Source organism: Anolis sagrei, chromosome 3 (genome assembly GCF_037176765.1).
Source record: "Anolis sagrei isolate rAnoSag1 chromosome 3, rAnoSag1.mat, whole genome shotgun sequence".
NCBI classification, from domain to species: Eukaryota; Metazoa; Chordata; class Lepidosauria; order Squamata; family Dactyloidae; genus Anolis; species Anolis sagrei.
This window is the reverse complement of record NC_090023.1, coordinates 183,609,018-183,681,106: the sequence shown is the minus strand read 5'-3', so window position 1 is coordinate 183,681,106 and position 72,089 is coordinate 183,609,018. Positions and strand designations below refer to the sequence as shown.

The following is a 72,089-nucleotide window of genomic DNA, read 5'->3' as shown; positions in this document are numbered from 1 at the left end:
ACTGATATATATTTTCTGTTCGTCGTGGGAGTTCTGTGTGCCATATTTGGTTCAATTCCATCATTGGTGGAGTTCAGAATGCTCTTTGATTGTAGGTGAACTATACATCCCAGTAACTACAACTCACATATGTCAAGGTCTTTTTTCCCCCAAGAGCGCTTCAAGAGCACCCCTGGGCAAAATCAACTATACTGCAAATGCTTACTTTGTGTAATGGGTTGAGCCGCCCCTGACGGCACTCCATGCACACATGCTGGCCACATGACCTAGGAGATGTCTATGGACAATGCCGGCTCTTCAGCTTAGAAATAAGGATGAGCACCCCCAAGAGTTGGACTTGACTACTCTTAATATCAAGGTAAATCTTTACTATGAAAGACAGCTTACCAGATACATATGGGGGGAGGGGAAAGGGAGGAGAGAACTAACCGTGAAATGACAGCCAGTACTGGACAGAAGCTCCTGAAAGCAGCAGGGATCGATTCCTCTGGTGGTTGATTTCCATTGCAAAAGTTAGCAATAAGATCTCAGTGGCAATTGACCTTCACACTGGAAATAGCACATGGATGGGAGGTGATTATCAGTATGTTGCTTCGTAATCAACAGGAGAACAAACCTCTTCTGCTTACAGTGGCTGCATCTTGCTATGTGGGGACTGGAAGACTTTCACAGAATCTATATATTCCATAAACTATTAAATAAATGGGGATTGTGCATATGAACCTGTCATGAATGCAAGACTCTAGGTCAGGGGTCCTCAAACTAAGGCCCGAGGGCCGGATACAGCCCTCCAAGGTCATTTACCCGACCCTTGCTCAGGGTCAACCTAAGTCTGAAATGACTTGAAGCCACACAATAACAACAACAATCCTATCTCATCAGCCAAAAACAGGCCCACACTTCCATTGAAATACTAATCTCTATATATAAAAATGCTCTGTGCATAATGAGTACCTTAAAAACAAAAGAACCAATGAACAAAATCACACCAAATTTGGCAACAAAATGTCTCACTACACAAGGAGTAACCATCACTCAAAAATTTGTGATTTTGTTATTTGGGAGTTGTAGTTGCTGGGATTTATAGTTCACCTATAATCAAAGACCATTCTGAACTCCAACAATGATGGAATTGAACCAAACTTGGCACACAGTACCCACATGACGAACAGAAAACACTAGAAGGGTTTGGTTGGCATTGACCTTGGGTTTTGGAGTTGTAGTTCATCTACATCTAGAGAGCACTGTGGACACAAACAATGATGGATCTGGACCTAACTTGGCACGAATATTCAATATGCCCAAATATGGACACAGATGGAGTTTGAGGGAGATAGACCTTGACATTTGGGAGTTGTAGTTGCTGAGATTCACCTACAATCAAAGAGTATTCTGAACCGCACCAATGACAGAATTGGGGCAAACTTCCAACACAGAATCCTCGTGACCAACAGAAAATACTGTTTTTTTCCGGTAATCTTTGGTGACCCTTCTGACACCTCCTCGCACCCCCCCCCCGGGTCCCAAACCCCAGGTTGAGAAATGCTGCCTTAAGGTCATCCAGTCCAACTCCCTTCACCAGGGCAAGAAAACATAATCAAAGCCCCCCTGACAAAGGGCCATCCAGCCATTCACACACACACATATATGTATATGACAGATGCAGTATTAAAAATTTGAAAGGGACACCTAAAGAAGGACAATGGCATGTTGCATGTACCAGAGTAGGCAAACCAGACAATCCCCACAACACTGGCAAAGAAACAGCAATAAATACTGTTTACCCACAAGTATAAAGACATTATATATATTAGAAACCAACACTTTCTCATTACTTTATTTTCCAGATCACCAGACTGGGCCACAGCAACGCATGGCAGGGGACCGCTAGTAAGTTTATATTTGTTAAAAACTGTTCTTCATTTTAATTATTGTATTGTTTTTAAGTGGGGGTTTTTTGCACTACAAATAAGATATGTGCAGTGTTCATAGGAATGCATTCAATTTTTTTTCAAATTATAATCCAGCCCTCCATCAGTTTGAGGGACTGTGTCTGGACCTCTGTTTAAAAAGTTTGAGGACCCCTGCTCTAGGTTATGTGTTTATTAATACATTAGTGAATTCCAGGCATTTTAAAAGATATTTAATTTATTATTGCATGCATGCTGGTGCTGGTGGAGTATTCTATTCCAGGAAATTTGATTGTGTGGGGTAAGGATGTCATTTGTTGCTCTGTCAGAAGAACATCTTGGCTAGCCCTGTCAATCTCTTCATTCTTTTAGTTAAGGTTGTCTAGTATTTAGAATGGTTTCTTCACTTCTATGAGAATGCTTGCTGACATCTTGTGGACACTTCCATGAAGGACAACAAGACACTTAAGCGTCACTGAACATTGCTGTGTTTTTTGATAATAGTTTACGATAATAACTGTAAGAGTGAATTATCTGAAATTGCCATATTTACTTGAGTATAATGTGCCATCTATTGTAATGCTCACCCCAATTTTGAAGGTGTGCATTGCAAAAAAAAATGTTGTTGAATGTAATGTGTGGTGTCCCCTTGCCTGTTGGTCATTCTAGAAACCTACCTTGGAACAGCCAACAGGAAAGGGGAAGCTGTTCCTCTCCACCAGGCTAAGACTTGTGAATTCACCAGACCCGACCTGATGGCTTTTCAAGTAAGACCTAATGCACAAGGCCTTCAAAACGTAGAATGAGGCCTTAGTTAGGAAGACCTACCCCACCACCACGCTCAGGCTGGGGTGCAGGCAAATTTATGTGGGCAATCCTAATGCGCCATCAAATCTAATGCGTGCCTCACTTTTGGCTATGTAATTCGAGTTAATATGATATGTTAATTCAATATATGTCAATAATGGCTAAGTTAGTATATGTTCAAAGATCGAAGTATAAAGAAATACCTTCAATTGAGAACTGTATATTTCAGGGGAGTCAAAGTCATGTTCATCAATGGCTGCTGTCAAAGAATCATTGAATTGGTAGATATAGAGGCAATTATATATTTTTTACATAGTTGTCAGGGCTCATTAGTTTTTACAAAATTTGGGCCCCCAAATGTTATTGAATGAGAATTCCCATCACTTTTTATTATGCAAACTGGGGGTTGCGACTCAAAAGCACTGGTGGCTCTGAGGTTGAGGAAAAGTCAAATGACATTTTAATATCAGATATAATGTCTGCAAATCTTGTATATACATTCAAGCCCCACTATCCTGACTAAATAGAACAAACTGTAGCCTACCAGATGTTACTGTATCAGAACTCTAGTCATTATGTCTAATGATGAGGTATACAGGAGTTGCAGTCCAGCAACAGAAGGGGCACATAACATGGGTCGCATTGAGGCAGACACGTGTGGTATATTGAAAACTTCAAATTTTCCAGAAATGGCGACATACACCAAACCTGAAATACTTCCAAAATTTAGATTTTTCTGACCCGCCGCCTTAGGAAAAAACTTGAATTTTCCAAAAAGGACAGTGTCCTACAATCCTGAAATACGTCCATAATTTGGATTTTCCTGACCTTCCAGGTTAAGAAAAACCTCAGATTTTCCAGAAAAGGTGATGTTCCCAAAACTTGAAACACTTCCAATTTTTTGATTTTTCTGACCTGCCAGGTTAGGAAAAATATCAAATTGTCTAGAAAAGGAGATATTCCCAAAACATGAAACACTTCCAAAATTTGTATTTTTCTGACTTGCTGGGTTACGAAGAAGAACGTCAAATTTTCCAGAAAGAACGGTTTCCTCTAAACCTGAAACACTTCCAAAATTTGGTTTTTTCTGATCCACCGGGTTAGGAAAAACCTCAAATTTTCAAAAAAGGACAGGGTCCTCTAAACCTGAAACACTTCCGTCATTTGGATTTTCCTGACTTTCCAGATTAGGAAAAACCTCTCATTTTCCAGAAAAGGCGACTTCCCAAAACCCAAAACACTTCCAAAATTTGGATTTTTCTAACCCGCCTGGTCCAAACTTTAGATTTTACTGACCCACTGAATTAGGAAAACCTCAAATTTTCCAGAAAAGGTGACGTCCTCCAAACCTGAAACACTTCCAAAATTTGGATTTTTCAGATTTTCCAGAAAGAAAGGCATCCTCCAAACCTGAAATACTTCCTTATTTTGGATTTTCCTGACCCTCCAGGTTTGGAAAAACCTCAATTCTTCCAGAAAAGGTGATGTTCCTAAGACATGAAGCACTTCCAAAAATTGGATTTTTCTGACTTGCCAAAATTTGCATTTTCCTGACCTGCTGGATTAGGAAAACCTCAAATTTTCCAGAAAAAGTTCCATCCTCCAAAACTGAAATGCTTTCAAAATTTGTGTTTTTTTTCTAGTCTTATAGTCCTTTCAATAGAAGCGCTCGAAATTTCTGCTAAATAACATCTGGGTGACAAATTTGAAGAAGGGATGGTTTTTCTTTCATTCTTGCTGGTCCCCTATACTCTGTATGTGCACGATATTGAATTGCTGCCTTTTTGTGAGGCCACTTTGAGTCTCCCTGTTGGGGCGAGAAGGGCAGGCTATAAATACAGTAGTAAATAATTCCAAGCTCTGTAGGGCTTTATATATTTGGCAACAATCTCATGCAGTCTTGTCTACTTTGGTTACTATCTTGTGGGAACCTGGAGGTCACCTGAGTTAATTAAGTATCGTATGATATCATGTCATTTTTGTAGGCCTGATTCTTCTGCCAATAAGATGTCAAATTCTATGAGATAATGGATGAAAAATATTTCCTTTTATTTTATGTGTACTCTATTTGGTCAATATTGTACTAGCGGCATGTTGCAACATGGGCTTTCCCCTCCTCAAAGAACAGTGCGGCTTGGAGTTAGATGATGAAGTGGCAAAGCAGCTTTTCTTTTTAAAAGAGCTCTGCAAACAAAAGTATTTCACCGGGGAGAAAAACCACAGTGACTTCATGAGGATCATGAATCACACAACTGTATTTTTGTAAATCACTGCACTGTAGCATCTATAACAGGCATGGGCAAACTTCGGCCCTCCAGGTGTTTTGGACTCCAACTCCCACAATTCCTAATGTCCCTCCAGTTGTTAGTAATTGTGGGAGTTGAAGTCCAAAATACCTGGAGCGCCGAAGTTTGCCCATGCCTGATCTATAACAATGGAAAATAGGGAGGAGGTCAGTTATTACAGATGAGCACTAATGTTTCAACTTCTTTTCCCCTTTCATTAAAGTGCTATGTGGAAAACTTACTCATTCATGTCATGTGAAACAGACCTGTTTCTCTCCAAACCACGTTGTTCTAAGGGAATGACTCATTCCTGATAACTTTTTTTAGCAGTTGTTTTAATAGCAGTACTTGGCCAGGAAATTCCCTTCTGTGTTAAGATTGCACTGCAAACAGTATGATTCTTTCTTCAAACCACTCTCATGTCAAGGCCAATTGACTCCATGGCTTGTCACTAGAGGGAAATACTGTGTACACTTTTTCGGGAGAGAAATCTAAGTAAATAAATATTAAGCAATATAGATATATATATATAGAGAGAGAGGGAGGGAGTGCTACTTGGTACTTGTTCCTTCCTTTAAAATGTTCACAAGCTTCTTCAAGACATATATTCCTGACATTCAGATAGTGTTCTAAAAGTGATTTTTAAACATTGGAGTTGATACTGAGCTACTCAAACATTAAAATAAATCAGCATTTTGCTGTTCACGATTGAAATATACTTCAATTAACGGGGGATCCAAGAATTCTCATTAGAGTTTAGAGAAATTCCTCTAAAAAACACAATTGATCTATGACTGCAAAGATATGTGCATCATTTAGAACAGAGGTTCCCAACCTGTGGTCCATGGACCACCAGTGGTCCACAAAAACTAAAATATGGTGTGTTACTACACCGTTGCAATATGAGCAGCTGGTCTCGCAAAACTCTCTTATAATGGTTTTCTATGGGCAAGCAGATGGCAACTATTGGATGGTATATGTTCTGACTCAGAAACTAGAGCTGATGTAGAAGGATTTTTGGGTAGGAATTACATCATTACAATTATTGCATCTTCCTTGGGTGTCCAAAACCAAATATTTTACTTAAAGAGCTTAGTTATTTTATAAATTGATTTCCATGATTTCATGGGTATATATCCCCACTATTGTTTGTTTCCATGGGTAATGTAGTCAAGAAAAGTAACACAAGTATGAGAACTTTGCACATGTTTTTGCCCAATATTGATACATTCCAATCTGTTCCATAAAATTATTCCATGAAGACATGGGGTTTTTAAGCACAAAATGTGTTGGTTTTGTTTAATACAGTGTGTTTTTATAAACAGTGCACATTTCTTTGAGTGCAAAAAACATTTTCATGCAAAAACTGTTCCAAGAAACATTCATGCTTTTTGCACAAAAACCACAATTTGTGGTTTTTCAAAAACTCTGTGTGTGTGTACCAAAATGAAAGTTACTGCATATAACCATGAGAAGACATCCATTGGCCACCATAATGGCAGAATAAGAAAACAGGGAAAATTTAGTGCAGGATAAGGTCTATAGAAACATATCCAAAGCCTTCACACCAGATTGGCAATCGAAATGTGATCTATGCACCTGTTACAAACACAGCTATGTCCCCAGACATTAAATCTCCCACTACTATGGACATCTATCCATGAATGAACAGAAGGGAAAAATTATAGTATTGATTAGGCTTGGGCAATCCATGGTTCTAAATGGTTCTAAAGTACTTACAAAACTAAAGTTCTGGTGGTGAAAATTTCAGAACTTTAACAAAACTTTCAAAATTTAATTATTATTTCATTATTGGTGATTTTAATGACAGAACCAATTAGGAGCTGCTATTTATTATGAAATTTTGAGAGTTTTGTTAGAGTTCTGAAATTTTCACCACCAGAACTTTAGTTTTGTAAGTACTTTAGAACCATTTAGAACCATGGATTGCCCAAGCCTCGTATTGATATGTTTAGAACAGGTATGGGAAAACTTTTGCCCTCCAGGTGTTTTGGACTTCGGTTCTCACAGTTCCTAATAACCGGCAGTTAGGAATTCTGAGAGTTGAAGTCCAAAACATCTGGAGGGCCAAAGTTTGCCCATGCTTGGTTTAGAATCAAGATATCTATTTGATTCCCTCAATAGTAAGGCATTTCAAAGATAATTTTAAAGGCCAACTCCTTGATGAGAAGAGAATACAAAATGATTACGACACCTCATTTTTTAAATAAAAAATGTTTATGTACCCATTTACAGTCTGAACAGAGAGTAATTTACAATATTTACATGTTCATACAACAGACAACCAGTGATTCATGGAATGCTCACATGTAGGCTATAAGTCAGTGTGGCCCAAGTGTCTGGCCATTGTGCCATGACAATATCTTTCCAGCAGTTGCTTTTTGAAAATCCGTAGGACAGTAATTCCTTGGACAATTAACAGATTTATGCTAAACATTTCATAATTGATATTTTCTTTCATTTTTTGAAAAAAAAGTTGATCCCACCTTTTTTCCTATATCTCATTAGTAGTGGATATATCTCACTCATAGGTTTCCCAGATATTTATCCCTGAGACTCAGTTTCTGGGTCCCCTTAGCTCACCTCAGGTGAAATGGTAGAATTCAGGGTGAGGACACTGCCTTCAAAAACGTGGAAATATATTTTCCTCATTCGTTTGTCTTGGTATTTTTAATTTGTCATAAACCAGGGCCTGCCCCCTTTGACATCATAAGAGGGTATGTGTTGCAACTCAGAGTAGGCTTCACTTTGCTCCCAAATACCACCACACAAGAGCTGTAGATTTTGTAGTTTATTGAGGAAAAAACACATTCCAAAGGTCCTCAGGTAAGAACATAAAACATAATCCTTTAAGCAATGGTCAAACAAGAGTCCATGGTAAAAGCAGTGAAACACAAGCCCCAAGAATCATGATTCAGGAAGCATAAAGTGTGCTGCTTTAGAGGCAAGGTTATTCCATAGAAGCTTTCATGCTAAAAGCAACGTTGAACTGACACCTTCCCCTTGTTAACCAGAAGCCTAAATACCTTTTGTCAATATGAAAGCATTACAGTGACCTTTCACCGACCTGACTTCTTTCTTGCTGACTAACCGTGAACTCCTCCTGACCCGCCAATCTAAATGTTCCTACCTGCCCATTAAATCACTATCAAGGCTCTCTTCTCTATCAGTATCAGCGTGAGAAGGCTGAGCAAGTGAAGGTCTCTGCACCTGGTCGTTATCTAATTATCTGGCATTCTTTTCCCATGAGAACTGACTTGTTGACTCCTCTGGTGCACTGTCTGAAAGAGGCACAGAAAAAGGCATAGGAACAGGTCCAGAAATCTGAATCCCATCACCCTCTTCATCAGGGAACATTTCAGGCCCACAAGAGGGTTCAGTTTCATCACAAAAGGGTTCAGTTTCAGGCTCAAAATCAAGCTGAGCCACAACAGTATGTCTACTTGTCTAGGTCTTGGGTTTTGGACCCAAAATATCAGGTCCCGAGACACCCCTGACTTGGCAAATCTAGCCCTGGCATCTGCTGCATTGGCACAATTATCCTTACTGTTATCATATATACTCAAGTATAAGTTGAGGTTTTCAGCCCTTTCTTTAAGGCTGAAAAAGCTCCTGACTTATACTCGAATGAGGGTTCTGGCCGGCTTATATTCCGCTTGGCTTTTGGACAGTCTTATCTTATTAAAGTCTTATTACTGTTATCTTAAATTACAGTTTTATGTAAATATTCAAAAATATTTAACCTACTGATGCCTCAATTAATGTAATTTTATTGGTACTTTTTTTTTATTTTACCAGTAGCTGTTGTATTTCCCACCCTTTCCTTATACTGTGGGCTGCTAATGCTACTCTGACATTGGTTATGGGCCCAGCATGCACTAGTATGCGCCAGTATGCCCAGCACAGCAAAAGTACTCTAAAGCAACAGACTCATGTGTTGTTTTTTTTAGTTTTTATCACACTGAGTGTAAAAGGGCCTGAGACATTCTGCAGGCTACCAACACTACTCTGACATTTCTTTCTTTCACTTTCCTGCAGGAGTTAACCTATGGACCACAGTCAGCTACATCTTACTCTACAGCCACATTGGTCCATTTGTTTGTTTGTTTTTAATCTCTTTTAAATCAAGACATGTATGCCCATATGCACATATTTGCCTTTGCAGTATGACATCTTTAATTCCTTGATGGCTCCATCCACCATGTATTTTTGATTTTTTTTATAGAGTATTGGGTAAAAATGTTGAAAATGTCAGGCCTATTTCTTGAAAATGAATTCAAATTACAGCCATGAAACTTCAAGAGAAATATTAGTTATTCCCATGAATAGCTGGGCTATTAATTGTCTCAGGCTTTATTTTTTGTTGAATCCTATCAGCAATAGCACAAAAACCAAGTCTATTCAGGGTGGTGATTAGAGTCTTAAAGGCACCTTTTATGCCTTTCTCTTGATACCAGCACTCTAATAATTTTATTTTTTGCTCGGTGACATCGTTGTTATTATTATTTATGACTGCATCTATGCGAATGCTGGATAGACGCAATTTTCGAACAAGCTGCATGACTTCCTCTAGTTTCATCTCCTCTGCAATGTCAGGAATCCAAGGGGTCAAGTCCATATCTAGAAATTAAAAAAAAACCCAACAAAATAAAATTCATGCAATGTTCATCATGATAAGCTACCAGCTATGCATACCCTATTTCTTTTCTTCTAAGGGCATATCCAGACAACCTTTTAAAAGTGCGAGCTCTTGAGTGTTCACATTGGGCATCCAAATGACACTCTATGTAAAAGCAAATGTGTTTGGCACAAAACAAGAAAATCCTGCTTTGTACTGAATTAATTTGACACCTGGAAAGACCCAAGTCTTTCAGACAACCTGGGTTTTTCCACCTACAGGTGCTGTGCAAATGGGGATCGGGGATCGCATCGCATGACTTCCGGTGCCTATTCACACAGCTGTTTTGGGTTTCTTCAGCTCCTAGAAGCCCAACAAACCCAAGACAGCCCCCACTGCTCCTAACCTCCCCTGAAAAGTGTTTTTAAAAAAGAAAATAACTTACCTGGCATGTAGAAATGACACTCCAGGGGAAGGGATGGGGGAAGGGAAAAAAAGCTCCTACCCCTCTTCTCCTGGCACATCATTTCTACACGGCAAGAGAGCTCTGGCAGTAGGGAAATGCTGGTCGGGTAAGTTATTTTCTTTTTCAAGGCTTTTCTGGGGTTTTTGTTTTGTATCCAGGTGTCCTGCAGGGCATGTGTACACCTCCTACACAGAAAAGCATGCACTTTCTTGGGTGTGCGTGGACTTTAACTCAGGTGCAATTGCGTTTTTAAAACCTGATAACTCCCGGGTGAAAGGGCTGTGTGGAACTGCCCCTAGCCACACCTTTCCCCACATAAACATCTCTAAAAATGGGGAGCACTTTAGAATTATGGATGCTTTTTGCATATAAACAAAACTTTTTTTTCTGTTGGTGGTGCCAATATTTGTGTACATTTTGCAATCAATGGCACCTTAAAAAAAATAAGATAGTTTCAAAAGCTTTGTCAGGTACATTTTGAATCCTTACTGCATTTAATGATGGGAGGAACTGCTGGATTTTCTATGCAGTAGTTACTGCAAGGAAACAATATTTGGATTTCTAGATGTTGTTGAACCATTAACTGTGCTAGGTTCATGGGAGGCGGCATCTAACAACAACTAGAACACTACTTTTTAGCCATACAAAAACCCTTGGTGAATTCAAGTATGGCAACCCAATTTCCAAAAGCTGAGTCAAACATCCATTCTCTTGTTTGATGTGACACCCACTCCTGATTTTTCATCTTCCTGTAAAGAAATAATGTAACCAATTTAACTAATTTATGAAGCCATAAATATCTCCAGCAAGCATGCAAAGAATGAGGAAGTACTTCATCAGTATCACAAATGGACGGCGAAGCTACAGCTCCCCTGGTGGCCAGAATACCCTCATGAAGGCCAGAATATCCTCATGAAAAAAGCTGGATTGTTGAATAAGCCTCTGAGTGTCTGTCTATATATGTTGTGTGTCTATGGCATTGAATGTTTGCCATGTATATGTACATTGTAATCCACCCTGAGTCCCCTGTGGGGTAAGAAGGGAGGAATATAAATACTGTAAATAAATAAATAAATATCTCTGAAATGGCCAACATCTGACATATGACAACTAGGAAATCCCACTTAATAGATTATTGGATACACTTTACTTTCCCATATTAACAGTTTGTAAAAAATATGGTGGCAATCCAATTGTGATGTGAAACAGAAGTGTTATTATGTTCAGATCTCTTCCCAAATCCCATGAAATACACTCACATTCCACTCACATTGAAATAAGAAAAGTAATAATTTTACCTGGATACATGAGCTCCATTTCCTAAAAAGACATGATGGTTTGTTTTTTGTTTTTTAAAAAAGAGAGAAATCATACAGTTAAACATGTAATTATTCTTTAAGACACACAGTATTGGTACAAACTCTAAAGAAAATGCAAAAGTCTCTCTATCCTATATTATTTTACTCCAAAAGAGTGAAACTGTATATTATATGAGATACAGCTACGGCTTAAGTAATCCTTATCTGAAGTGCTTGGATTTTGTATGAGTTTAGATTTTGGAATATCTCTATTTGCATATACATGCATAATGAAATATTTTGGAAATGAGGGAACAAGTCTAAACATAAAATTCATTTATGATGCATATGCTTAATACACGTAGCAGGAAGGTAATGTTTGCATAAATGATTTTGTGCTTTAAAAAGTTTGTGTACAGTGAACCATCAGAAATTAAAAGTGTTATTAGCACAGCCACCTAACTGGACAATTGCAGATTTTGGAGTGTTTGAGATTTCAGAATTTTGCATAAGGGATGCTGAACCTGAACCATAAAAAGCAGTTATAATTCATGTTTGTATGTTGGGTTGTTTAAATATTGTTAGTATGGATGTATTGTTGTGGTATTCAGGCATTGAATGTTTGCCTTTTATGTTTGGAATCCGCCCTGAGTCCCTTTGGGGAGATAGAGCAGAATATAAAGTTGTTGTTGTTGTTGTTGTTGTTGTTATTATTATTATTATTATTATTATTATTATTATTATATTAAAGCTTTTTGTGGTTTGGTTTTATTGCATCTTCCAACACAGTTCATGTTGTAATAGCTATCTCAAGCACAAGCAATGTCAGCTCCTCCATGCATTGCCTATAGTGTGACCACTTACATCAGTCTGGAACTGGTTTGGGAGAAACCAGTTTTGCTATGTGTATGATTAGATTGACAATTAGCTGATTAACCACCTGCTGCCCAGCTATTAGATCTGTGCAATCAATAAAAAATGTTTCAATACACATTACTAAATTAGGGTGTGTGTGTGTGGTAAATTGTTTCTAAAGTGTTTCTAAAATATTGTTAGGGGTCCGTATCATAACTATAATGATATAATGACATTTTTGTTACTTTTTCATCATGTAACTGTGCAAGTGGGGAAGCTTTCAGGGCTCCTTTCTTCCTCACTTTTAAAGCTACCAGGATAAAACTTGCTACAATGGTAGAACACATTCACCACTGTTACTCCCCTCCCTCAAGTTTCAGAACGTTTCACACATCCATTGATATTTGGGAATTTTAAAAAGATATTATGAAAAACATTTTTTAAAAAATCTACAAGAGTTATCTCCTTGAATTTCTATTTTCAATGATACAACATAACCCGGGCATCATTCTCTGAAGTTTCAGAAAGATTTGCACATCCACTGATATTTGGGAATTTTAAAAATATATTATGAAAAATGTTTTTTAAAAAATCAACATTATTGCCTTGAATTTCTATTTTCAATTACGCAACATAACCAGGGCATTATTCCCCCAAGTTTCAGAAAGATTTGCACATCCACTGATTTTTAGGTAATTTTAACCAGAATAAACTTAACAGTACTATTTCACTGGAAAACCCCAGGGGCCATCCACTCCAACCCTCTTCTGCCAGGCATGAAAAACACAGTTAAACCATCCCCAACAGATGCCCATCCAGCCTTTGAAATAATAACAATAATAGGAAACCTACTTGGTACACTTTGGAGTTTTTTTATCATGTCAGAAGCTAATTCAGGCAATTCACGTCTGGTGTCAGAGAATGGGCCATTGTCAAAGACATTGCCCAGGGGACACCCAGATGTTTTACTATCCTGCAGGGGGAGGGGGTGTTCTCTCATGTCCCCACATGGAAAGCTTGGACTGACAGACAGGGGCTCACCCCATCTCATGGATTTGAACCACCAACTGTCAGGTCAACAGTTCAGCTGGCACAATGGTTCCTCACTTTGGAGTTACTGTCTTTCAACTTTGCCTACTTCAGAGGATTGATTCAACTCCCAACAATCCCCTTTTGTCTCAAAATCCCTCTAGAAAATGAACATGGGTTTCCCCCCCACCAAAACTTTCAGGGAGGAAGAGGCATAAGGCTGTAAGCAAATGCAGTATGGACCCCTGTGGCAGAGAATTCAAAAGCCCCCACCCTAAACTACACCTCCCAGAATTCTGCTCGCTTTCTGTGTTAAAGCCTCAATGTGATGGTCTTGTCTGACTCTCCCTGAGCTGACCATATGCCGGACGGGCTTCTACTTTGTCTGGCCATCCAGCCAGGCATCTCCCCCCCCCCCCCCCCGGTATACCCCTAGCTTCCCCCTTTGGGGAAAGAGCAGTGCTTCTCCCTCCATTCTGGCCTCAACATCCTCTTCAGGGTCATTTGGGGGAACCAAGCCCAGCCCTATGGGGGGAGAAGCGGTACCCATGATGGAGACCCGGAGCCATTTACGAGAACTACATAACTCTTCTGAAAAGTCATAGGTCTGTGTTTTGAATTTTAAGTTTTTTTGTGTGGGCACCTCTCGCATTTCTTAATATTGCGTTGTATGTACGAATCTAATAAAATATATATGACAAATGAGGCACAAACAAAATTTTGCATTGCCCTACCAACTATACCCTGAAGTGTTTTTATTAGCCCCTGCCCCAAATTTTAAAATGTGAAGCAATATGGTTTACAATGAGGGCTCGTTGTTGAAGCTCATTCAGTTTAATGTGGATGTTTCTGAGACTTTGCTTGATGTACTTTAAACCCTTTAATTCATAACTGCAGCACACTTTGGCAGCCTGCATATTTAGCTGTCACAGTTTGAAGTCGATTTCAAGCTACATTAAATCATCAGTGTAAATGTGCCTTATATTAACCATAGGTTTTATTTCCTTCCTCATGATCTTGTTGGAATTACATCACGAATGTCATTCATACGAAAAAGAAATCATACTCACATTTTCCTCATCTCCAGGTGGGATTTCGTATTCCCTTGAGTTATTTCCTGAAGTCACAAGGAAATACAAATTGATATTAACAATGACTTCTTAAATTGGCTGGTATCCTCTGTTGCAATTATGGATTGGTAATCTAAGCTAATCTACACTGTAGAATTAATGCCCTACTTTCACTGCCATGGCTTATGGAAGTTGTGGTTTGACAAGGTCTTTGGCCTTTTCTGCCAAAGAGTGCTGGTACCTTGCCAAACTACATTGAGCCAAGGCAGTTAAAGTGATGTCTACTTACCTACTTAGATGAACTCTACATAGGTAATATATGCTATGAGTGAGTATATTTACACATTTTTATAATAAGTAGTTTTACAGCTATTTAGAATTAATAACAGAATGAAAGGAATAGTGTGTTAGAAGTTGACCTAGAATTCTGCACCACTGAATAATAACATAACACGTAATTTATGCCTTACTAGTTGTATGCTGGAAGAAACATTAACAACCTCAGATATGCAGATGACACCACTCTGATGGCTGAAAGCGAGGAGGAGCTGAGGAGCCTTCTAATCAAGGTGAAAGAAGAAAGCGCAAAAGCTGGGTTGCAGCTAAACGTCAAAAAAACCAAGATTATGGCAACAAGAATGATTGACAACTGGAAAATAGAGGGAGAAAATGTGGAGGCCGTGACAGACTTTGTATTTCTAGATGCAAAGATTACTGCAGATGCAGACTGTGGCCAGGAAATCAGAAGACACTTACTTCTTGGGAGGAGAGCAATGTCCAGTCTCGATAAAATAGTAAAGAGTAGAGACATCAGACTGGCAACAAAGATCCGCCTAGTCAAAGCCATGGTATTCCCTGTAGTCACCTACGGATGTGAGAGCTGGACCTTAGGGAAGGTTGAGTGAAGGAAGATAGATGCTTTTGAGCTGTGGTGTTGGAGGAAAGTTCTGAGAATGCCTTGGACTGCAAGAAGATCCAACCAGTCCATCCTCCAGGAAATAAAGCCCAACTGCTCATTGGAGGGAAGGATACTAGAGACAAAGCTGAAGTACTTTGGCCACATCATGAGGAGACAGCAAAGCCTAGAGAAGACAATTATGCTGGGGAAAGTGGAAGGCAAAAGGAAGAGGGGCCAACCAAGGGCAAGATGGATGGATGGCATCCTTGAAGCGACTGGACTGACCTTGAAGGAGCTGGGGGTGGTGACGGCCGACAGGGAGCTCTGGCGTGGGCTGGTCCATGAGGTCACGAAGAGTCGGAGACGACTGAACGAATGAACAACAACAAGTTGTATGCTCCTGAGAATTTTAATTATATAGTAGGAGTCTTACCTCTGTGCTTAACTGAAGGGAGATAGATGTATTTAGTCTTAGGGCGCATCCAGGAAGCACTGAAAGTGCGTACCCTCTCATGTTTTTCCCTGGGTATCCAGATGATATCTCAGGGAAAAGCAAATGTTATGGCACAAAGCAGAAAAACCCTGCTTTGTGCCAAATTAATTTGATACTGGAAAGACCCAGATCATCCTGAAAGACCTGGGTCGAATCCAATATGGCCACTGTCAGGACGCCCCCCTCAGAAGTTCTGGTACTTCTGATGGGACTGTCCACACAGCCCTGTCACATTTTCCAGGCTGATCAGCCTGGAAAATGCAAGAGGACTATAACCCCCTCTCCAAATACCCTAAAAAATGAGGGACAAAGTAAAGTAACTTACTCAGCCACCTTTAAACTGCTGCCAGAGCTCTCCTGGTGCATATAAATGATGTGCCAGGAGAAGAGGGGGGTGGATGAAAATCTCTCCTGCCCACCTTCTCCTGGCACATCATTTCTACATGCTACAACAGCTCTGAGAGCAATTTAATGGTGGCCAGGTAAGTTATTGTATCCCCCCTCCCCGTTTTTAAGGAGTTTGGGGGAGGGGTGTGAGTGTCCCCCTGTCCTCCTGGAAGGTTCTGGGAGGGCATGTGGACACCCCCCACTGAAAAGCATGTGTTTTTGGGGCATTTGCGGACTTAGAATCTGGGCAAAATTGAGTTTTTAAAACACAAATGCTCCTGGGTTTAAGGGCTGTGTGGAACTTCCCTTAGGCTAACCCAGATTTAACACTGCAAGGGAGGTTGGAAGATAACTTTCTTAACTTTTTTTCCCAAAGCCTCCTAAAATGACTAAAAAATTAAAGTTACAAAGTGCTCATAACCACCAAATGTCACTACACGCACACATACGTAACCTGACAACTCTTTTTTACCTTTACATTAATAATAATATTCTCAAAATGATACACCTTTGAAAGCAGAAAAAATAGGAAATTGAAGGAGAATACGAGAAAGGTAACCTCTACTTACTTCTCTTACATATAAAATATATAATAAGAACGGCAACTGCAATCAGAATCACAATCACAATTGGAATTCCCCACGTATACCATGGTACATTTTCTGTTAAAAAGAACATTGTAAAGTTTAATTATTAATAGAATTTCCAAACGGATAAAGCTAACAAGGCATTTTTCCTATTTTGTAAAATTCAGTTTTGACACCAAACATTTTGAAGCCAGAATCACCAAATAGTAAAGTATTGTAATCAGAGCAAATTGAAGGCACATTGACTGCAAGTGCAAACATATCCTTAAATACAACAATGTCTTAATGAATATAACCAATAGCATATTGGCAAGACTGCTTGAATCTATTGCAACTCAAATTTTTGATTAGCCCAGGATTTTAGTTTAAGTCGTATGCTGGTTTATAGCATGTCATATACTCTATTCTCATCCCCAAAGCCAAACCTCTCTAGATTACAAGACATTCTGTTGTGCATTACTAATATTTGCAGCTGGGATGACAATCAACATGTCAAAAAATCCTGGCACTATCACTGAGTGCATCTACACTGTAGACCAGGCAAACTTCGACCTCCAGGTGTTTTGGACAACTCTTAGCAGTCAGTAGGCCAGTGGTTCTCAACCTGGGGTCCCCAGATGTTTTTGGCCTACAACTCCCAGAAATCCCAGCCAGTTTACCAGCTGTTAGGATTTCTGGGAGTTGAAGGCCAAAACATCTGGCGACCCCAGGTTGAAAACCACTGCAGTAGGCAGTTAGGAATTGTGGGAGTTGAAGTCCAAAACACCCGGAGAACCAAAATTTGTCCATGCCTGCTGTAGACTTAATACAGTTTGACACCACTATATCTGCTATGGCTTAGTGCTGTAGAATCATGGAAGTTGGAGTTTGGATAAGGCACCAGTACTATTTGGCAGAGAAGGGAGTTGTAAAACTACAACACCCATGATTCCATTGCATTTAACCATGGAATCAGAGACGGCCCTAGGTAATTTTCAATGGTAAGCAAACAGTATTTTGGCGCCCCCCCCCCCCCAACCAATCACTGATATATATTTTCTGTTCGTTGGTAGGAGTTCTGGGTGCCATATTTGGTTCAATTCCATCATTGGTGGAGTTCAGAATGCTCTTTGATTGTAGGTGAACTATACATCCCAGTAACTACAACTCGCATATGTCAAGGTCTATTTTCCCCCAAGAGCACCTCAAGAGCGCCCCTGGGCAAAATCAACTATACTGCAAATGCTTACTTTGCGTAATGGGTTGAGCCGCCCCTGCATGGAATTGAAGTGTTGTCAAACTGTATTAATTCTACAGTGTATATGTAACAATCCTGTGATCACTGACTAGAGCAAACAGTGGGTTTCTCTTCCAAAGTTACCTTCCCAGTCCAGAAAGATTGTAAAAGCAAGTAATACCATGGCTAAAGGTTTAGACAATTCAGTTAAATTTTGTTACTAAGTCATAGATATTGATAGTTACCTTTCCTTTCACATTTGGTATTTTGAGTTTCGGTGCACTTTTCTAAAACTGCACCATTTTCACACCTGTGAAATAGTTATTTGAACAAAATGGTGCAATTAGATAGTGTTCCAAGGTAATAGCAAAAATAACCAAGAACTGAAATTACTGAATTTTTGATAAATAGACAGGCAGTTTGAAAATAATATTTCTTGGATTTTGTCAGGACAGGATCAGGACTAAGCTGGAAAAAATGAGCAGCTGTTCCTAAACTAGAATGTTTCCTTCAAAAAATGACACATTGCCTTTAATATGTATTGCTATTATTTTTGACCCATGGCAGCCCTAAAATAACCCTACCCCAGAGCTTTATTGGCAAGTTTTGTTCAATAGATATTTGCCATTAGGGTCGTGCACAAAATTCATTTGTACCATTCATATTGCTTCTTTCGTGTCTTCGGTTTCTTTGGGAGCACAAAATTGGAAGTCCCCTCCTTGCACAAAAATCTGCTTGACATTAAAGCCTACTTTCATGTGCAGCTGAACTTGCCTCCTTGCCTTGGAAAGAGAGTGCGCGTGTGCCAGGGCATGCAGGTAGACCTGGAGCGCACCTGCAGGTGAGTGCCTCTTACTCTAGAATGATAGGCACTCAGTTGTAGCTACTGGCAGGCAAGCCCATTTTCTGGGCTTGCCTGCACAGTCCACCGCACACACACTCTCTTTCCAAGGAGAGTGCATGTGTGGTGTGGTGTACAGGCAGCCCCAGTAAGTGTGTGTGCCTGCCAGTGCCTACAGTCGAGCGCCTCTTACTCTAGAGTAGAAATAGCAGGTGCCAGGTAAGAAGAACAGAAGCACACATTGGGAAGGGGAGCCAGTGGGTGGGAAGCCCCGATTTTTGGGGTCCCAAACCAGAAACAACCTTCCCAGTTTTGGGAGGCTCACAAAAATGGATCGGGGCTCCCAAAGAAAGCTGGGACAAGAAACAGGGCAAGGTTTACTCCAAAAACACAACTCTATTTGTCATTGTCTTTCCCTCATCACCGAGCCTAAGCAAACAATATATATTCCAAATAAGACAATCTATTTCTGATTCATGCTACTTTGAAGTGTTGTACGGTAGTCATAATTCCATTTCCACATAGTTTTAACTCTAAATATACTATATATTTAGAATGTGGTTAAATTAGCATTTTCTTTCAAAATGTGCATTTAAGCTCTTTTTTGTTTTTCGGTTTAAATTGCCCTGAACACTCAAGTGTCAATTGCCTTGACACTCAAGAAAGTGCTAAGTCTAGGAAATCATGGAGTCTATTTTGTATCTCAGATATTGGGTCTGGTTATTTTGCATCAGGATTTAGACAAATCTCATTTTAAACCACCCCGATTACGAGTGGAAAAAAAGGAGCAATTCAACTAACTCTGTTAAGGAAAGTGGGATAATGTAAGCATGTCCTGCAAGCATTCTGCTCTGAAAAAATTCTCAGTGATTGTATTGCAATAGGATATATAGTTCTATTCTTAGAGGTAGCATGCCACCTAGTGCTTGAAAATGATTATGTTTCTGGGAAAGATAGATTAGGTGTTTCCTAATAGGATTGAGCCTCTTTTACCCCAAACTCTTGAGGCCAAGAGGTTTTTTTTAGAACTCAAACATTTTTATTTATTTTGGAAGACCTGTATTTGCATATACTTAGTAAATGTGGGATTTGTTGGGGGAAAGGGGGCTACTCACCAGGGCCGTAGCCAGAAAAATATTTCGGGGAGGATTGACAATTTTGGGGGGGGGGGGGGTTGAAAATTTCAGGGAGGGTTGAAAATTTGGGGGGGGGGGTTTGAAACCTGCCTCCTAGCTCACGCTGAAGCAAAGATCACAGCAAGGGACAGAGCAACCTTCCATAGCCTGCAGCTCCACCCCTGTCAACCACCTCCACCAAGTCTGGCCTCCTTAATGAGAGCATTCAACACACACACACACAACTTGGTTGCTTCACTACATCGGCTATTGCTGCAAGTAATGACAGTGTGAATAAATTGTCAATATTTGCTTGAGATAGTGCTTACAGTTCTGGAGGGACTCTTAATTTTTTGCATCTCATAGACTTAGCATGGGGATTTGGTTAACCAGTTAAAATTCATGAGTACACCAGGTTTTTTTAAAAAAATCTGAAACATTTCGGGGGGGGGGGTTGAACCCCTAAAACCACCCCCTCGATACAGGCCTGCTACTCAAATTTCCAGTGCTGAGGGTTTTTTTTTCTCGAGGAGCTCTGATGTGGAAATGAAGAATGGAAAGGGGGGGGGGGGGAGCCACTGTCAAAAATGTCCCAGGTACTTTCCAGGCTGGCAGCACATTTTACATCTTTTTAGCAAAATAGTCAGGAAGGGAGAGAAAATCAACTGCTTTTAGAGGAGCCTTGTGCAAGTTGAGTCCTTCTCCCTTACTCCTCTTCTCTCTCCTCCCATCAGGGCTCCTTGAGGAAAAGCTCAGCAGGTGCTGGACATGTGGACTGACTCCCTTTCTCCAAAGGGAGATGTGGGTGGCCAACAACAAAACGTGTTGGCTTTGGGGGTATTTTGGATTTTTGGATAAGGGAGATTAAAGTAGTTTACTCTCAGTGTCAGCTGATACACCAGTTGTGCTCCATCCTACAATTGGAGGACCTAAAGATGGTGGTGCACCAGGCCCGCAGCCAGGATTTCGATTTGGGGGGGGAGGCTGAGTCTGAGTGAAAGAAGGTCTACCCTAGCAAACATTTTGTATCGTTACCCCAATACTCCTTGGGATATATTGAGTATGGTGATCAGATCATGATATGAATAAACATAACAGTTTAAATAATGCACCATGAGAATTTCGGGGGGGGGGGGCTGAAGCCTCTCAAGCCCCCCCCCCCCCCCCCCGGCTACATGCCTGTGGTGCACACACTGTTAACCTCAAGGTTGGACTTCTGCAATACACTTTACATTACTCCAATTACTTCAAAACAATAGCCAGAATAGTTACAGGAACACCCAGGAGTGTGCATATCTCTCCTATACTAAGGCAATTCCATTAGTTGCCAATTAGTTTCTGGGCAAAGTAAAAACATTTAAAGCCCTACAACAGGGGTCCACAAACTTTTTAAACGGAGGGCCAGATCACAGTCCCTCAAACTGTTGGAGGGCCAGATTATAATTTGAAAAAAGCATGAATGAATTTCTATGCACACTACACATTTCTTATTTGTAGTGCAAAAAAACACTTAAAAACAATACAATAATTAAAATGAAGAACAATTTTAACAAATACGAACTCATTAGTATTTCAAAGGGAAGTGTGGGCCTGATTTTGGCTGATGAGATAGGATTATTGTTGTTATTATGTGCTTTCAAGTCATTTCAGATTTAGGTTGACCCTGAGCGAGGGCCGGGTAAATGACCTTGGAGGGCCGTATTCAGCCCCCAGGCCTTAGTTTGAGGACCTCTGCCCTACATGGTTTGGTTCCAGGTTACCTGCAGGATTGCCTTCTTTTGTACAATCTGCCCCAGACACTGTGGTCCTCTGGAGGGCTCTTACTCCAACTAGCCAGAACCCGACTGGTGACTGTCACTTGTCATCAGCTGCCGCAAGACACTGGAATGATCTGTCGGAAGAGCTCTGACAGTTAAGTCACCTGTCAGAATTTTAGAAACAATTGAAGGCCTTTCTCAGTGATTTTTTTAACTATGAATTTTAAACTTATGTCTTGTGTTTTGTGTATTTTAATCTTTGTTTTGTGTATTTTAATATATGTATTTCACAGAAATACATTTCTTGTCCAGATATTTTATATTGTGTCTAATTTTAGCTCACATGCAGATTAATACTGTGTAAAATTTATTATTTATTTATTTCACGTATTTTTACCCCGCCCTTCTCAACCCCCGAGGGGGGACTCAGGGCGGCTTACAAAAGGCACAATCGATGCCTACACAATAGTACAGATAAACATATATAAGCAGCAATTAAAACTGTTGGTGTTGACCACACCAACAACCACCATGTCAGACTACACAGAGAAGCCATTGAAATCCACAAGCATGTGGACAATTTCAACAGAAAGGAAGAGACCATGAAAATGAACAAAATCTGGCTACCAGTATTAAAAAACTCTAAAATTACAACAGCAAAACAGCAGAGAGGAAACAACCAGGCACATCTTAACACCTCTCAACAAAAGATTTTCCCAGGCTCAGCCAGGCCTTCAAATGCTAATGAAGGTGGTCAGTTGAAACATTCACACCTAGCTCCAGCAGACAAAAGTCCTTTGTCCCACCCTGGTCTTTCCACAGATATATAAACCCATTGTCCTAATTCCAACAGACCTCACTACCTCTGAGGATGCTTGCCATAGATGCAGGCGAAACGTCAGGAGAAATGCCTCTAGAACATGGCCCTATAGCCCGAAAAAACCCCACAAGAACCTAGCAATTAAAACAGTTATAACAATTAAAACAATCAATTATATAGAACAATAAAACCTTCTAAAATGGTGACACATCCCCAGGTTTGATGGAAGATGTGATTTAGGGATGCTTTGAGTACTTTACTTTTAAACTAATCTTTAATTCTTAAGTCTTAGTTGTTGTTCAGGAAACTTACGTATCACATGGATCACAGTGTTGGCATGGTGGAGAATTGCAGAAGAAACCAGGTCTACATTTACATTTCACATTCTTCACTGCGGTACAATTTGTTTCGACTTCCAATCCTAAAATAGATTTAACATTTTGTTACATTCATTTGAAAATGAAGTAGTTCTCTTATAGCAGTGGTTCTCAACCTGTGGATCCCCCGATGTTTTGGCTTTCAACTCCCAGAAATCCTAACAGCTGGTAAACTGGCTGGGATTTTCTGGGAGTTGTAGGCCAAAACACCTGGGGACTCACAGGGTGAGAACCACTGTATTATAGAGAGTAGATACTGAAAACTGAGATGCACAAGGGGAATAACACCCCCTCAAAAAAGCCAACAACCTGTTGTATTGGGAAATATGGCGGCTTGTGGAGTTAAAAGGGTTAGATCTAACAGATGTATGTTCTAGGATGGTAGATTTCATGACTAGGGGGTAGTTTCTCCATGGTGAAAATCTATAGGCTGTTCTGGGAGATTGAGGAATGGGATTCTGACATCTATCTATATCAGATCCTTAGATGTAGTGGTGCTGACTATGGCAAAAGAGGGTGAAGACAAACTTTGCTTGTCTTCAATAAAGTTAACCAAATGCTTCCAGGCTTTTCCTCCAAGGAGAGGGACTTACCTTAAGGAAATATGTGAAAGTGCTGTTATAGCCCCCAATGATACTACACAATTATAACACTATGATAACTGAAGAAAGGTCTAGTGATGGCCCAAATTACAAAGTCCAGGATTCCACAGAATGCAGCCCCAGTAGCTAATGTAGAACCATAGTACTGTAATTGTGTAGTCTAAACGTCTCTATTGTTCTGTCGCGTGCTGGGCCTGTAAAGAATAGTCTTTAAACAGGATGTGCAACTTTTGCCCAGCGGGAAGCCAGGGGGCCCAAAGAGAAGATCTCAGAGGTTTTCCACCACAAATGATCTTCAGATGGCTTGTGAAGTATAACAAAGTCCTTTATTAATGAACAATCAAACAGAAATTTTTCTTGTCTTCAATAAAGTTAACCAAATGCTTCCAGGCTTTTATGCAACTGGTGGCTTCCTAAACTGTGGCAAGTTTAGGAAGGAAATTGTCTTCAATAACTTCTTCTTTACTTTAAAGGAAAATCCCCTTTTTAACTTCTCCCAGGCTGACTGTAATCTAACCCTTACTGATGTGGGCTCCGCTACCGGGTCGAACTGCGTCTCGAAGCACCGAGTGGACCTACCAGTAAAGGCTTAGATATTCTCCAGCTGGAGTTCTTTGGTTTTCCAAACGGTTACCCTCCGAAATTCTTCAAAGCTTTAGGGCTGTTTCCCTGAAAATCTTTAGAATTTTTGGAGGCTCTTAAGACTGTTCTCCCCCGGAAAGTCTTAAGGGTTGAAGCTTTTGTACAGGGGAAGCTTGCACATGTCCTGTACATTAGCTTTCTTTGCTGAGACTAACTAAAAATAGCTCCCTTCCCTTCCCAATTGCCCTGAGCAAAGGGCGGAACCAAAACTTAACGATGATGGACAGGTGACTTGCCCTACAAGTGGAACCAAAGGAAGCCACCTATCTGCAGAGTCCCTGAAACCTTGGACTGCAAGCAAACATTTAATACAAAGCAAATGAAGCTGGAGCTTCTGGTACAGCCATACCAGCACATCTATAGTTTACCCCTGCAGCATTGTTCCTCTCAATTTTTTTATAGAAAAGAAGTAGTGAGGGGTGTGCCAACTGTTCCCTGAAGCCTGACAATACATAGCCCTTCACAGGGTAGTTGGCAAGTAGAGGTGTGCGAAATGGCACAGACTCTGTTCTATTTTTGTTCTGTTTGCGGGTGCCCCCCCCCCCCGGTCTGGTTCTGTTTTCGGGAAGATTCTTCACAAAATAGAAAAAGAACTCAGGGTTTCGAATTACAAATCAGAACCCACCACCCCTACCAAATCTCCTGCAATCTTCCCAAAAACAGAATGAATGGCACCCAAAATTCAAAACAAAAGTAGAATAAAAAAAAACCTCGATTCACACATCCCTATTACCAAGCCCTTTCCGACTTTTACACTTTCCCCATAACTTTGGGAAAGTGAGGAAGCAGTGAAGAGTTTCCCAGTCACCCTGTGAAATCTACACATCAGCGAGTTTTGGGGAGCAGTTGGCAAGCTGTGGGGAGTGGCATGGTAACAATCTCAGTCACCAACCATTACCAACCAAAGCCAGCAGACTTTGAGGGGTGGTGAGAGGTGGAATGGTGAAGCTGTACCTTTCCTCAAGCCACAGTAAGTGGAGAAGGAGCAATTTCAGTAATCAAACCATCCCTACTAAAGTCTACAAACTAGGAGGCATTAGTAGGGGGTAGCTGGCAACTGAAATAACTGCTACTCTTTTCCCCAGGTTTCAGACAATGCACAGCGGCACCCCACCCCATCTGTCAGCTTTACAAGAAAGCCTTGCTTCACCCATAGCAATAGTCACAGTTTTTCCACATCCGCAATAATTCCCAGCCCCTAAATCCTGTTAATGTGGAAGATCAACTGTACTAGTTTCTAATGACACAACTCATGTCACAACCAGTTGTATCAAAGGTCTTTTTGGTTGAAGATCGGGAGACTGTTTGGACAAGGAAATGACAAGAAGCTACATTAAATGGTACAATAAGAAGTAGGAAAAATTGCCAGACCTCATCAGTCCTGATTCTTTGTAAGTTGTCCTGAATGGACACAGAAATACAAGATGATAAAATGCATTACAAAAGGATGAGGTTAAAAGCCATGTCACATGATGAATTAGCTAGTGCATTTACATGAATGAAAATTCATAAAACATAGTAATCGTAAGTTTTTAAAATAATCATTAGTGCAATAGTAGCGCCTAATGCAAGTTCTAGTTTTAAGTGAAATGCCATGATAGACCTATAATCCTGTTGTAATGTTGCCACTGTCTTACCTCTACAGACAACAGCCAGAAATACAGAAGAAGAACTGACAGTGTGTCACTTGTAGATTCACAAACCTCCTGGAATATTATAAATGTCTGCTTCATAGGCAACACGTGTTGCCTATGTTTTACAAAAAAATAACAATGTAGGCCTTTTGTAATAAAATGCAATTGCATTTTTTGGGATGCAAATAAAAAGTAAGATATAAACATACCATGCTCTCTGTCACAATCATTGCACCGCAGACATTTGGTTTTATGATTCATTTTGTCCATGTACTCTTTCCCCTCTGTGCAGCTTTTGCATTTGGTTATAGGATCAGTTTTTGTGCAACCAATATTTTTAGCAACAGAACCTGTTTAAAAAAGGTTTGTGCACAAGACTGAAGTCAGAATAATAATAATAATAATAATAATAATAAGAAGAAGAAGAAGAAGAAGAAGAAGAAGAAGAAGAAGAAGAAGAAGCGGGTAACATCATAGTTAAAAACACAGAATCATTACATAAATACACATATTAAAATAATCAGAAAAAATTGTTAAAATATAGTGGACATAAGACATGAGTTTAAAATTCATAGAATCATAGAATCAAAGAGTTGGAAGAGACCTCATGGGCCATCCAGTCCAACCCCCTGCCAAGAAGCAGGAATATTGCATTCAAATCACCCCTGACAGATGGCCATCCGGCCTCTGTTTAAAAGCTTCCAAAGGAGCCTCCACCACACTCTGGGGCAGAGAGTTCCACTGCTGAACAGCTCTCACAGTCAGGAAGTTCTTCCTTGTGTTCAGATGGAATCTCCTCTCTTGTAGTTTGAAGCCATTGTTCCGCATCCTAGTCTCCAAGGAAGCAGAAAACAAGCTTGCTCCCTCCTCCCTGTGCCTTCCTCTCACATATTTATACATGGCTATCATATCTCCTCTCAGCCTTCTCTTCTTCAGGCTAAACATGCCCAGCCTCTTAAGCCGCTCCTCATAGGGCTTGTTCTCCAGACCCTTGATCATTTTAGTCACCCTCCTCTGGACACATTCCAGCTTGTCAATATCTCTCCTGAATTGTGGTGCCCAGAATTGGACACAATATTCCAGGTGTGGTCTAACCAAAGCGGAATAGAGGGGTAGCATTACTTCCCTAGATCTAGACACTATGCTCCTATTGATGCAGGCCCAAATCCCATTGGCTTTTTTTGCTGCCACATCACATTGTTGGCTCATGTTTAACTGGTTGTCCACGAGGACTCCAAGATCTTTTTCACACGTACTGCTCTTGAGCCAGGCATCCCCCATTTTGTATCTTTGCATTTCGTTCTTCCTGCCAAAGTGGAGTATCTTGCATTTGTCACTGTTGAACTTCATTTTGTTAGTTTGGGCCCATCTCTCTAATCTGTCAAGATCGTTTTGAATTCTGCTCCTGTCCTGGAGCAGGGTTCAATTCATGATTAAAACTGGCTGGGTAGGCCTGCCAGAAGAGATGGGACTTCAATTGTGTATTAAATTTCGACAGCTGATCTGTCGGATCTCTTCCGGCATGCCATTCCATAGTCTTGGGGGGGGGGGGGGCTGATGAAAAGGTCCTTTGGTGGTGATTGCCAGTTGGGTTCTTGCTGGCTGGAGTAGCTACCTCTAGAGGAAAATGCTGTCTTGTGCAGAAAATACTGTTTTCTGTGCAAAAGCATTATGTGCACGTTTAGCACAGAAAAAGTTCTGAATTTTAACAAGGCTTTGAGACCTGTGTGTTTTCAAACACTTTCTCACAGTGAGTTAAACACTGCAAAAATTCTCACTGCTTCTTTTGAGAGGACAATTAAAGAAGAATTACATCCAAAGTGCTAACTAACCCGTGCCATTTGCCAAGATATTCAATGGCACGATTAATTCCTGAGATACTCCAAATACACATCCACATGCAATCTATGCTGCTCTATCTAGTGGCCTAGTGGTCTATCTATGGCTTCATTCCCTTGACAACAAGGTCCCATTTCTTATTATTTGTAATGCCCAGTTGCAATCAGTTTCACACCCTGTTGCAAAGAGGTGAGCATAATATCTGAAATTAGCAAGAGTTTTAGTGTAAAAATTACAAAGCATGGCCCCATTCTGGGATGTCCGAACTAATGACAATCTTTTCCTTAACTTAACAGTAATACGTACCGGGATAACAAGAGCTACAGCAGATGATACCAGTAGATGTATTGAATGGATATTGCACATTATTTTGACAGGTAGTACTATCCCGCTTAGAAATACGTTTCACTGCAAAATGCTTATTATATGGTCTGTGTGAATCATTTTCAAGCAATGGTCTAGCAATTAAGCTACATGCCTATGAGAAAGTGAAAAAAAGAAGAACATAAATACTGGATATCAATGACCTTTTACTATACAGTCAACCCTCTATAGCAGTGGTTCCCAAACTTATTTGGCCTACTCCCTGGAAATCAATTTTTCTAAATCTTCTCTTCTTTCTTTTATGCTTTCAATGCCCCCTTACAGCTATTCATTGCCCCCAAATGCACCTGTAGCTATTACCGCCACGTCCCCCCCCCCCGATCGCTGCAGCGCCCACCAGGGGGTGGTAATGCCCACTTTGGGAATCACTGCTCTATAGCAATAATAATAACAATAGTAAAAATAATAATGACTGCATTACCCACATCTCGCTATATCCATGGATTCCACCATCCGCAGCTTGAAAACAAAATTAAATCCCAAAATCCCAATCTTTGATCTTGCCATTTTATATAAGGGATACAATTTTATTATTATCCCATTGTATACGAACCCACACAATCCCTTCGATCTTCCAGAGAGGCCCTTCTCTCACTCCCACCTCCATCACAGGTGTGACTTGTGGGATCGAGGGAGAGGGCCTTCTCTGTAGTGGCCCCCAGCTCTGGAATTCACTCCCAGAGAGGTTAGGCAAGCCCCCACTCTGACAGTCATCAGGAAGAGCTTGAAAACTTGGCTGTTCCAGTGTGCCTTCTCTGAATGAATGTACAATAATCTCTAGTCTTGACAAATACTTACAGAATGCCCTCGGAAGCGCTTTATTCCTCCCGTTAGTGCAATCAACCCTAATTATCCTTTGGATCCCCTATCCAGATATATTACATTGCTGTCTCACCCAGAGTTTTAATTTTTAATTCCGTTAGAATTGGCCCTGCCCACAGTGTCTGACTTCTGTGTTTTAAACGTCGTGATTTTATATTTTTCATGTGTTATTTATAATTGGTTTTGTATTGTATTTTTATTTTTACATTTTATCGCTATGTTCTGTTATATTGATGTATTGTATTGCTGGATTTGGCCTCATATAAGCCGCCCCGAGTCCCTGTGGGGAGATGGTGGCGGGGTATAAATAAAGTATTATTATTATTATTATTATTATTATTATTGTATATATTGAGAACTGAGCACCCATGAATTTTAATATCCACACTGGCTCCTGGAAGCAAACTCCAGCAGCTACCCTTAATGTATCATTTAATTCTGAAGTCGATTAGGGGTGGAGAGATTCATCTGAGAGTCTGGGTGGGGGCAACTTCAAGGTTCAACAAGGCAAGAAAATGAATAGGAAAAATAAAACTGCAGTTTTCATACATGGGAAGAAAGCAAGAACCTGATAGCTGCAGTGGTTCTTCAAGCCATCTTAGGGAAGCTGCCTTATAAGTGCTCCTACTATTGGCTAATCATCTAGCTTGGTAGTAACAGAGCATGCTCTAAAGAGCTGTTCTTTTGGATGTCTTGGACATCAACTCCAACAATCCCTTACTACTGGCCATGGCAACTGGAACTTCTGGAAGTGCAAAACATCTGGAGGAGTAAAGATCAAAGAGTACTGTTGTACATTAATAGTGACTGAATGTTGTTCTGCAGGTATCAGCTTCAGGTAAGGAACTCACCTGGCCCTAACTACGAGAGATATTTTTAAAGTAAGGTCCATTTTGTTGTAGACACTAGTAGTTCGCGCGCATACCGCAACGAGCGCATGCGTCGTGTACCGGCATGCCTCGGGAACAACTGTGCTCAGTTTCCGCTCTGTAGCTAACCTGTACGGTTCTGTTCTGTGCTTTAAACATGTTTAAGACTATCAACTCACCCTCTGCATGTGAGGTTCGCTCAGTGATACGGTTTTTGTCAGCAAGGAACCTGCCTGCTGCAGAAATTCCTCGACAGATTTGTGAAGTGTACGGTGATACTGTTATGAGTGAAAGCAAAGTGCGTAAGTGGGTACGACAATTCAAAGATGGCTGTGACAACGTCCATGATGAGGACTGCTCCGGTCGCCCTTCTTTGATTACAGATGATTTGGTGGCTTCAATTGAAGCGAGGATTTATGAAGAGGGTATTTTAAAATTGGTTCAAAGGTATGATAAGTGTTTGAACAAACTTGGCAACTATGTCGAAAAATAGAGTGAAGTATGTACTTTCTGAAAATAAATTTTCTTTTTTGAAATAAACTTTCATTGTGTACTTATGTTCCAATGGACCTTACTTAAAAAATACCCCTCGTAGACTTTTATCATTTAATCATTTAATTTAATATGCTATATGGTATGAATGGAAGAATGGAAGGCTGTATGGATGGAGTTAATAATTTTCGAAGCACCAGTATAATACTAAGGCCTGTAATGACTAGGTACCTGCTTGCTGGACTGTAATTAAAAGTTGCTAATAAGAACTAATAAAAGTAAACTCTGATAAGAACTGTGGCAATGGTTCTTTCAAGTTAGGAAATGTTTGCAACATTCCTTATATTAAGAAGGAAGTCAACACAAGCCTTGTGTTTGTCAACACCAATCAAGAAGAGACAACATCTGGCCAGGAAACTGAGATGGAGCCAGGATGGAAGACATCTATCATTAATTTACAACTTTGGGACTACATCACCAAGCTGCGGACCTGTAACTTCAGGGGGAGTGCAACCCCATCCAGCACAGGTTGCCACCCAATACCCCGATCAGACGAGCGACTGACCTGGAGGACCTCTGTCTTGTCAGGATTGATCCTCATCCAGATTGTCACAGCGGTCTTTTTGTGCCAGATTGCTGCTTTCTGCGCAAAATTACTGGTTTTGTGTAGAAAGTAATTTGTGCAAAGTCTAGCAACAAATTTTTGTTATGCATTTTTGTTAGCCGCACAACATTCTTACTCAAAACACACAGGTGGCTACATAGAAATTATCCTTTTAATGTGAACACTATATTTCAATGTTGTGCAATTTCCTTTTCTCACCAAAAGCTGAGGAGCTTTCAGGGTAGTTCCCAAAATATAACAGAATTCTGGGCAAGCTGTGCAGAAGATCGAGTGTCCTGCCCAGGCATGTTTCAGGTAGCACAAACTGAAAAAAATACTCATTCAGAGAATGGTCACAGTATATCTTGGTGATGACTAAATCCTCAGGATTCAAAGATTAGTGTTTCTTTTAAAATGTTTTCTAAAAGGGTGCAGGACATAGGAGGTAAATGTGATCAGCTAACTTATTTGTTTTCATATTTCAAGACAAAAAACCTAAGGTGACACAAAATTTGCCATGAAAACAGCACCATCATGAAGCCCCTCAAGCCCCCCCCCCCCCCCCGGCTACATGCCTGACACACACACACACACACACACACACACACACACAAAATAGCTGTGCCTACTACGTGTGGCTGTGGCTAACCTTCCCCCCTCTCTTTCTCTCCTCCTTTCTTTCTCTCCTTCCTTCCTTCCCTCCTTTTTTCCTTCCCTTTTTTTCTTTCATTCTCTCCTTCCTTCCTTATCCTCCTTTTCCCTTCCTCCCCCTTTTCTTTCCCTTCCTCTTTCTCCCCTTTCTTCCTTCTCTACCTAATCTTGATCAATCTATCTACCTACCTACCTTCCTACCTACCTATCTCTATCTAATCTATCTATCTATCTATCTATCTATCTATCTATCTATACCACCCCTCTGTTATGTCAGCTCCACTGGCTGCCAATCCAGTTCCAAGGACAATTCAAAGTGCTGGTTTTGACCTACAAAACCCTATACAGTTCCAGCCCAGCATATCTGTCCGAACGCATCTCCTTCTACATCCCGCCTTGGAGTTTAAGATCTTCTGGGGAGGCCCTGCTCACGCCCCACCTCTATCACAAGTGAGATTGGTGGGGATGAGGAGCAGGGCCTTCTCAGTGGTGGCCCCTCGCTTGTGGAATTCACTTCCCGGGGAAATTAGGCGATCGACATCCCTCCTCTCTTTTAGAAGAAAACTAAAAACATGGATTTGGGACCAGGCCTTTTGGTAATCTGGCAGATAAACAAAGGACACGACAACTAGAATTGATAGGATTTGACAATGTGGAATGAATTTACGGATTCTGAGTTGGTGAACGTTGAGCATTAGACTGGTTTTATTGATTGTGATGTATAATTGATGGTTTTAATTGTTTTAAAATTGTTGTTGATATATGTTTTTCTCTTATTGTTTGTGTTGGCATCGAATTGTGCCTTTTTGTAAGCCGCCCTGAGTCCCGCCTCGGGGGTTGAGAAGGGTGGGGTAGAAATGTGCGAAATAAATAAATAATATCTATCTATCTATCTATCTATCTATCTCGAGTATTGCTGGGAGTTGCAGTCCAGGAATAGGAAATTGGAAATATGCAGGGATTGGGATACTCTCAAAAAAATCCAAGGAGAAGAAAGCTTGCACCTTGGAAACAGTGCATTTGGATCATCCTCCTCTCCTAAAGGGCCTGGTCTAGGAGATGTTGGGAGCTGTAGTCAGGAAGCGAGTGTGGATATGCTATTGTGTGTTTTGTTTACCAGGGGAAGTCATTTAGCACATGCATGCGGTGTAGGTTTTTTTGTTGTTGCTTTTTTTGCTTTTTAAGTCCCTCCTGCTGTGTTTTTCAGTGTTTTATGAGTAATGGTCACTCGTTGGCCTGATAGGTCTGTTGGTGTCAATTCATCCAGTGGTTTTTGAGTTATGTTAATCCCATAAACAAACATTACATATATGTGTGTGTATGTGTGTGTGTGTAGGGTAACATTTAACACCACCCACTCTGGTTTCACTGTACATGTATATTAAATTTCAGCACATAATGACTCACAGATGCTTTCTTCTTAAACTAAACATGGTGACATGTTCAGCGAATACTTGTTATGTCTTCTTTCTCTTCTCAACACTACTGATTTATTTGTAATGTAAAAGGACCAATTTTTTAACATGGCTAGAGCTCTAACTTACAAATGAATATTCATAATCTTAAATGAAAACTCGCCATTGCCTCTCTTGAAAGATATTTGTGCACAATGGATAACTACAGGAAATGAAAAAAACAACTAGCTTTCCATTTACAAAAAAAACAAAAAAAACAAACTAACTCAGAGTTGCATCAAAACTCATTGCACACAACATATATTGTTTTTTAAAACCTCACTCTCCAAATGTTTTTTTAAAAACAGCCAAGTCATTTGTGTTTAACTGTTGACGGCACTGCCAAGACATGAGATAATAAAATGAAGCTTCAAGATGACTTAGCGAATTAACTTTTTTAAGTGAAGGAAGTCTTTTTCGGTCAGCCTTGACATGTAACTCGCATAGTTCTTTCCATTCTCTTACTTCACACATGAAACAACTAATTTCTTCTGTTTCCTGTATGTTAAAACAACACTCTCTAACTTTTCCTACAATCTAAGTAGTAAACGGACAGCTCCAGCATGAAGAAAAACACAATGTAAGTAAACAAAGGGCATATGTACAATTGTGGGAAGTGCAAAAGTGTACTTACAGGACACAGTGTTAAAAGGTAGAGAAGGAGTTTGCCGGTCATGTTGCGTTCAGGCTGCTGCTTAGTTAGAACGGCAGAAAGGAAAGTAACATTTCAAATAAGTGCCCTCCTATTTTCTGCCTGCAAATGAAACTGTAGTCATCAAGGGGAGGGCAAATTCCTCGGGCTCAGATATTGCCTGTATACTATTCTAAGAAAAGGAAATTACCTTACACTGCTGCCCTCTGGACAGCTGTGCCATCAAGATAATTTAGCTTAATGCATATCTTTTTCCCCGATAGAAAAAAAATTGTGAAAGAACTAGTTAAAGAAATAAAATTACAAAAGTAAACAACTTGTGTGCAAGACTTGTGGCGTGTAAAGAATCATGCAAGACAAACAGAGTGTGTGCGGCTGAAGCAGGAAATAAGTGGTTGCCAATCAAGCTGTCATCTTCATCTTTATTTACAAGAGTGCTTTGTAAACTCCAGCTCACAGGCCAAATGTGCCTTACCTGCCCAACCCATACAACATACAGGGAATCAAGTAAATCCTCTCCTTTCCCTAAAGCTCTTCTTACTCTCCCCCCAAAGTGAGGGGTAGCAGATGGGGAGGGTCTCTTGCTCTTGCCTTGAGGAAGGCAAAGAAAGAGCAAAGCCTCTGCTGATAATTCAAGGAACTGGCTAAATCAACCCTCCTCCTCCTTCCCTTTTCAACATACTTATAAAGGAAGGGGGACCAAGACTGCCTTCCACCTGGAAACTGATGCCCTCACTGCGGAAGAAGATGCAGATCAAGAATAGGGCTCCACAGTCACCTACGGACCCACAGCCAGGACACTGAACTTGGAGGATCATCATCCTCGGACTACGAGGGATCGCCTAAGTAAGTAAAGGAAGGGGGAACAGGTCTATGCTGGGTCTCAAATAGTTATGTTATCTATTGATTTTGCATACTTATATCTCTGAGTCCCCGGTGGCACAACGGGTTAAACCGCTGAGTTGCTGAACTTGCTGACCGAAAGTTTGGCGGTTCGAATCTGGGGAACAGGGTGCACTCCTCCTGTTAATGAGGTCTGTTGGAAACTAAGCAGGTGGGGTGTATATATCGGTGCAATGTCCAGGGTGGGAGAAAGAACTGTTGTCTGTTTGGAACAGGCGTGAATGTTGCAATTGGCCACCTTGATTTAATGGCCGTGGGTTTGATGTGGATGTACTGGACTGGGTCCCCCTGTTATGATCTGATCATCGACTGTAATGAAGTTTACTTACTTACTAGCAGTTCGAAAACATCCAAATGTGACTAGATCATTAGGTACCACTTCAGTGGGAAGGTAACAGTGCTCCATGCAGTCATGCTGGCCACATGATCTTAGCGGCATTTGCAGACAATGCGGCTATTTGGCTTAGAAATGGAGATGAGCACCACCCTCCAGAGTCGGACACAACTAGACTTAATGTCAAGGGGAAGCCTTTAGTAAGGGTAAAGGTTTTCCCCTGATGTTAAGTCCAGTTGTGTCCGACTCTGGGGGTTGGTGCTCATTCCATTTCTAAGCTGAAGAGTCGGCGTTGTCCATAGACACCTCCAAGGTCATGTAGTCGGCATGACTGCATGGAGCACCGTTACCTTCCCGCCATTACCTTCATGCTGCTCCTCGGATTTGAACCTGTGACCTTTCACTTAGCAAGTTCAGCAGTTCAGCGGTTTAACCCACTGGAGGCTCTGGTATGAGCAAGCCTTTACCTTTACTTTATATCCCATCCTTCTGTCAAAAAGGGTTCCACTTCATTAATGTAATGGTTCGCTGTGCTCCCGTTTACAGTGTTGTATCACCACCTGCCTCCTTGTATCGGCTCCTGCAATCCCCAGCCATGTCAAATGAGTATTCGTGCCAAGTTTGGTCCAGATCCATCATTGTTTGAGCCCACAGTGCTCTCTGCATGTAGGCGAACTACAACTCCCAAACTTAAGGTCAATGGCCACCAAACTATAAATCTCAGCAACTACAACTCCCATACAGTCCTAGAAATACAGTACTAGAAATTCTAGGTCTATGGAGACTGGAGCCATGACTGTTAACGCTGCTGCAATAGGAGGAAGGGAGAGTACAGAAATGTATCTTGAAGACTATTCGTTGCAGAAAAATAGTTTTACATGATATAAGTCAAGTTGGACATGGCTCTGCACAGAGAGACACCCACTAGATTCCCAAATGTAAATGTCTATTTTCCCTTAAACTCCACCAGGGTTCACATGAGTATTCATGCCAAGTTTGGTCCAGATCCACCATTGTTTGAGTCCATAGTGGTCTCTGTATGTAGGTGAACTACAACTCCCAAACTCAAGGTCAATGCCCATCAAACCCTTCTAGTCTTTTCTGTTGATCATGGGAGTCCTGTGTGTCACCTTTGGTTCAATTCCATCATTGGTGGAGTTCTGAATGCTCTTTGATTGTAGGTGAACTATAAATCCCAAGAACTACAACTCCCAAATGCCAAAATCAAAAATTATTATTATTATTATTATTATTATTATTATTATTATTATTATGCTATTTGATCCTATATGCTTGGGATGCTATATTTGTAGAATGAACGGTGTCTTCCTGCCTGGCAGAATGGGGTTGGAATTGGATGGCCATCTGTTGGGAGGGCTTGAATGGGGTCTTCCTGCCTGACATGTATGTTCTGTATTCTGAGCCTGGGTTATCAAAGGATCAGCTCTGAGCTTGATTGCTTTTACTTCCGCAGTTTCCTTTCTCCCGAATCCATCCCATCGGCAGTAGATTAGTCGGGTCTGGAGAGATATTGTAAGGCAGGCCTGCGGGGATGAGGGCTTTTCCTCCAGCTCCTGAACAGAGAGACTCCGTGGGAGCCTGCTGGCCATGCACGTGCACTCCTTCCCTTCCCCCTCCTTCCCTTAGACTTAAGTTGGACGTCTTTCTGAGGGGGTGGGGTGGGAGGGGAAGTATTTTTTTGGGTTTTTGTGAGTGGATAACATAGCTTCCTTGAGATAGTGTCTACTGTCCAAATTTGGTGTCAATTCCCCCAGTGGTTTTTGAGTTCTGATGGTATCACAAACAAACATTACCTTTTTATTTATATAGATTTTATTATGTGTACATTGGAGGCATCAAATTGTTGCCGGCTGGAAGCCATCCTGAGTCCCCACCCCCAAACATGCCTATATCCGAACTGATTTTTGAAGAAAACACTTGCAGAAAAAAAGGATAGTGAAATATATGCCTTATTCTGACTTCATTTTCTTTTCATTGGCTTGTTCAGTCCACAGATACAAAGAGAAAAACTATCTTGAATTATAGTGGCTTTTGGCAGCAGTTATGTGTCTATTGTTAAGAGAACATGCAAGTTTTACTTTCCTTTTCTTGAATGTCTTAGGTGTGGTCCCTGACATCTGACTTCAAGGAAATTTAGCTGCCCTTGAGTGTTTCCTTATCATAAAGAAGCAGAGCCTAATTATGGACTGCATGCTGAAAACATAGCACTCTCATATTTGCAAGGGCTATGAAGGAGGCTAAAGGTCAGGCTGAAGTGGAAGACAAGAACACATACATCCTTGGAAATCTTGATTTTTAGTGAATGAAGAAGTAGGTGTAGCAAGTCTCCCATCTGGCATTGCTCCTTGTATTGTTGTTTTCATTTCCCTTCCCTAACTTGGTATCCTCTCCAATGTCGTTCTTCCAGCTCCTCATATGCTTCCATAATGTTTGATTCATCTGCAACATGCAGTTATAGTAATATGATACCACTTGAACTACAATAAACAACATTGTAAGCAATCTTCTCAATCTTCTAGACCAGTGGTACTCAACCTTCCTAATGCCTTCCTAACAGTTCCTCATGTTGTGGTGACCCCCAACCATAACTCTAACATTATGAATCACCATGTAAATAATGATCTGCAGGATGTACTTTCATTCACTGGAGCAAATGTGGCACAAATACCCGGTATGCCCAAATTTGAATACTGGTGGGGTTGGCGGGGGGATTGATTTTGTCACTTGGGAGTTGTAGTTGCTGGGATTTACAGTTAACATGTAAACAAAGAGCATTCTGAACCCCACCAACAATGGAATTGAACCAAAGTTGGCCAGGGACAGTCAGGCCGCAAAAGTGTCTCTCTCCATGGAATGACTTCATTTTATTCATAGATCATATCAGAGTATCTAATTTAGCCCCCAAACATGCCTTTGAATTATACACAAGGTCAACTGATAATTAATATATAGAGTAGATAAATCTTGATCTGATACACACAAAAAAATCTTTGTTCCAAATTTTTGAAATTAGGATATTTTGTTGTGAGCCGCCGTGAGTCCCTTCAGGAATATAGATAAATAAAGTTTCATTTCATAGAGTTAAGGAAAATAGCACCATAACCGAGTTTCCTGAGTCCCTGTGTTCCTCTGCCAAAACAACTTGGGTAGCTTTGGTACCATGCACCTTGACATGGGAGAGTAGAGGGCATTATTTGTTGCCCCAACTCAGGTATCAAATTGCCTTGGGTCAAACCTGGATCATCTTGAAGCCAATGCAGCTGAAAAACCTTACAATTTGTTTTGTCCTTATTTGGTCTCTTTTAGGACAAGTAGGGTTTTGAATCCAAGCAGGACAACTTATCACTGCTGGACAAAATCTAAGTGAGATGCACATTGCACAACTTATTATTTAACTCCTTTCTTTAAAAAATGCACATAATATATTGAAATCCATTAAATTGTCTACTGTAGGATCAACCTTTTAATCAAATAGGATGAATGTTCCGTTAGACTAGAACACCAGTTTGGCATCCTGCCTTCGTGTGCTCACAGCCAATCACGGCAGTGTTAACCATAAATGTAAATGCATTTTGCTTTCAGAGTAGATTATCTTGATTTTTTTAAATTTTAGCCACAAGGTTCATTTGAGCTTTCAGTGGTGCATGAAGAAGAGGGTGGGACTGTTCTGTCAGTGTGAGTTTTGCAATATACAGTCAGAGCTATGAGACTTCCTTTTTCATTAGGAATATTTGTTTGTGAAACATTAATGAGCTTCTCTTTATTCTTGGTTCTTAGAACAATAAAATAACATCCCAAAAAATAGCTCAACTTGCCGCAGCTGTTCAAAGTCCAGTCGTGGTAGAGGAGGCAGAGGAGGAAGGAAAAATAAACTCCAGTTTAAAATGTTTGAGGAAATAAATAGAATTATATCACGTACTTGGGAGTTAGTTTGTTGTTCATTCATTCAGTCGTTTCCGACTCTTCGTGACTTCATGGACCAGCCCACGCTAGAGCTCCCTGTCGGCTGTCACCACCCCCAGCTCCTTCAAGGTCAATCCAGTCACTTCAAGGATGCCATCCATCCATCTTGCCCTTGGTCGGCCCCTCTTCCTTTTTCCTTCCATTTTCCCCAGCATAATTGTCTTCTCTAAGTTTTCCTTTCTTCTCATGATGTGGCCAAATTACTTCATCTTGGCCTCTGCTATTCTTCCCTCCAATGAGCAGTCAGGCTTTATTTCTTGAAGTATGGACTGGTTGGATCTTCTCGCTGTCCAAGGCACTCTCAGAACTTTCCTCCAGCACCACAGTTCAAAAGCATCTATCTTCCTTCGCTCAGCCTTCCTTATGGTCTCACAACCGTAGGTGATTATGGGGAATACACTGCTTTAACTATGCAGACTGAACTGTTTAAAATCTTAAAAGATGATGCTGTCAAGGTGATGCATGCCATTTGCCAGCAAATATGGAAAACACAAGAATGGCCATCAGACTGGAAAAAATCAACTTATATCCCCATACCAAAAAAGGGAAATGCGAAAGACTGCTCAAACTTCCGTACAGTGGCCCTTATTTCTCATGCCAGCAAGGTAATGCTCAAGATCCTGCAAGGAAGACTCCAGCAATACATGGAGCGAGAGTTGCCAGATGTTCAAGCTGGGTTTAGAAAAGGCAGAGGAACGAGAGACCAAATTGCCAATATCCGCTGGATAATGGAGAAAGGCAGGGAGTTTCAGAAAAACATCTACTTCTGCTTCATTGACTATTCTAAAGCCTTTGACTGTGTGGATCATAATAAATTGTGGCAAGTTCTTAGTGGGATGGGCATCCCAAGCCACCTTGTCTCTCTCCTGAGGAATATTGGCAATTTGGTCTCTCATTCCTCTGCCTTTTCTAAACTTGTATGTATGTATATATGTATGTGTATGTATATATGTGTGTTTGCTTGTGTATGTGCATATATATATATATATATATATAGAGAGAGAGAGAGAGAGAGAGAGTGAGTATATATGTTTGTGTATTTGTGTGTTTATATGTGTACATGCATATTGCGTATATGTGTCTGCTTGTCTGTATGCATATTTGTATATATATATATATATATATATATATATGTGTGTGTGTGTGTGTGTGTGTGTGTTTATATGTATATATGTATGTGTTCTTGTATATATGTATGTGTGTATATGTGTATATTTTTGTGTGTTTGTGCATGTGTGTGTATGAATGTGTTCATGTGTATATGTATATGAGTGTATTTGTATATGTATATATGGTGTATTGGGGGGGGGGTTAAGTCTGTTCCACTGGGGTTTTGTGTGTGTGTGTGTACGTGTGGTTTTTTTAAGGGGTGATGGATGCGCGTTGGACTGTTAGGTGTATTGTGTCCAAATTTCGTGTCAATTTATCCAGTGGTTTTTGAATTATTTTTATTTATATAGATATTTTTGCTAATAGTTACTTGTAAATCTTACGTGTCATGAATTCTTATTGTCCCTTACTACAATTTTGAAATCCTGGCAGAACTAAGAAGGAAGTTGAAAAAGTACCTTACTTGGGAAGCCCCTGTTCCACTCCACCACGAACTTAGTTTTAGAAGATGTGGAGGAGATGAAGTGAAGCAACTCTGAGACTGATCTCTGTAGTTGGCCTAGAACAGTTTGCAGCTGGCAATTGTGGCTATTTCTGATAGTCACACTGCAAATCTAGTTGCAAAATTGGTCTGACCATATCCTTTCTCTTTCCCTACAACACAGGGTAATTGTATAATTTGTGGTCACATTAAAATGGAATACCTAAAAACATCAGTAATAGGATTCCAACAAAATTCATTTGCAAATATATTTTAATCGAAAGATGCATTTTTGATTGTTGGTTTCTAGATGTGGAAAAAACTGGTTTTGTAACATTTGTGTTTGCATTCTCTCTCTCTCTCCCCACACCCCATTCTGTATTCTTTCCTTCTGCAAGTGAACCCAGTAATTAAAAAATATCACATAATTTATGCTATGATGTCACCAAAGAGGTAGTTTTTGGACCCAGTACAGATTTTTAACAATTTCTTTCCTCTCACTCACATATCACAATCTCATCCCATAATACATTGCGATACAGTCAGACTTGGCAGTGTTTATTTATTTACTATACAGGGTTAGTCAAAATGAATAGGCCAATATTATTGCCTTAAACCATCTTATTGGCCTATTCATTTTGACTAACCCTGTATTTCTATACTCTTCTCAGCCCGAGGGCAACTCAGGGCGGTTTACAAATCGGCACAATTTGATGCTACAATAATATAAACAGTTAAAAGCATATAACATCCATAAAATTCCATGAACAATAAAATCAATAAAACATAAATCCTCCGCATCTAATTTCCAGAATCATTATCTGATCGCAATTGTCCAGCCGTTCCGAGGTCAAGTAATTATCTGCTACACTGCATTTGAGAAAGCCTGCTCACAAAGCCAGGTTTTGACTTTTTTTTGAAAAGAGGGTGGGGGCCGATCTAATGTCCCTGGGGAGGGCGTTCCATAGCTGAGGGACCACCACTGAGAAGGCCCTATCTCTCGTCCCCGCCAACCAAACCTGTGAAAAAGACAAGACCGAGAGCGGGGCCTATCCAGAAGATCTTAAATTCCTGGATGGTTCATAAGGAGAGATATGTTCGGACAGATAAGCAGGGTCAGTATATATGCATGTAAACTTTGGAGAAAACTCTTTATTCTTATATTTGAGAGTCAACGTTTTCAAGTGTTCTCACCACTGTCCACAATTATGAATTTCTAAGAAGGTTCTTTTGGGTTTTTTCGGGCTATAGGGCCATGTTCTAGAGGCATTTCTTCTGACGTTTCGCCTGCATCTATGGCAAGCATCCTCAGAGGTAGTGAGGTCTGTTGGAAATAGGACAATGGGTTTATATATCTGTGGAATGGCTGGGGTGAGGCAAAGAGCTCTTCCCTGCTAGAGCTAGGTGTGAATGTTTCAACTGACCACCTTCATTGCCATTTGAAGGCCTGCCTGAGCCTGGGAAAATCTTTTGTTGAGAGGTGTTAAGATGTGCCTGGTTGTTTCCTCTCTGCTGTTTTGCTGTTGTGATTTTAGAGTTTTTTTAATTTCTAAGAACTTTTTAAAATTGATTTTTCTTAACCTTTCTTCATGAAAATTTAACCATGATTTTTAAAAAGAAACTTTTTTTAAAAAAGAATGTTCACATAAAATTCATTTATACACAAAATAAATTTCACCTGTTTACCACCCCCACTACTTCTGAGTATTCCTTGTTAAAGGAATCAATTGGATTTTCATAAAAAGACAAACAACCTGAAAACACACACACAATCTCTAATCATCCTAATGGCCATCCACTTTGTTAACGCTCATGGTGTCAGGCTGATATATGAGGCACATAATGCACCTTCTTGACAAAATGCATTCTCAAACTGGTTATGTTTTTCATGGGTTCTGAGAAGGCTCAGGAAAGCTCATATCAGAAGAAGTGACTAATCTGGATTTCCCCCTTCTTCTAGTCACCCGGGATGAAAGAGTCTTTGTGAGAGGAACTATATTTGAGACAAACACAGGAAGAGAGTACTGTATGTGGGCTTCTGTAACCACCTCAACATGCTGTTACCATCTCAATGTGTTGATCTAATGTGGCAACAATGGAGATGGTTGTGCAATGGAGAGTTTAAACCATTGGCTATCAACTGTGATCCTCCTGGTGGATTTTTAGCTTTTGATGAACAGTTATGAGAAGGGTTGGCCAAGGACATCTGAAGATCTGATTTGTTTTTATGCCATATTTTTTCTGACATGGGATCAAAAGCAGCTATACAAATTTAAAAGACAATCATCACATTCAAATACCATTGTAGATCTAAATAAATAAAAATGTAAGGTTCATTTGTGGGATTAACATAACTCAAAAACCACTGGACGAATTGACACCAAATTTGGACACAATACACCTATCAAGCCAATGAGTGACCATCACTCATAAAGACACTGAAAAACACAGCAGAAGGGACTTAAAAAGCCAAAAAAGCAAAAAGATGCTACAATGCATGCGCCAAAAAAAAAATACTCCCCCTGGCAAACCAAACACACAATAGCATATCCACACTCTCTTCCGGACTACAACTCCCAGCATTCCCTAGACCAGGCCCTTTAAGAGAGGAGGATGATCCAAATGCACTGCTTCCAAGCTGCAAACTTTCTTCTCCTTGGATTTCTTTGAGAGCATCCCAATCCCTGCCTATTTCTAATTTCCTATTCCTGGACTGCAACTCCCAGCAATCCTCCAGATAGATAGATTAGATAGAGATAAATAGGTAGGTAGGTAGGTAGGTAGGTAGATCGATCAGGAGAACTGCTGGGAGTTGCAGTAAGTAAGTAGGTCCCCTGCCATGCGTTGCTGTGGCCCACATGAGGGTTCTGTGTGGGAGGTTTGTCCCAAATCTATCATTGGTGGGGTTCAGAATGCTCTGTGATTGTAGGTGAACTATAAACCCCAGCAACTACAACTCCCAAATAACAAAATCATTTTTTTTCAGTGAAGGACATACATTGGGTTGTTAGGTGTCTTGTGTCCAAATTTGGTGTCAATTTGTCCAGTGGTTTTTGAGTTCTGTTAATCCCACAAACGAACATTACATTTTTATTTATATAGATACCTAACTACTGTCCTCCTTTGACAGCCTCTGTGTGGGCCATGCTATTGTAGCCTGTGTTCCTTGCCAGGAGCCACCAGTCACTCGTGTGCAATCCTACATCAGTCTTTCTGCAGCTCCTAAAATTTCAATGTTGATCTGACAGGCAGCTGCTGCCTCCTCCTGCCTTGCATTCTCCGGAATGGAATGCAGCGTGGAAGAGACCCAGGGCCTGGTGGCCACCCAGATCCGAGGGTTTTGTGTAGAAGCCCCTATATGGTTCTGTTTGACAGAGAGACAGAAATGGGGCCTGGGTTTGCTCCTTGTTTGGGAAGCCGGTGGGAGGGGAAGAGCCCACAGAACTATAAAACGGGAGTCTGCTCTGTTTCCCAGTGCACCATCCCAGAGCAGCTCTCCCCGGCCAAAACAGACAGGGTAAGTGGCAGTGAACCAAAGGAGAGATTGCTGGAGTTGCATGATCTGTTTAGATAGGAATGGCTTCCTTAATGAAGAACTTTGCTGCCTGAAAAAAAAAACTCACTCAAAAACACAGAAGTAATCTACATACATGAAAAGGCATTTGTTCTTTGTGGTCATAGGATGTGATGCCCATCTTTAAGCCTTAATAACGGACATCACATTCCATCTCTAAGGCTGGGATGTGGGACTGGCTTCCAATGAAATACCATAACACTTCTTTTTGATTTAACACACGTTGGATCCAGTTCTATGGCATAATTCAAACCAAAGTTTTAATTCTCATATATTTTGATGGGAGAGTCAAGGGATTGAAGGGTTTTGTTAGTGGGTTTGTCTTGTTCCCTTACCTTTCTTGTTTAAATTCATATATTAAAACTAGCCATCCCCTGCCATGCGTTGCTGTGGCCCAGTCTGGTGATCTGGAAAATAAAGTAATGAGAAAGTGATGGTTTCTAATATATGTAATTTTTTATGCTTGTCGGTAAACAGTATTTCTTGCTATTGTCGAAGGCTTTCATAGCCGGAATCACTGGGTCGTTGTAGGTTTTTTCAGGCTATTTGGCCATGTTCTAGAGGCATTCTCTCCTGACATTTCGCCTGCATCTATGGCAAGCATCCTCAGAGGTAGTGAGGTCTGTGGGAACTAGGAACGTTTCACCCACATCTATGGTAGGCATCCTCAGAGGCTGAGAAATCTCTGAGGATGCTTGCCATAGATGCAGGCGAAACGCCAGGAGAGAATGCCTCTAGAACATGGTCATATAGCCCGAAAAAACCTACAACAACCCAGTAATTCTTACTGTTTCTTTGCCAGTGTTGATGTGGAGATTGTCTGCTTTGCCTACTCTGGAACATGCAACATATGATTGTACTTTTTTTGGGGGGGGGGGGGGTCCCTTTCAAACCTATGATACTATATCTGTCTGTGTGTATATCTATGACTGGATGCGTCTTTGTCAGGAGGGCTTTGATTATGTTTTCTTGCCCTGGTGAAGGGAGTTGGACTGGATGGCCTTAAGTGTTATCTTTGGTCCTGGGGGTTCCATGTGGGAAGTTTGCCCCATTTCTGTCATTAGTGAGGTTCAGAATGCTCTTTAGTTGTAGGTGAACTATAAATCCCAGTAATCACAACTCCCAAATGTCAAGGTCTATTTCCTCCAAACGCCATCTGTGTTCATATTTGGGTATATGAATATTTGTGCCAAGTTTGGTCCAGACCCATCATTGTTTGAGGCCAGAGTGCTCTCTGAATGTAGGTGAACTACAACTCCCAAACTCAAGGTCAATGCCCACCAACCCCTTCTAGTGTTTTCTGTTGGGAGTCCTGTGTGCCACATTTGATTCAATTCCACCATTGGTGGAGTACAGAATGCTCTTTGATTGTAGGTGAACTATAAATCCCAGCAACTACAACTCCCAAATGACAAAATCAGTTTTTTTGAGTGATGGTCACTCCTTGGGTTAGTAGGTGTCTTGTGGTCAAATTTGGCAGCCATTCGTCTAGTGATTTTTGAGTTATGTTAATCCCACAAATGAACATTACATTTTTATTTATATAGATTAAAAATTAAGCAGCTATGATAATATCACCCTTTGTCAAGATTTTGTACAACCTTTTTGTCAATATAGTCATTGCGGGAAACTGAAAGGAGGAAATCTACTTTGCAAGAATGCTTTTTAATAGTGTTTCAAAAACAGCTGTCCGGTAGATTCCAGTACATGCAAAGTGGAGTCTCCTCCTTCAGTTACTATAGTCCACTTTCTTTTTTCTCATGTGCATTTCCTTTTCGGATGCTGTACCCTTTTGTTCTTGAACTTATTCTTTATTGCTTCCTCAAAATTCTTTTTCTTTTAAGGTTCTTGACAGCTTTCTGGAGACAGAGCTTTTGAAACACTAGTAAACACTGATTTAGAGCCAACAGAGATATTTATGCTCAATATTTTACCTCATTGTTGCTTAACCAAGAGGAGATTAATTTGAATTTAGTGATGAACTTCAATTCAGAGCTTTTGGGGGTTGAAGCGTGTGTTTTTGTTATTCACATTGATTATAAAAACAATGTATATTTGATTTTTTTATTTATGGTGTCAGGCAACTGAACAGTTGTATTGCATTTTTGACAGAACAAACAAACATACAAAAGACACAGAGTTTGCAAGCTTGGTAGTTGATTAAATGTCCTTTGACCAGTATCTGGCCACTTGGAGTGCCTCTGGTGTTGCCGCAAAAAGGTCCTCCATTGTGCATGTAGCAGGGCTCAGGTTGCATTGCAGCAGGTGGTCTGTAGTTTGCTCTTCTCCACACTCGCATGTTGTGGATTCCACTTTGTAGCCCATTTCTTAAGGTTGGTTCTGCATCTCGTGGTGCCAGAGCGTAGTCTGTTCAGCGCCTTCCAAGTCACCCAGTTTTCTTTGTGCCCAGGGGGGAGTCTCTCATTGGGTATCAGCCATTGATTGAGGCTCTGGATTTGAGCCTGCCACTTTTGGACTCTCGCTTGCGGAGTGTCTCTGTAGATCTTAGAAAACTATTTCTTGATTTAAGTCGTTGGCATGCTGGCTGATGTCCAAACAAGGGATGAGCTGGAGATGTCTCTGCCTTGGTCCTTTCACTATTGGCTGCTACTTCCCGGCGGATGTCAGGTGGTGCAATACCGGCTAAGCAGTGTAATTTCTCCAATGGTGTAGGGCGCAGACACCCCGTGATAATGTGGCATGTCTCATTAAGAGCCACATCCACTGTTTTAGTGTGGTGAGATGTGTTCCACACTGGGCATACATACTCAGCATCAGAGTAGCATAGCGCAAGGGCAGATGTCTTCACTGTGTCTGGTTGTGATCCCTAGGTTGTGCCAGTCAGCTTTCGTATGATATTGTTTCTAGCACCCACTTTTTGCTTGATGTTCAGGCAGTGCTTCTTGTAGGTCAGAGCACGGTCCAGAGTGACTCCCAGGTATTTGGGTGCGCTGCAATGCTCCAGTGGGATTCCTTCCCAAGTGATCCTCAGAGCTCGGGATGCTTGTCTGTTCTTAAGGTGAAAAGCACATATCTGTGTTTTAGATGGATTAGGGATCAGCTGGTTTTCCCTGTAATAGGAATGTATATTTGATGATGTAATATTTATTGCTACTCCCTCTGACTAATATCTAAAAAAACATTAGAAAAAAACCCTGTTGGGGCATTATAATTTATCTGTTTTCAATATAGCATTAACTGAGGCTGGATCTACACTTTCATATAATCCAGTTTGTGAATCCAGATTATCGGCTTTGAATTGGATTCTATGAGTCTACACTGCCATATAATGCAGTTTGAAGCAGAAAATCTGGATTCAGAAAATGGATTATATGGCCGTATAGATAGGGCCTAAAATGTCATCTAACGTGGGTAAAACTTACTCTAAGGAGTAAATGCTGCAAAAATACCCATTGGTCTAGATCAACCGATAGGCTGTTAGGAATTGTGGGAGTTGTAATCCAAAACACCCGGAGGGCCAAAATTTGCCCATGTCTAGTCTATATTCTCAAGGACAATGATTTGAGATTTATAGGGACTGAGAGTTACAGAATATTATTTCTGATCCTGGCTCTGAGTAAAAGAGTCTTCACTTTAGAAGTTCTAACATGCCTTTCTATATCCAGGGACCTATTGAGGGAACAACAGATGCGTAAGAGCTTCTGATAATTGCAGAGATATTTGAAGGAGACTAAATAGGATGTGATTGTGTGTATGTATCACAGTACTGAGTCTCATAATTATAAAGTTGGTATTTTCTCCAGTACCTGAATTGGCACGTGTTGAATTGGGTAAGACATGCTTAATGCAACATCTTTCTATGTTTTGGTACTAGAGAGTTGTATGGATGTTGTTGTTTCTTAATAAAATGTTCATTTTAAGTGCTCACTATTGGCTTTTTCTACATGAGATCCCTGTCAGCGTCTGTACAGCTCCAAACATGATTGCCTCTTAGAAGTCTTTCAGGAAAGACCTGGTCTACAGATGTTTTCCCAACCCATATTACTGTTGGTATGTAGGTCTTCAATCACCCTACCCAATCTTGGAAGCTAAACAGGATTCCCCTTGGTTAGCTCTTGGATAAGAGACTTCCAATGAATACCAGGTGCATTGTTGAAGGCTTTCATGGCTGGACTCACTGGGTTGCTGTGAGTTTTTCGGGCTGTATGTCCATGATCTGGAAGCATTCTCTCCTGACATTTCTCCCACATCTATGACAGCCATCCTCAGAGGTTGAGAGGTCTCTGAGGATGCCGCCATAGATGTAGGCAAAACTTCAGGAGAGAATGCTTCTGGAACATGGCCATACAGCTCAGAAAACTCACAGTAATCCAATACCAGGTGATGTCAGCTATATTTGAAAAGAAAAAACCGACAAAACAACTTCTTAGTCTTCCTTGCCCAATAAAACTATGAAATTCATGGGGTTGCCATAAATTAACAGGTGACTTGAAGACTTGTGGGCAAGACACTCTTCAAATACAGTGAGGCCACTACATTTGAAGAACATCTTACCATGAAAGCATAATCTAGCTAGTTCATTTCACAACCTTCAGGAAGGCAAGGTGCGCAATTGTTGTCTTTCTAATGAGACAGTTCAGGACAGCAGTTTTTGAGATGCTGATCTCAAGTCATTGTAGTGTTTTGGTCTTCTTGCTGCTCTTGTGAAACTCTCTCCCCAGTGATGTTAGATCAGCCCCCTCCTTCCTGACCTTCAGAAAAAGAGTGAAAATGTGGCTTTGGGATCAAGCCTTTGGAGAAGAACTATAGTGCAATAGATGGACTGGAATTATGTGCCATGACTACCGGAATGACCTGCATTATGACTGCGAATAGCATGGTTTTATAGTGATTCCGATGTTTTTAAAATGTTTTTCAGTTTTGATTTTAATTCAATTTAAATGTTCATTTTAATTGTATATTGTTGTTAAGGCATCAAATTGTTGCCTATCTTTAAACAAATTTGAGTCCCCTTCCAGGTCGAGAAAGGCAGGATATAAAATAGCAAATAAATAAATAAATAGTGTTGTTTTCCGTGCCAGTGGGGTAGATTCTAGTTTGTATCTTAATATAATTTTTAGATTACTTTGACAAGTTGTTGTTGTTCATTCGTTCAGTCGTTTCCGACTCTTCGTGACTTCATGGACCAGTCCACGCCAGAGCTCCCTGTCGGTCGTCACCACCCCCAGTTACAAACCTGAAGTTTGACAAGTTACAAACCTGACATATTGCATAAAATCAAAAGGAAGCAATCATAGTGACAGTAGTAGAGGTGGGTGAATGTGAGTAAGAAGTCATTTCTTGTACAGAACTTACTTTTCTTGGTCACAACTTCCAGAGGCCAGTGGCTGGTTTTTGGGGGCCCTTCCAGACAGCCCTATATCTTGAAATATCAAGCCAGAAAATCCAATAATATCTGCTTTGAACTGGGTTATCTGAGTCCACACTCAGATAATCCTTTTGGGCTCCTCTCAAATGCACGTTTTCTACTCCTACATCATCCAGGGTTTTATTATTTAACCTTGTCCATGTGGCCCGCCATTGTGTTCGATTTTATATTATGTTATTTTGCTTTGTTTACTCTATTTTGTTACTGTATGTATTTTATTGTGATGTAATTTTTGTTGTTTCTTGTTGTTTGCATTTTGTATTTTATTTTGCTGTACTGTATTTTTGGGCTAGAAGCCTCCATTGGCGTAGTGGGTTAAAGTACGAGCTGCTGAACTTGTTGACCGAAAGGTCGCAGGTTCAAATCCGGGGAGCGGCGTGCGCACCCACTGTTGGCCCCAGCTTCTGCCAACCTAGCAGTTCGAAAACAGGCAAATATGAGTAGATCAATAGGTACTGCAACGGCGGGAAGGTAACGGTACTCCTTGCAGTCATGCTGGCCACATGACCTCAGAGGTGTCTACAGACAACACCGGCTCTTTGGCTTAGAAATGAAGATGAGCACCACACTCCAGAGTTGGACATGACTGGACTTAATGCCAGGGGAAAACCTTTACCTTTTACCTATTTTTGGGCTTGGCCTCATATTAGCTGCCCCGAGTGCCCTTTGGGGAGATGGTGGCGGGGTATAAATAAAGATTATTATTATTATTACTAGCCATCCCTTGCCACGCATTGCTGTGGCCCAGTCTGGTGATCTGGAAAAGTAATGAGAAAGTGTTGGTTTCTAATATATGTGATTTCTTTATGCTTTTTTGGTAAACAGTATTTTTTGCTGTTCCTTTGTCAGTATTGATGTGGAGATTGTCTGGTTTGCCTATTCTGGAACATGCAACATATGATTGTCCTTCTTTAGGGGTCACTTTCAAATCTATGATACTATATCTCTCTCTCTGTGTGAATCATATATATCTATATGTATGGCTGGATGGCTCTTTGTCAGGAAGGCTTTGATTACATTTTCTTGCCCTAGTGAAGGGAGTTGGACTGGATGGCCTTAAGTATTTTCTGTTGATCATGGGGGTTCTGTGTGGGAAGTTTGCCCCAAATCTGTCGTTGGTGGGGTTCAGAATGCTCTTTGATTGTAGGTGAACTATAAATCCCAGTAACTACAACTCCCAAATATCAAGGTCTATTTTTCCCAAACTCCATCTGAGTTCATATTTGGCCATATGGAATATTTGTGCCAAGTTTGGTCCAGATCCTTCATCGTTTGAGTCCACAGTGCTCTCTGGGTGTAGGTGAACTACAAGTCCCAAACTCAAGATCAATGTCCACCAAACCCTTCCAGTATTTTCTGTTGGTCATGGGAGTCCTGTGTGCCACATTTGGTTCAATTCCATCATTGGTGGAGTTCAGAATGCTCTTTGGTTGTAGGTGAACTATAAATCCCAGCAACTACAACTCCCAAATGATAATATCAATTTTTGAGTGATGGTCACTCCTTGGGTTAGTAGGTGTCTTGTGACCAAATTTGGCAGCAGTTTGTCCAGTGGTTTTTGAGCTATGTTAATCCCACAAATGAACATTACATTTTTATTTATATATAGATGATGATGATGATGATGATGATGATGATGATGATGATTATTATTATTATTATTATTATGTGGGATTTTCTGCCTTGATATTTTGGGATATAGGGCTGTGTGGAAGGGCCCTGAGAGATTTAGTACAGACCCTAGACTCACAAGGTTCTGAGGTTAGTAATCCAAAACAGTAAAATTTCCAAGCTCTGGATTGCAAGCCTTATATTTTGAATGAGATTTGCTTTTGCTCTTAACATCCTGTGCAATATTGCTGCACTGGGAGCATTTTTAGTCATGTCTAGGAGCAAAATGATTAACAGCTAATGGCATACCTTAATCATCTTTGGAGAAATACACATGCCAGGTTTATTGCCAAGCTTGGAGTTAAATGAGCTACTGCAAGATCATTATTTCAGCAGTCTGGAGCAGCTCGGGATTCTAAATCACTGCTTTAATGCCATTAGAAGACTTGACTTAAAGGTCTGATTTTCTTGAATTTCTCACATTGGCTGCTTACTAAATATGGCTTTCATTTAGAACTCACCATATGCATAGGCAGAAATGCAGCCTTCCCTCCTCCTTCCTCGAAGGATTCTTTTTTGGCTCCGTTGACTTGAGTTTGAGGGAGAAAAAAACTTGACTGTTCCAGCTCAGTTCCAAAAACAGACTTTTGAAAGACTTTGCTTCCTAATTAGGAAATGGTTTGTTCCAAACGGGCTAGAGAGACTCACGTTAGGTAATGTTTCTGTGCTGTCGAATAAATGCTGAAATATAACCATCCTCTGTCACTATTAAAGATATCTTTTCAAGCGTTTCTCTTATTTACTTTGCCCTTCCTCGGTGCAATTCATTTTTAACAATTAAAATAAAATTTCCAACTTTTTCCCAGAAGTTCAGATGAACTATGCTTAATTCTCATCCAGATTGAGCCGAGAAACAGTCAGTGAAAGACAGAAGTCCCCAAAGCACGCAATGATGATGTCCAGATAACATGTTTTGAGGGGTTCACCTAAAAGAGCAATGTTAAAATGTAACAAAATAGAAATATATGGGAAATCATAGAATCAAAGAGTTGGAAGAGACCTCATGGGCCGTCCAGTCCAACCCCCTGCCAAGAAGCAGGAATATTGCATTCAACTCACCCCTGACAGATGGCCATCCAGCCTCTGTTTAAAAGCTCCCAAAGAAGGAGCCTCCACCACACTCCGGGGCAGAGAGTTCCACTGCTGAACAGCTCTCACAGTCAGGAAGTTCTTCCTCATGTTCAGATGGAATCTCCTTTCTTGTAGTTTGAAGCCATTGTTCCGCGTCCTAGTCTCCAGGGAAGCAGAAAACAAGCTTGCTCCCTCCTCCCTGTGGCTTCCCCTCACATATTTATACATGGCTATCATATCTCCTCTCAGCGTTCTCTTCTTCACGGTAAACATGCCCAGCTCCTTAAGCCGCTCCTCATAGGGCTTGTTCTCCAGACCTTTTATCATTTTAGTCGCCCTCCTCTGGACACATTCCAGCTTGTCAATATCTCTCTTGAATTGTGGTGCCCAGAATTGGACACAATATTCCAGGTGTGGTCTAACCAAAGCGGAATAGAGGGGTAGCATTACTTCCCTAGATCTAGACACTATGCTCCTATTGATGCAGGCCAAAATCTCATTGGCTTTTTTTGGCATCACATCACATTGTTGGACATTGTTAAACTTGTTGTCCATGAGGACTCCAAGATCTTTTTCACACGTACTGCTCACGAGCCAGGCATTGCCCCTCTTTTTATTTCTTAAAAAAAAAAATTATATTTAAATTATTTTTTTGCCTGGGGAAATATTTCAAAATGAAGTAAATAGTTAAGCATTGTCCCTTGCATCAGATTTCTGTATCCCAAGGTATATATTGATAAAATCCAATGGAGTCACTGATAGACTAGGACAGGAAGAGAGATCCCATAGATGCCATTTTAAGGGCACCAACAGAGGAAAATGTACTGAGCCAGCAATGGGAAACATGCCTCTCCAAATGGTATTGAACTACAGCAATAATAATATATATACTTTATTTATATAGCTTAAGAGCAGTACATGGCTCAAGAGCAGTTTGTGTGAAAAAGATCTTGGAGTCCTTGTGGACTACAAGTTCAACATGAGCCAACAATGTGATGTGGCGGCAAATGGGATTTTGGCCTGCATCAATAGGAGTATAGTGTGTAGATCCAAAATCCCCCTCTTCTGCCTTGGTTAGACCACACCTGGAATATTGTGTCCAATTCTGGGCACCACAATTGAAGAGAGATATTGACAAGCTGGAATGTGTCCAGAGGAGGGCAACTCAAATGATCAAGGGCCTGGAGAACAAGCCCTGTGAGGAGTGGCTTAAAGAGCTGGGTACATTTAGCCTGAATGAGAGAAGGCTTAGAGGAGACATAATAGCCATGTATAAATATGTGAGAGGAAGTCATAGGGAGGAGGGAGCAAGCTTGTTTTCTGCTGCCCTGGAGACTAGGATGCAGAACAATGGCTTCAACTACTTCAACTCCAGCCTGGAACCACACTTTATGCCAGTGGTTTAACCACCAACCACAGTGTGGAGTGAGGGGGGAAGAGGTTTACATTCTCTACATGAGATCCGTAACTTTTTGACCAACTTCCCTGAAACCTGGTCAAAAGCTTTCACACCATATTCCAAATAAGATAGATAACAACACTATGTTATTGTGGAGGGTAGGATAAAATACCAAACCATTATGGAATTTTTGAGGTGGTGAGCAAATTATGCTACATGCCACTGCCACATAATATGCATAGCAAACAAGCAGTCAGCTCTCCCATGTGGCAGAATGAGTGTGGATCTCAGGCATCTATTTTTGGATATGATGAGAAGGCAGGAAATGGTTCCTCATTTAATGTGGTGGCACAATGGGTTAAACCGCTGAGCTGCTGAACTCACTGACATGAAGGTTGCAGTTCGAATTCACGAGACGGAGTGTTTGCCTCAACTCCTGCCAACCTAGCAGTTCGAAAAAATGCAAATGTGAGTAGATCAATAGGTACCACTTTGCCAAAAAGGCAAACAACATTCCATGCAATCATGCCAGCCACACGACCAGGAGGTGTCTTCGGACAGCACAGGCTCCTTGGCTTGGAAATGGAAATGAACATCACTCCCCAGAGCCGAAGATGAAAAAGGAATCCTTTGCCTTTGTCTATTTGTCTTTCATTGTTTCAAGGCATTGAATGTTTGCCTGTGTCAGTATATATGCTGGAATCCGCCTGTGTCCCCTCGGGGAGATAGAGCGGATTGCACTTATTATTATTATTATTATTATTATTATTATTATTATTCTGACACAAAACACAGTGTGTCACAGCAAAGGAGATCTATATGCTGGATTTCGTATCACAAAATCACAAGTCGAACACTTCCCAAGTAACTAAGACTGTGTGATATATTTTTGAATGATGCGTGCAGATCCAAATAAGGTGGCCTTTTGCAGCTGACAGATTGTGATTTTGTCAATGTTTATTATTTCCAAATGTCAACTGACATCTTTTGGCATGGCATCTCCAGCTCATCTCGTTTGGGTATCAGCCAGCACGTCAACGACTTAAATCCAGACATAGTTTTCTAAGATCTACAGAAACACTCACTGGAACGCCTCAGCAAGTGAGAGTCCAAAAATGGCAGGCTCAAACCCAGAACCTCAACCAATGGCTGATACCAAATGAGAGACTCCCCCCGGGCACACAGAGGACTGGGCGACTTGGAAGGCGCTGAACAGACTGCGCTCTGGCACCACGAGATGCAGAGCCAACCTTCAGAAATCGGGCTACAAAGTGGAATCCTCGACATGCGAGTGCGGAGAGGAGCAAACCACAGACCACCTGCTGCAATGCAACCTGAGCCCTGCCACATGCACAATGGAGGACCTTCTTGCAGCAACACCAGAAGCACTCCAAGTGGCCAGATACTGGTCAAAGGACATTTAATCAACTACCAAACTCACACATTTTGTATTTTCTCTGTTTGCTTTGTTCTGTTAGAAATGTAATACAATTGACTGGCTGCCCTGACACGAGAAATAAAATGGCACCCAGTGTGCCAATGACCACTGGGACCACCTGTACTGGTTTATGCCAGAGCCTTTGCAGTTCAATTTTGAGGTCTTGATAATGGCTGAGTTTTTCTTATTGTTTTTCCTCAATGCGACTGTCACCCGGTATAGCGACATCAATAATCCAAACATTTTTCCTATTTTTATTCTTATTATTACTTGTGAGGTTCCTTGTTCCCTATTCTAAAATGTTATTGTTCACCTTAGGTACTGTAGATTTGGGGGCAGATATGCCATTTGGTGCTCCTTGGGCAGAAAATTTCAGTAATCCAAGGGATTCAAGAACCCCGAACTGCCTTTCATTTTCTGAAAATGAACATCTTCCATTTTATTATATTGGGTCATTTTTGCTCTCTTGATAGGACTGTTACCTGTGTGAAAGGTCTGAGAAAGTCATCATAGAAGATGTGTGAGGAAGAGGATAGCACTGCACTGGTTTGTGATAATGGCTCTGGGCTTTGCAAGGCAGGCTTTGCTGGGGATGATGCTCCAAGAGCTGTTTTTCCTTCCATCGTGGGACGCCCCAGGCACCAGGTAAATGCTTAGTCCACTTTCTGAAATATTATCTTTGTAAGTAATTGAAAGATCCTTCAGAGTGAATTATGCAGAGGGAATTCGAAAGGGTGAGTCACACAGTATTTAGTATTTCTTTTGGATGAATCCAGATGATGTGGCATCTTCATGCAGTATATGGCATTTTTGTTCCTTTCCAATGAAGTCTTGAGCAACTATCCAGGAAGTTAACTATCTTTCATAAGAGATTGGGAAACCTTTTTAATTTAGCTAGAGAATTTAAAAAAAGATAAGAGACTTTATTCAGACTAATCAGGTACCTTGATGTATATATTTCACTGGGGCCAGCAAGAGAGGCTTTAACGAACAAACTAAATGAAACAGCTGTCATTTATAGTCAAGTGATAATTACTTATAAATATTTTGGAACACCTTAAATCCTGATGAAAGCGTAAATTACACAAAGATGAGTCTTTGAAGTCCAGGAAAGAAATATAATGTCAGATTTGACATGTACTTTATAGTCCTTAAAAGCCTAAGAAGACCTTGAAACTGCTGAGACTACTAAACAGGAAGCTCTTGGAAGAGAGTTTTGGTCATAAATCACATCAAAGGAGCTGTGACTTCCGTCACAAAAGTCTTAGAAGGATTTATTTATTTATTTATTTAAAAGTTTTGTATACCGGCCTTCTCACCTCTCTTGAGGGACTCAGACCGGTTTCCAACCATAATATCACATACAATCAATAAAACATCATAATACATATTACAGTAAAACATTAAAACAGCAATTACAATCAATAACTACAATGGTCAGTCGTCACACTAAAATCGTTGCTCATCATCCTCCATCCATATCTCAGGGTGTTGGCTCATTCGTCGAATGCCTGTCTCCATAACCAAGTCTTCACCTGTTTCCTAAATGTCAGGATAGAAGGGGCGGTTCTGATCTCCAGTGGGAGAGAGTTCCAGAGTCGAGGGGCCACCACCGAGAAGGCCCTGTCCCTCGTCCCCACCAGACACGCTTGCGACGCCGGTGGTACCGAGAGCAGGGCCTCTCCAGATGATCTTAATAATCTTGATGGTTCATAGGGGAGAATATGTTCGGAGAGGTAAACAGGGCCGGAGTCGTTTAGGGCTTTATAGGTTAACACCAGCACTTTGAATTGTGCTCGGTAATACAGTAGAGTCTCACTTATCCAACATAAATGGGCCAGAAGAACGTTGGATAAGCAAAAATGTTGGTTAATAAGGAGGGATTAAGGAAAAGCCTATTAAATGTCAAATTACATTATGATTTTACAAATTAAGCACCAAAACATCATGTTTTACAACAAATCGACAGAAAAGGCAGCTCAATACAAGGTAATGTTATATAGTAATTACTGTACTTATGAATTTAGTAGCAAAACATTGCAATGTATTGAAAAAGCTGTGGATCCACGCAGGATAATACAGAACACTGTATGACCAAAGGTTGGATAAATGAGACTCTATTGTATGTGCTTCCTAAAAATGTTTTTAATGTTTGCGAAGTTATAGGTTTTTAAAAATATAACTCTGCAGTTCTAAACATATAGTACAATATTCACAGAGTATAAGTTCCTGGACTGTGTGTGGAAATGCAAGACCATAGATAATAGTGAACCCTATTGAAATGAAAGATTTCCGGCCCAAGAATACCATAGGATATTGCAAGAAGACCTAGAAAATGCCTTGAGACCATTTTTGTTGGAAGTACATAAATGAAACCATGGATTCTGGTCATAATGTCATAATGTATTTGTTTGGAACTTAATTTATAATATCATAATGTATTTGTTTCTTCTAGTAAGCAATAAATGGGGTAATTGTTCATTCAGTTTATCTGCTCTGAAATAGTGAACTTGAATGATACACTGTTCAACATCTGCCAGTAGATGGCTCTCTGTCAACATTACATCCGCCCAGTAGTTGTTTTTGACTGATTGCAAATTGGCTATTGCGTAAAATAAAGAAGAATTCTCCACTTTCAAAGGAAATAGGAAGATACTATATTTTAATGTATTGTTGAAGGCTTTCATGGCCAGGATCACTGAGTTGTTGTAGGTTTTTTCGGGCTATATGACCATGGTCTAGAGGCATTCTCTCCTGACATTTTGCCTGCATCTATGGCAAGCATCCTCAGAGGTAGTGAGGTATATTTCAATGGCAAAACATATTATTTGCATGCTGAATATCCAAGGAACAAATTCTGGACTTTTCCAGCTACATAGTATAGTTGTGCATGGAATCTGTTTCTCCCATTTTCTTCATTTCTTTCGTTCCTTTCGGTACTTTGGGAGCATGTAATGGGAACCCCGCTCCTGGTACAAAAATCAGCTTGCCACGAAATCAGAGCCAATCCCAGTTGCAAGCTTGTTTTTTGGCATCACAGTTTAAACAAAAAAGTAAACTCTCATTCCCTGAAAACTATTCTCCAGGAAGTCATTGCTCTTCCCTACCTGGAAGTGGGAGGCCTCCTTAAAATGCCTTGAAATTGAGAGAAAGCGCAGGTGCCTGCCAATACCGTCTGCAGTCGAATGCGTCCTCTAGAGTAAGAATGCCTTACTCTGGAGGAGGCGGTTGGGTGCAGGCACTTGGAAAGAGAGTGCTTGTGTGGCGTGCAGGCCCAGAAAGCAGCACGCATGTCTGCCAGTAGCTGCAGGTGAACACCTCCTCTAGATTAGAAAGAAACAGCAGGTAAGAAGAAGCCTTTTTAAAGTGCATGCTAAGGGGGGTCTAGGACCCCCCCCCCATAATGGGCCAATAGAAAGCGAATCTTTTGGCACCCCAGATTGAAAACAGATATCTGCACCCCGATTTCGGGAGGCTTCCAAAAATGGATTGGGACTCCCACTAAAAGCAGGGACACAAAACACCAAGGCTTACCCCGAATGCACAACCCTATTACATAGGGACACAAGACTCTAGAGCAATGGTTCTCAACCTGTGGGTCCCCAGGTGTTTTTGCCTACAACTCCCAGAAATCCCAGCCAGTTTACCAGCTGTTAGGATTTCTGGGAATTGAAGGTCAAAACATCTGGGCACCCACAAGTTGAGAACCACTGTTCTAAAGGGAAAAATGCTAGTTTAAATGGATGAAAGATCTCACTTGAGGCAACGGAGTTTCATATATTAATATAATGCAGGTGAATTTTCTACTTGCTTGTTATGCTTCAGGAGGAAGATTTCTACTTTTTTTTTTTACTTACAATGATGCTGAAATAATGTGCCACCTTATTTACATATTGGCATTGCTTGCTTATGAGCCTGAGGCAGTTGTCTTTTTCTCTTAACTTATTAGGGTGTGATGGTAGGCATGGGCCAGAAAGACAGCTACGTAGGCGATGAAGCTCAAAGCAAAAGAGGGATCCTGACATTGAAATACCCCATCGAACATGGAATCATCACAAATTGGGATGACATGGAGAAGGTATTTAACTCACAAATAGGGAAGATGTAGCATAAAACAAATAGGCCTGACATTTTTCTGCATTGCACAGAAGATATTGTTATAATTTCTTGATGCAGTTCAAATATTTTGTTGTTGCACCAATTTCTTTATTTTTGGAGCCTCAAAGTGCAATATTTGGTACTATTGTAGTTCTGTAACTTAAAAGGTTGTTGCTGTTGTTGATTATGATAATGGTGATGGCTGTGTGTGTGTGAAAGAGAGAGAGAGAAGGATTATAGATTGGTCACCCTTATTACTTCACAGTACTACAATCCCAGAATCTGTCTATATCACTTATAGACAGACAGATAGACATACGTACTTTGACTTTGAGTCCATAAATCTATCCAAAAATCTTCAATTGGTTTATCATTTCATATTTAGCAATTTGAGCTAATTCAGAAATCTTGACTATCAATTGTTCTGCTGTCAATGCTTTATTCAATTTCCATGTCTGAGCATACAATCGGCTAGGTTGGAGATGGCTGATGGGAGTTGCATTCCACTGGCATCTTCTAGGGGGACACATATATCCCATGCCTAACTTAAGGACTGTTTCAAATCCTTACACAAGCTGGATCTATACTGAAAAGCAGAAAACAAGTTTGCTCCCTCCTCCCTATGACTTCCTCTCACATATTTATACATGGCTATCATGTCTCCTCTCAGCCTTCTCTTCTTCAGGTTAAACATGCCCAGCTCTGTAAGCCACTCCTCATAGGGCTTGTTCTCCAGACCCTTGATCATTTAATCGCCCTCCTCTGGACACATTCCAGCTTGTCAATATCTCTCTTCAATGCCCCCTTCCACACTGAAGATGGATCCCAGATTATCTTCTTATCCCACATTATCTAGCAGATAATATGATATATTTAAATGTCCTGGGATATAGGGCAGAGTCGAAGGGGCCAATGTTTCTATATTTTAAAAGTTAGGGCTATTCCAGACAAATAGTTCTCTAAATAAGGATGTTAAATCACCAGCCCACTCTATTCTACTTCGTTATCTAAAATATGTTTTGTTCACCTATACATATGGAGCCCCTAATTTGCAATGGGTTAAAACCTTGTGCCGACAGGACTGCTGACTGACAGGTCAGCAGTTTGAATCTGGGGAGAGCAGGTTGAGCTTCCTCTGTTAGCTCCAGCTCCCCATGCAGTGACCTGAGAGAAGCCTCCCACAAGGATGGTCAATCATCAAAACATCCAGGCATCCTTGCAGACAGCCAATTCTCTCACACTAGAAACGTTTTGCAGTTTCTGAAGTCACTCCTGACACAAAAACAAAACAAAAACAAAACCCTATACATGTTGCATGTTTCTAGTGTCGTTAAATGTTTTGTACTTACTGCATCTTTTGAAGTGTTTTGAAACATAGTACAGCAGTGTAGTATCTTAATTTTAGTTGTGGTATTATTCATCATCATCCAGATATTTCTGTTTGCCCTTTACTACAGATTTGGCACCATTCTTTCTACAATGAGCTACGTGTTGCCCCTGAAGAGCATCCAACTTTGCTCACAGAGGCACCTTTGAATCCCAAAGCCAACAGAGAGAAAATGACACAGGTAAAATTGCATCTCCAGTGCTTCAGTTTTTGATCTGGTTTGCCTGGTTTCAGCCACTGTGTTTGCAGACATTGTGATTCCTATCAATGTTCTCTTTGGTGTGAAACATGATGCCCAGTGATTCCAACAGTATTACTGTCTCCCTGTTGTTTTGTAACTGTGTAAAGTAGGTTGAAGAAAGTTTTTAAAATCTCATGAAATAAGCTAGCTGCGTTAACACAGTTACGTGTGAATTAAGAATACATTTGGGGATTTTGAAATTATCTGATCTTAGAGCTGGGTTAGCACCCATCATTTTTTAAATGTGCAATTTCTGGAGTTTGTTCAGATGATACAATTTCTCCTATGCTTGCTTTGTATAGACTTGGGAGAGACACAAAAGCCCAACTCTGTAAATAACCAAGTTTCTGTTGTTAAAGCCTTCAAACATTGGTTCTACCCATCTTAATCTTCTTATTCTGGTCTCAGAATATGCTGCTACTTTATTTCTTTGACTGTAAGCCATGTAATCATGTAACACTGCCAAAACGTAAACTCAAATGTAAAGCTTATTTCATGCTGTCAGTATATTATATATTTACCTGTACATCAGTGGTTCCCAAACTTTGATCATCCAGGTGTTTTGGATTTCAGCTTCTACAATTCCTAACAGCTGTTAAGCTGGCTGGGATTTCTGGGAATTGAAGTCCAAAACACTTGGAGGACCAAAGTGTAATTAACGGGCATGTTTCTCGAAGTTATTTTTTATTCAGTGTCAAAAGCATTGCATAAATAAACAAGTATAAAACTGATAAAATAGAGGGAACACAAGTAGCTAAATAATTTTAGACCAAAAATGGGCAACAGTGACCGCATTGTCTGTAGCTTTAAGCAGTTCTTCCTCTGTGCATGAGGCAGGGCATTGTGAGCAAGCATACAGAAGCGGAGTTGTTTGTTCTGCTCCACAGTCACACAAGGTAGAGGATTCTTCTAGATAGTGCCATTTAGCCAGGTTGTTTTGATCTGCCAACACCACTTCTGAGTCTGTTCAGGGATTTCCAAGTTGCTTATTCTTGGTTTGCTCCTGGTGGCAGACCCTTGTGGGGAGCCATCTGTACAGAAGTGTTTATAATAATATGCTTATAACTGTATTTATGTTTGCATTGGTTGCCTAAGGCTGGAGCGGCCTAGCTGTGAGAAATGTGTTACCATGGAAACGAGGCAGGAGAGGAGGTGGGAGGAGCTTAGAGAGTAAAGGTTTTAAAAAGTGACAGTTAGAGTCAGTCAGGGGGAAGACTCTGAGAGAGCAGCAGAGTCAGTTTTTTAGACTCTGAGGAGTGAAGAAGTGAAGAGTCAGGTTTTAGTGTTCGTGAATAGTAGAGATTTCTTCAGCTAGGAAGCTGAAGGGGAAAACCTTGTTAGTTGCTTTAGTTAGAAAGAACTAACAGAGGCTTGTTAGGATCGCTAGTCGGGGGAAGACTGGAGATCTGTGATTTGATCAAGTATAGATCAAACAGAGAGACTATTCACTGCAGGGAACATTGGTTAATAAAGCGCTTCACCACAGCAAGAGTTCATAAGTGGTAACATCAAAAGTCTGAATTGTATCGCAACCAAGTTACATGTAACCATCAAGTATTTGCCAAGCTTAACATCTTCATACTGCAACCATACGCTTTGTTTAAAAATAAACTTGTTCTCTTTGGTTTTTAAAACTGCCTCATCTCCATTAATTTTACGTTCTGTGCACCCACTCTACCAAAATTACCTCACCACACAAACAGAGCCTTTAATACCAGAGCCTTTTACAAATCAGTGGCTCCTCTCTCCTAAACCTAGGCGCTTCCTCACTAGTTGGTAGCGTCTCTTTACACTTTGGTGGCAGCTTCATTACTATTGGTGGAGATCCTTTACACCATCCATTTAGGATTTCCTAGTTTCTCGAAGTAATCCTGGGAAATGTAGCTCCATAAGGGAAAGGCAATGAAAGTGTAGTATAACTTGAGCCATTGTGGTGTAATGGTTTGAATGTTGGATTAGGACTCTAGGAAAATAGGATTTGAATAATGGAAACCTAGTGGGTGACCTTGGAAAAATCACACTCTCTCAGCCTTAGAGGAAGGGATGGTAAACAATTTCTAGATTAAAATTATGAAGAAAACCAAATGGTGGGATTATCACAAATAACGATTGAACTGAAGATATATGGGCAACAAAGTAGGCATTTATCTTTACTTAGGAAAGGTATTATCACATTGTGTAAGGCATAGTCTAAATAATTAACACGGTTAGGAGCAGAGGCAGCCCTAGGTAATTTTCAACGGTAAGCAAACAGTATTTTGCCCCCCCCCCCCAACCAATCACTGATATATATTTTCTGTTTGTTGTGGGAGCTCTGTGTGCCATATTTGGTTCAATTCCATCATTGGTGGTGTTCAGAATGCTCTTTGATTGTAGGTGAACTATACCCCAGTAACTACAACTCACATATGTCAAGGTCTATTTTCCCCCAAGAGCGCCTCAAGAGCGCCCCTGGGCAAAATAAACTATACTGCAAATGCTTACTTTGCGTAATGGGTTGAGCCGCCCCTGTTTAGGAGTTCTGTTTATTTGTAAACTGGACCACACAATCCATTACATTTGCATGTTCTGAATATATGAAGACCATTTGGCTTAACATAGGCTTTGAACTACAACTCCCATAAACTCCTATCATTGACCATGCTGGCTAGGATTTCTATGATTGAAGTCCAAAACATCTGGAAGGCTAAATGTTCACTATTCCAGGATTAGTAATGGGAAAAAACATTATGTGCTGATAATAATTAAACATACCTAGCGGTAGTACTGCAATTTAAATCACTAGCTTCAGTAAATCTGTCAGCTGGAGAGTTTTCAGTTCAAAGCCACAAGTCAGGGTGAGCTCCCAACTGTCCCAACTGTCAAGCCCTAGCTTCTGCCAACTTACAGTTTGAAAACATGCAATGCGAGTAGATCAATAGGTATTGCTTCGGTGGGAAGGTAGTTATGTAAAACATGATAGCAACATGCCATGCAGATATGTAAAATATGCCAGCAACAGAATAGAGATATCTATGGAAAACAGGCATGGAAAAATGGGACAAGAGCTGGAAGTTGAGCATCGCCTCTAGACACTGAAAATGAAAAAAAGGGTAAGACTTTTACTTCTTTCTGTGTATTGTATGTCATTGTGTAAAAGGCATTGAAAGTTTGCCTTATATGTGTTCTGTAATCCGCTCTGAGTCCCTCCGGGGAGATAGAGCAGAATATAAATAGTGAATTATTATTATTGCCAGATGGAGTAACCAATAAGATATATTTATTTATCCAATGCTTGTTTTTTTTCTAATTACCTTCCAGATTATGTTTGAGACTTTCAACGTCCCAGCCATGTATGTTGCTATTCAAGCTGTTCTGTCCCTTTATGCGTCTGGACGTACAACAGGTAAGAAAGTTACGTTGGCTTTGGAACTTCTGAAAATGAAGTGGGGTAGGTTGACATTTGACCAAATGTTGCCTGTTTTATGTTTTCTCAAGGTATTGTGCTTGACTCTGGGGATGGTGTCACCCACAATGTGCCAATCTATGAAGGCTATGCCCTGCCTCATGCCATCATGCGCTTAGACCTGGCTGGCCGTGACCTTACTGACTACCTCATGAAAATCCTGACAGAACGTGGTTATTCATTTGTTACTACTGGTAAGGGAATTACATATCCCCCCCCCATTGTTTTTCTCCTCTAATATTTGCCAAAGAACTTTGTTTGTAAACATAATGTTGTTGATTCTTATTATGTTTTCTACAGTTGTTATATATTTTAGTGTGTTATATTTTAACTATGTTGTTCAGGCTTGCCCCATCCCATGTAAGCCACCCCGAGTCCCTTCAGGGAAATGGAGGCGGGGTAGAAAAATAAGGTTATTATTATGGCTGCTGTATGCTGTATGAACTACATCAAACCAAGCAGATTCTATTTTTTTTTCTTTGAAGGAGCACTTCAAAGAATTCCTGCAATTCTCTGCTGCCCAGTTTTGAAGACTAAAATAAATGAATTTCTGGATTTATGCATTATACTTGGGATTCCATTACACTATATGCCATGACATTCTATTTGTAGATTGTGACCACGGAATGAAGAACCAAATAATTGTGCCATTCAGAAATGAATTGTAGATTATCTGATAAAGAAATGCAAAAATGTAATGTTCCTTTTAAAATTCTGAACATGCAAAATGGAATGAGAAGATCTTATGATTTTGAAGTATTCAAACTGAAATTCAAAATTTGGTTCCACATTTAAGCACGTTGTAGCAAAATATACACTATGGCCAGAGATGGAGAAAGCGGTCTCCCAGGTTCCCCCCCAAACCCCATGGCAAATTTTCTGAAATAGCATTTTTAATACACCTGAACATTGCTATCTTTTAAAATTAGATAAAATCCCCTTTACCTGATGATAAATATTTAATGTCTTCAAACTATTCATTTAAATAATATAGGCTATTATGGTGAATTAGAAACAAGTATGCCAAGAAAGAATCCCATATTATTCCTTCTTAGCTTCTTGTGACCACGAAGATTGTGAACTGATCTTTCTTTTCCATCCAATCCACAGCGGAGCGTGAAATTGTTCGTGATATCAAGGAGAAGCTCTGCTATGTTGCCCTGGACTTTGAAAATGAAATGGCCACAGCTGCCTCTTCGTCATCTCTAGAAAAAAGCTATGAGCTGCCTGATGGTCAAGTGATCACAATAGGGAATGAGCGTTTCCGCTGCCCAGAAACTCTCTTCCAACCCTCTTTCATTGGTAAGATAACAACAACAACAACAACAACAACAACAACAACAACACTTTATTTATATTCCGCCCTTCTCAGTGTAGATCCAGCTTATGCAATGCCATGTTAGCCCTTACTCTACAGTAAAGAACTAGTGTTGCTCCAGATGGTTTTGGACTTCAGGACTTCCTTGGCCAGTATGCCGTGTTTAGGAATTATGCGAGACGAAATCCAGTATATTGGGACACATGCCTTCTGTCTACCCTGCATTAGATTGTCACAACAAATTATTCTTTATGTATATCTACTATATAGAATTAACACAACTTGATTCCACTTTAACTACCATGGCTCAATGCTGTCAAATCCTGGGAGTTTGATGAGGCACCAGCTCTTTGACAGAGAAAGCTAAAGACCTTGTGAAACTACAGCTCTCATGATTCCATAGCATTGAACCATGGCACTTAAATTGGTGTCAATTTGCCATAGTTCTACAGTGTAGATGCACTCTAGAAGAGTGAATCAAGGACTGATTATCTAATTGTGCATCTACACTGTAGAATTATGGCAGATTAACACAAGTTAAGTGTCATGGTTCAATCCACTTTGACCAGGGACCACTTGACCAGGGACTGCTTTGACCAGGGACCACTTTGACCAGGGACTAATTTGACTAGGGGTCTCTTTGAGCATGGACCACTCTACAACGTTAGTACCAAAAGGGTTACAAATCAGTTTTTAGTCAACTTTAGATTCGGTTTGACTATTTGGGGTGCTGATACAGAAAATTGCATTGGATAGACCACATCAGCTCTAGTTTCTGATACAGAACACACGCCACCCAGTAGTCAACATCTGCTTGCCCACAGAAAACCATATTTAGTAATCTAGAGCTGATGTGGTCTATCCAATGCAATTTTCTGAATCAGCACCCCAAATAACTCCAGGAAGAGGCCTAAAAACAAAGACACCAAGGTGCCCCCACTTCCAGGCACCACATGGAACGGCTCCACTCAGAAGGAGGAGGAGGAGGAGAAGAAGTAACAGCCTGGAGGTTTGCTGTTGCACCTTTCGTGGGTAGTCAGCCTCTTCCCTCCTGATATCCCCATTGTCTCAGCACTATAAGAGGGTTTCGCAAGACCAGTCACCCTTGTTGCAACCTTCCTTCCTTCTTTATTCCCTCACTTCCTTCCTTCCTCCCTCTCTCTCTCCCTTCCCCTCTTCCTTCCTTCCTTCCTTCCTTCCTCCCATGTAGTAACGGTGAGGCCATGGATCATATTTTAATTATTGGGAACCACTGGTGGTCCACAGACCACAGGTTGAGAACCACTGCTCTACATGTTCAAAGTAATGAGTTCAATTTCACAAAACATGGGGCAGAAATATGTTTTTTCCAGCAAGTGATGACTTCCATGGACATTCTTGGCTCCTCAACAATTGTACAAAAATAACACAAATAACCTAACAATATTGAAGTCCCTTTGCTGCCTTCGGGGGAATGAATATTATTGTAAGTAAATTTTTTGGATTTTTTTTGTAAAAAAAACAAAACAAAAGTGGGTGTGGGGAAGGTCACCCTGCCAAGCGAGCAGTTCAAGGAGTTGCATACCTACGGATTAGAGGGCATGTTTTGAGAAGCTGTGCTCAAATTGTATTTGTAATGTTTCCTAAGACAGTTTCAATAACCATATAAGGAATTCTTTGCCTGCTGGAAGCTATATTTTAAGACACATCTCTTCTTTCTTCACAGTCATTCCCTTCCAAGTACACTGTATTTTAAACATATGATTAGTTGTGCTTCAAGTAATTTTTCCTTGAATTTAATCTGATGCAATATAGTTTTGTATTCTTTACATACATACAATGATATTACAGTGTATTTATGGTTTTGATTTAAAGGCTGGTGTCTTCAGTCGTGTATACTTTACATTTACATGCATACATGTTGTTCAGTCCTTGGGACTACCTTGGAAGGATGATGAATAAAACATCAGCTGGCAAGCTGGACTTCAAATAACAATTACTCCTTATTGATTTAATCCTTTTAATAGTTTTGTTTTATCATCTTGACCATCTCTTTAATAAAAAAAACTCTGTAGTGTTCACATCCTTTGTCTAGGATTAAAGGGACCCTGATATATGCTTAAATTATTGTATGTTAAAACTATTCTATTCATCCAGATTTGTAAGATTAGTTAGAATCATAGAGCTGGAAGAGACCTCATGGACCATCCAGTCCAACCCCCTGCCAAGAAGCAGGAAAATTGCATTCAAAGCACCCCTGACAGCCTCTGTTTGAAAGCTTCCAAAGAAGGAACCTCTACCACACTCCGGGACAGAGAGTTCCACTGCTGAACAGCTCTCACAGTCAGGAAGTTCTTCCTAATGTTCAGATGGAATCTCCTTTCTTGTAGTTTGAAGCCATTGCTCTGCGTCCTAGTCTCCAGGGCAGCAGAAAACAAGTTCACTCCCTCCTCTCTATGACTTCCTCTCACATATTTATACATGGCTGTCATGTCTCCTCTCAACCTTCTCTTCTTCAGGCTAAATATGTCCAGCTCTTTAAGCCACTCCTCATAGGGCTTGTTCTCCAGACCCTTGATCATTTTAGCCGCCCTCCTCTGGACACATTCCAGCTTGTCAATATCTCCCTTCAATTGTGGTGCCCAGAATTGGACACAATATTCCAGATGTGGTCTAACCAAGGCAGAATAGAGGGGTAGCCTGACTTAACTGGATCTAGACACTATACTCCTATTTATGCATGCCAAAATCCCATTGTGGTTTTTTGGCGCCACATCACATTGTTGGCTCATGTCTACAAGGACTCCTTTAACAGTATATTATTTTTGTAGGAGCTATTTGGCACAATATTTTCTGTGTTAGATTTAATGGACTGATTTTTCACATTTCGCTGCAGTACACTTTATGGGGAACCAGCTCAAATGGTGAAGAAATTGGAAATGTGCTTAAATATTTCAGAATATTTAAATATTTTCTGAAACTTCACAGGCATGGAATCTGCTGGCATTCATGAAACCACCTATAACAGCATTATGAAGTGCGACATTGATATCAGAAAGGATCTCTATGCAAACAATGTCCTATCTGGTGGAACCACTATGTATCCTGGTATTGCAGACCGGATGCAAAAGGAGATAACTGCCCTGGCACCCAGCACAATGAAAATCAAGGTATTGCATTATTGACAATTGTCTAATTCATAACAACAAAGGAAACTAACTGTATATGATGCCATATTTTAATTTAACTAGGCAGCTTAGTTGTTTTAGCACTATGAAGGAAGAAACTCGTAATAACACTTTCAGAAAACTCTTGGTGAAGAAAATCTTAAAGCACACAAAAATGTTCCTGCTAATTGAGGGCACATAGACAATGTAATTGTGGCAGTTTGATTACACTTTAATTGCATTGGCCCGGTGGCGCAGTGGGTTAAACCCCTGTGCCGGCAGGACTGAAGATCGACAGGTTGCAGGTTTGAATCCGGGGAGAGGCGTATGAGCTCCAGCTCCTCATGCGGGGACATGAGAGAAGCCTCCCATAAGGATGATAAAAACATCAAAAATCTTCCAGGCATCCCCTGGGCAGCGTCCTTGCAGACGGCCAATTCTCTCACACCAGAAGCGACTTGCAGTTTCTCAAGTCGCTCCTGACATGACAAAAAAATCCTATAGAATCCTGGGATCTTCAGTCTAGGGAGGGATATTCAGATTATGCTACCAGCATTAATGCTGTAGTCAAGGGGAGTGCAGAACAGGATGACCTCCTTATGCACAGATGACCTCCTTATGCACATGTTTCAAAAATATTCCCCTCCAGAAGTGTTTGTGGGCCTCTTTATCTCCTATAGTATAATACTATGGTTTGTTTCCAGCACAAGTTAACTATTGTCATTAGTGTCAGGCATCTATGGGAGGTCTTGAAATTATCTCCCATGGATATGGGGAGTTCTACTGTAGAACCTGCTGGCACATAAGTAGTTACAAATAGGTTCGGGCCTGGATCAGTTTGACCGAAAGTGATTTATAATATTCGGTGGTTCATTTTGTGTAATCCCTGAAAACAGAATGGGAAGGAAGGAACCAAAAAGCTGGTCAAAATGGATCAAGAGAGCCAGATTTATCAGCTACCGGAAAGGATGGAGTTAAGTGTCACAATGCCAGGGCTCTGCTGTTATTCAGGCAGAGGTGAATCAAACAAACACCCAGTTTGTGCTAAACAATTTAATTAAAACAGCACTTACTTCCTGGCTGTTTTAATAGTCCAAAATATAAAACATAGAGATAGCACTCAGCCACAAAATAAACATAAACTGATAGAAAAGGCTACACCATAGTCAAAGTGTCCAGTCCAGTCGTCAAAATGCTGAGAGTTCAATGAACAAAGTGCAGGGATCAAGAGTCTATACCAGGGGTCAGGAACCTTCGGCCCTCCAGGTGTGGTGGACTTCAACTCCCACAATTCCTTGAGGCTCGGCATTCGCCCCAAAGGCTTACCTTGGCCTCAAGGAATTGTGGGAATTGAAGTCCACCACACCTGGAGGGCCGAAGGTTCCCCATGCCTGGTCTATACCGTAGTCCAAAGCCAGTCCAGAGATTCAAAGTTCCAGGGTTCTAAGAGTTCAAGAGACAGGTCAGGATACCAAAAATCCAGAGATCTGGGGGAAAACCAGCAACATCTACCACCAAAATATGACAAATTTTTTTTCCCTGAAGATCAGTCCCTAGACTAGCTCATTATATCCAGAAACACCCAGCTGCAACCTATCTCTTGCATACTTCCACCCTTAATTGCTTTCACCCATGAACTCTTACTTACAGATTACTCAACCCTTTAGAACTAAGACTTACATTAACCCTTCCATCACCAACTGTTAGGCCTACCACCACCAACCATTACCAACTGCAGAAAATGATACATGACATTAAGTCTGCATTATACCTGAGGCAGGGGTCTGCCATGGAGCTCCGGGAGAAGATCCTGCAGCATCTTTTCTCCCTCCCCAGCAACAGAAAAGTTCCTTAGGTTCCTCCTTCAGAGAGAGCCCTGCTGGGAACTAGCTTTCCCAGCAGCACTTGCATGAGGTGGGGATTGAAAACTCAGAGTTCATCTCAGAGCATGATGGGAGTTGAAGTTCCTATCTCTCTCTGTTTCTCAGCCAATAAAAGGCCTGGTTGTGTCCATGTTCTGACTGACTGAGAATGGACACAACCAGTAACTACAATTCCCAGAACTCTCTCTTGTGGTTTGTCTTATTTTAAAAAAATGTTATGGTAAAAACTTAAAATAATTCTAAAGAAATCAGTAGATTGTGAATTGTTCTGAAACTTGGCAGGCCTGCAGTTGTAAATGGAGTCTTAAATTGCGGTAGGTATAATGCAGATAGGCCTTAAAAAGATTGAGTACTGAGCCTTAAAAGTTTCTCATTGTAGCTAATGGGCCAAATATTTGACAAATGAAAATGGCAACACTTCTCCTGTTTCGAGTAACTTCGTAGTAAAGAGAATGTGGGGTTAGCTGAAAAATGACTCCGAAATTGCATGCCTTTTGGCTGAATTTCACATGCTTAGTTACAAAGCATTGGCATTATCATGTTGTAGTGCTGGTTTGAAAAAAAAAGTCATCGGATGGTTTCCTTCACCTTAGCATGATTCAAAATACCCTGCTGAGTTCCCCCTCTTGTCGGAAATAGCTTATAAATTGAACTGCCTTTAAAAGCAAGGCAGAAATGTAAATCAGACCATTAAGAATACCTTGTCAGGAATGCCGAACTGCTCCAGGTTAAAGAAACCAAGTGTTGACTTTTTTGTGTCAAACGGTTACATAAGAAAAATTCTGTAGATATTGCCTGGGTTCACTGTTATAGTCGCACGCAGAGATTGCAGAAGCAGTTTCATCTATTTATGTGCAGATCAGAGTTGGCAGTGGGCTACAACTCCCATGCTCACTAATCTGGTTGACTTCTGAGCAGCATATTTTCTGTGAGTTGCAGTCCAATTGTGTAACTTTTCAAGCTTTGGTGCATATATAAATCCTTTGTTTACTTTTTTTGGCCATAAGAATAGTGCACAACATCCCAGTAAATGAAAATTCTGTAGCATCCTTGCCTTGTTGTGTTCTCAACTGAGTTTTCATTTTCCCCCGCAATTTTCTGCAGATTATTGCTCCGCCTGAGCGCAAGTATTCTGTTTGGATCGGGGGATCCATCCTTGCCTCTCTCTCCACCTTCCAGCAGATGTGGATCAGCAAACAGGAATATGATGAGGCTGGCCCGTCCATCGTTCACCGCAAATGCTTCTAAGTTACTTTCCCTTCTCTCTGTCTCTCGTTTCCTTTTCTCTCTCTGAGCACACTACTGTGAATGTATTCAGGAACAACAACATTCTTCTAACTCCATTCCAAATGCCTTCATAACAATGTCTCTGGCTATATTTCTAGTTAGATTTCTGTGTCATTTAGGGAAGGTTGGGGTGGGTATGGCAAACTGTAAACATGCCATCATTTAGGTGCTTACAATTTTATTAATAAAACACCTTTAATTTTTCTTACTCTGATTACCACAAATGGATATCCCTTTCTTTTGGATCCTGTCATCTATAGAAAAGGTAAAGATAAATGTTTCCCTTGACATGAAATCTAGTCATATCCAACTTTGGGGGTTGGTGTTCATTTCCAGTTCTAAGAGTTGGCATTGTCCGTAGACTCCTCCAAGGTCATGTTGCCTGCATGACTGCATGGAACACTGTTACTTTGACCGTATTATGAGAAGACATGC

At 40.7% G+C, this 72,089-nt stretch overlaps 2 protein-coding genes across 2 annotated transcripts; one reads left to right on the top strand and one right to left on the bottom strand.

The window, feature by feature from the left end:
- Positions 1-7,253: 7,253 nt before the first annotated feature.
- FAS (Fas cell surface death receptor) lies at positions 7,254-33,634 on the bottom strand. Its single transcript, XM_067465724.1, has 9 exons — positions 33,478-33,634; positions 27,874-28,045; positions 25,938-26,078; positions 22,786-22,894; positions 18,186-18,250; positions 16,707-16,799; positions 14,360-14,406; positions 11,406-11,427; positions 7,254-9,643 (listed from the first exon to the last, which is right to left on the bottom strand). The coding sequence occupies exons 1-9, from the start codon at positions 33,517-33,519 to the stop codon at positions 9,333-9,335; spliced, it is 1,002 nt and encodes a 333-aa protein (XP_067321825.1). The 5' UTR covers positions 33,520-33,634; the 3' UTR covers positions 7,254-9,332.
- Positions 33,635-43,741: 10,107 nt separating this feature from the next.
- On the top strand, positions 43,742-71,868 carry ACTA2 (actin alpha 2, smooth muscle). The gene is made up of 9 exons (XM_060768762.2): positions 43,742-43,824; positions 55,323-55,494; positions 58,799-58,927; positions 60,405-60,515; positions 63,876-63,960; positions 64,053-64,214; positions 65,131-65,322; positions 68,306-68,487; positions 71,472-71,868. Exons 2-9 carry the CDS (start codon positions 55,366-55,368, stop codon positions 71,613-71,615), a joined length of 1,134 nt encoding a protein of 377 aa, XP_060624745.1. The 5' UTR covers positions 43,742-43,824; positions 55,323-55,365; the 3' UTR covers positions 71,616-71,868.
- Positions 71,869-72,089: the final 221 nt, after the last annotated feature.

What these genes read in the sequence shown, in the direction of transcription:
- FAS (XM_067465724.1), bottom strand. Translation starts at nt 33,519, where the DNA reads ATGACCGGCAAACTCCTTCTCTACCTTTTAACACTGTGTCCT. An exon ending in ACCTTTTAACACTGTGTCCT is followed by an intron (nt 28,046 to 33,477) that starts GTAAGTACACTT and finishes ACTTTCTCATAG; the next exon opens with GCATGTAGCTTAATTGCTAG. An exon ending in TGATTGTGACAGAGAGCATG is followed by an intron (nt 22,895 to 25,937) that starts GTATGTTTATAT and finishes AATCTATTTTAG; the next exon opens with GATTGGAAGTCGAAACAAAT.
- ACTA2 (XM_060768762.2), top strand. Translation starts at nt 55,366, where the DNA reads ATGTGTGAGGAAGAGGATAGCACTGCACTGGTTTGTGATAATGGCTCT. An exon ending in TGGGACGCCCCAGGCACCAG is followed by an intron (nt 55,495 to 58,798) that starts GTAAATGCTTAG and finishes TTAACTTATTAG; the next exon opens with GGTGTGATGGTAGGCATGGG. An exon ending in TTATTCATTTGTTACTACTG is followed by an intron (nt 64,215 to 65,130) that starts GTAAGGGAATTA and finishes TCCAATCCACAG; the next exon opens with CGGAGCGTGAAATTGTTCGT.